General features: G+C 41.1%; 3 protein-coding genes across 8 annotated transcripts; 2 read left to right on the top strand and 1 right to left on the bottom strand.

The window, feature by feature from the left end:
* Window positions 1-12384: 12384 nt before the first annotated feature.
* Window positions 12385-27536, top strand: CIBAR1 (CBY1 interacting BAR domain containing 1). The gene is made up of 9 exons (XM_028736529.2): window positions 12385-12528; window positions 14135-14369; window positions 15975-16043; window positions 17639-17740; window positions 19180-19185; window positions 21019-21123; window positions 23859-23972; window positions 25446-25565; window positions 26257-27536. Exons 1-9 carry the CDS (start codon window positions 12497-12499, stop codon window positions 26326-26328), a joined length of 855 nt encoding a protein of 284 aa, XP_028592362.1. The 5' UTR covers window positions 12385-12496; the 3' UTR covers window positions 26329-27536.
* Window positions 27537-29118: 1582 nt separating this feature from the next.
* On the bottom strand, window positions 29119-36913 carry RBM12B (RNA binding motif protein 12B). 5 transcript variants are annotated; one of them, XM_028736521.2, is made up of 4 exons: window positions 36562-36913; window positions 34223-34313; window positions 33867-33919; window positions 29119-33338 (listed from the first exon to the last, which is right to left on the bottom strand). In XM_028736521.2, the coding sequence occupies exon 4, from the start codon at window positions 33308-33310 to the stop codon at window positions 31022-31024; it is 2289 nt and encodes a 762-aa protein (XP_028592354.2). In that variant the 5' UTR covers window positions 33311-33338; window positions 33867-33919; window positions 34223-34313; window positions 36562-36913; the 3' UTR covers window positions 29119-31021. The 5 variants fall into 5 exon arrangements, with proteins under 5 accessions (XP_028592354.2, XP_028592357.2, XP_028592356.2 ...); XM_028736524.2 differs by having other exon boundaries at window positions 29119-33340; window positions 33870-33919; XM_028736523.2 differs by lacking the exon at window positions 34223-34313.
* A 995-nt stretch (window positions 36914-37908) lies between these two features.
* TMEM67 (transmembrane protein 67) lies at window positions 37909-70736 on the top strand. Of its 2 annotated transcripts, XM_028736517.2 has the most exons (28): window positions 37909-38131; window positions 39194-39282; window positions 39397-39490; window positions 40623-40722; window positions 42599-42668; window positions 43364-43438; window positions 44545-44607; window positions 44926-45080; window positions 45174-45282; window positions 46650-46736; window positions 47781-47846; window positions 50107-50266; window positions 51249-51372; window positions 51849-51954; window positions 53859-53915; window positions 54025-54123; window positions 55926-56024; window positions 56414-56500; window positions 58438-58537; window positions 59432-59571; window positions 60699-60839; window positions 62118-62198; window positions 62789-62905; window positions 63527-63643; window positions 65711-65815; window positions 66339-66441; window positions 67997-68139; window positions 70502-70736. In XM_028736517.2, the coding sequence occupies exons 1-28, from the start codon at window positions 37945-37947 to the stop codon at window positions 70580-70582; spliced, it is 2955 nt and encodes a 984-aa protein (XP_028592350.2). In that variant the 5' UTR covers window positions 37909-37944; the 3' UTR covers window positions 70583-70736. The 2 variants fall into 2 exon arrangements, with proteins under 2 accessions (XP_028592350.2, XP_028592352.2); XM_028736519.2 differs by lacking the exon at window positions 70502-70736 and having other exon boundaries at window positions 67978-68114.
* Window positions 70737-71398: the final 662 nt, after the last annotated feature.

The following is a 71398-nucleotide window of genomic DNA, read 5'->3' as shown; positions in this document are numbered from 1 at the left end:
GTTATTAAATAACACAAAGGTGCTGACATAAATTATTTTTGATAATTTATGGCAAATTGTAGCGATGCATTTTAAATGTGAGAGCATAATTTCTCATGTCAGCTCCGATACAAAAATGTTGGTGGTAGGACAAATAATATTAACATACTTGCTAAGCACTTAAATTGAACTTTTTCCCAGTTATCTAAAATGTAAATGATCATTATCGCAGTCCATAATAAATTGGATTATTTTTTAAAAAGGTAAATAAGATTGAAATAATAATAATTTCTGTTGGGTGGCAAATTTCCATGCCTTTAAATGAGGGTCAATGATGAAATCAGTCACAAACTCAAGAGAGATTATGCTCATACAAAAAGAAAATAAAAAAGAGATCCTCCCTAGCAAACAATCAGCAGACCTGCTGCAAATATTTACCATGTTTGCAAAAGTTATAGCCCTGTGCAGATTCTAATCATCTAATGTGATTAGGATCACTTGTTCTGAGATGAGAGGCATGCTGAGCAGCTCCAGCCTCTTCGGCACATTTTCATCATCACCTTCCATGCGCCACAGGGCTAAACACCTGTAGCCTACTGTTAAGTTGTGGGCGAACATATCAGATGACACAGCGATTCTTCAAACAGCTCTTGTTTATTCAGAGGCCAGAATAGAACTGAACTGAAGAGCTCAGTCAGCCTGCTTATATAGAGCTCCAGAACAACGGAACTGTAGCAACTTTCTAAAGCTATCCAATCACTGAACCTCACTTTCGATCCTTCATTTGCATAACTATCTACAGTATCCCCCTGCTGGCCCAGGGTGAGAACTTCAGTACATAACACCTACTGTATTTGCAGAGGCTGCCGGAACAAACCACTGGAGAATGGCAGCGCCTGCTTTGGCTGCAGAGACTCATAACTGCTGCCTCCCGCGCTGTGTTGATGCATTAGCAGCACTGAACTGACCTCCCCAGGCTTGGGCAGTGTGTATGGAGGTCCTGGGCTGCCCTGATGCGGTCCAAAGGAAAGCAGAGCAATACATTTGGCACCGGGTGGGCTGCAGGAGTTGCCGGAAGGAGGCATAGAAAACACCATCCGTCTCCAGATTTTTGTAGGGTTTCCTCCTTGGCCTTTTCTTCTCCCGAAGATGTCCCTCAAGGCAGCGAGTATGGGTTTTCCCTCAGGATTTACTCCCAAAACTTTTCTCACAAATGTGTATAGTCACAAGCAGGTCCATGCAGAGCTTGGTCTGAGGCCCAGGGTGGGAGTCTTGTTAGAATAAAGTTATAAATTCAAACAAAAAAACAGCTAGTTCCTGGCAGAGCCCGTTGGCTGGCTTAACCTTCCATGGGTTCCCAGCTGCCCCCTGGCTCTGTAGTGGCCTGGATGCAAGGCAACAGAGTAAACCTCAGAGTTTTCTTTCTTCTAGATGGGCTACCTTCCCAGATCAGTCTTGCTTTGGCTACACCAATTACAGTTAAGGCAAAACTTCATGTGATGCTGGGGAGTTGTGATTGGCTCCCCTAGTGCCATTAACTTCCCTAAAATCAACTGGGGGGAGTGTGGACCAGATCCGTGGCAGGAAACAGTTAACACATGCAGATTGTCCCCACCTGAGTTGCTATCAGCCACAAGGGGGGAAATGTGCCATATACTGCACATATACTGCATATATTCTTTCTCTTCTGCAGCTCATAGCTCCAGTAATATAAAAGGAGAGCTTTCTGGTGTGCCCTTTCTTGGCACACACCCTCCCAGGTACAAAGACCAGACTCAACTCCCTGGCAAGTAAGCGTGACCTGAATTGCAAGTTAACCTTCATTGCCTATTAATTAGCATTCAGCGTTAGTGGCCAAGAAGCCACTAAGCAAGGCAGCAATGCTCATCACAATATTTAGATGCAGCAGAGCTGTTCCTTCATTCTGGCTTCTTACTGGCCCCAAAGATGTACTTTTTCGCAGAGAAATTACAAATCCGGACGAACAAGGAAGCTTTCTCTGGCAAGCTACACCAATCAAACCGGGACTAAGATAGGGACAGGAACGCACAATTTAATTTACTTTCATGCTTCTACAATTTACTGTGTATCAGCGTCACATATGTGTGTTATGTTGTGCTTGCCATTCCAAGCCACTTTGTTTTCCTGGCTTTACATACATATCTTGCCTTTTCTTTGTCAACCCAAGCTAGACTTCATTTTGGCAAGTCCTTTGATGCGGATCATCCCCCAAAGTCACACAAGTCCAAGAACCACCAGAGCTTGTAGAATTTCATCTTTTATTCCAATTAGCATCAAAGCCTGCTGTGTGCTCTTTGAGATGTTTGCAAATGTTGTTTGTAGGATCACAGGGGTGAATGGTGGCCACGCACATGAACTTTGCTTAAATAAATGAGGCTGTGTTCCCCCTACAGCACTGGGAAGGTTAATTGGGCTTCTTCTCTGGACTAAGAGCAAGGAGGGGTGGCCGGAACAGTCTCTTTCGATGTTGCTTTCACATGTGTTCATTCTCAATTAGGGATGGGTGATTTCTGCACATTTCTACACATTTCTGCAAGCAGTTTCCTCAGATACAATGCATTTGTGTGTTTTCACCAGTATATGCATTCTTGTGCACACTTTCCCCTAATAAACGCATCCGTGCTCACATTTTTGGGATGGAGAATTGCATCAACAGATTCAGAGAAGGCCAAATTTCAAAGTACAGTTATGTTTCAGTTTGCATATTGTTTCAGGAAGAGCAAATTGGATAGGTTCATGTTAAAATCAATCTCTCCCCCTGTCCACAATACCATTCTGTCCCACTTCTACATTCACCTGCGATTCTTTTTAAAAAAATCCCACTGTCCCTCAGCCAGAAAAAGTACAAAGCTTTAGCATTTAAAACAAGGGTCAAAGATAAATGTCATTAATGGTTACAAGGCTTCCCAGGCTGCTGTTTATGTAAGAAGAAAAGAAGTGCATGCTAATTGCAGTCATGCAATTAATGTCACATTTAGTTTGACCCTTAATAGGAAGAGTTTCTGTGGGACTGCATGTCTGCAGGTATGGCTGTGATAGGGAACTTGCCCCCACTCCCACCCTCCGCATAGCAAGCACAAAACTCAAGAGCTCTTCAGCTATTTATTAGAGTTGTCATCATATAGACAGTTACCTATGAATTTAGACTGGCATTTGATAGTATTGCTGGGTTAGACCTAGTGGAAGAAAATCTCGTGTTCTGGGGGAAAGAGGAGGAAAAGCAGACAGTCTCTAGGCTTCAAAGCCCTTTCTCTCCACACAACCATCTTTTTCATAAAATCAAAGTGGGCTTCTCGTTTTCAATCAAATAGCATTTGATTTCCAGGATGATACTGACTCAGGACAAGCAGTTTTTAAAAATCTGATGGACACTCCCCCTGCCCTTTGCCCCCGATGGTCTTTAATGTGTAGACAGAAACTATTTGTATTCTACTGCGTGTAACGAAAGAGAGAGGGGAAGCTATTTTTGCATGTATTCTAAATGAATTCTATGGGTTCCCCCTACTAGCAACTCAACTGAGCCCTCATTACTCATACAGTAAACGGAAGTATAAGATCTATATGCATAGTCCATTTCACTCAATTTAAGAAACAATAAGATTGATAAAAGTAGTCCAATTGAGCACTTGGTCATTTTTTAAAGAGAGGGAAGAGTGAATTAATTGGGGGAGGGTGGGGAGAAACTAGCCGTCTTTATAGAAGGAAATGGTAGAGTTCCTCACATCATGCATTGATTTACTGTACTTGGGTGGATAGGATAGGAACCTCCACGCTTACAGTTATGCATAGGCAGTGTTTATACTGCTGAAATGCAGTCTTCTGCTGCCCTCTAGAAGTTGATTGATGAACACATCCTACACCAACAGGACATCTTTAACAAGTTGGTCACAGAGGAAAAAGGCATGCTTAGGCCAAAAAAAATTGAATTAGGCTTCAGTGCATTTCAACATTGTGTTGAATTGTGATTATTGAGTTTAGGAGAAATTTGCAGTGCTGAGGTTAAGTGAGCTAAAGCACTGGTCTTCAAATGGTGGGTTAGATCCCACTACCTGGCTGCATCTGATCCAAGGTGGGTCGCAACAGAAGCACTAATACCATGCAAATATATATATACGTATAGGGGTGCATGGAGTGTTAGGGGAGGGGGTAGTACCTCTGGTGGGGGGCACGTCATACTCCTTCTGGGAGAGTTTGTCCACCTTTGGTCCCCACCCTGCACTCAGCTCTCACCTGTGGCTCCTAGAAGCTGTCAGCATGTGACAGCAGCCACATCCTCGGAACAGCTTTGACTGCCAGCTAAACCAGGTGAGGGTCACTGATGGGTCTCAAACCCTCGGTGAATTAGGGACTTCTCCTGCATGCAATGACAGGCTCCAGTGGATTGAGTGGATGAGACCAATAGTGGGTCCAATGGTGAAGAAGGCGATCTCTACACATGCTGTAGAGGGAAGTGAGGGCCAGGTGGGGCTCATCAATCTGGGAAGGTAGCCCATCTAGAAGATGGTAAACTCTGGTCCTAAACCTCCACTACATTACAGGACATTTTCGGGAGAAGACAATGCTAAGGAGTAAACTCTAGGGAGTCCCTAAGATGGTTGGATGGTGCCTTGTACACCTCCTGCAGCCAAGCTGGTGTCAAACATATTACTCTGTTTTCCTTTGGACCACATCAGTCCTAGATGAGGATCTTGACATCTGGACAGCCCATGACATCTGGACATACACACTGCTCAGGCTTGTGTCCTGGAGAGGTCATTTCAATGCTGCTAAAGCAGCGATTTGACTTCATGCCCAGAGGCATGCTCCATTGTTAGCTCAACATGCAACATTTATCAAAAATATTTATATGACACTACTTCATTAAAAAAATCAAAGTAGCTTACAACAAAAATACATTCAACCATTTAGTAAAAAAATAATATTTTTAAACAGACATCAACTAACTATTGTAGAAAGATGTATTCTTCATTACCTGCATAGGCCTGGGTTTATAGAAAAGTTTTCAGTAGGTGTTTGAATAGTTGAAACAGAAGGTTGCCATTGAATCTCTGTTGACTGAGTATTCCACAGAAATATTAGAAGGTAAACTCTGATCCTAAATCTTCACTACCTTGTGGGGCATCTTCAGGAGAAGACAAGGCTAAGGAGCAAACTCTAAGGAGTCCCTAAGATGGTAAAAGATTATTACTGTATTTTTCCATGTATAAGACTATATTTTTCCCCAGATTTTTAAAGTTTAAAATTGGGGGTCGTCTTATACACGGAATGTTGCAATGATTTATTTCTTAATTTGGGGCTCAAAAAATAGGGGTCATCTTATACATGGGGGTGTCTTATACACAGCAAAATACAATATATGGGTCCCCAAATGTTTGGGTTAAGTGGGTCATGAAAATTTGTAAGATACCTGTCCTAAAGGATGCATTTCTGTATATTGATAGACAATATCCACTGATTTCAAAGGGATGTGTGTGTGTGTAACTGTTTCTAGGGCTGCAGCCTGGTTTCTGTGTTCTGAATATTTGTCCTGGCATATCTGCTTGTAATGCCAATAGCACAATAGCAAGGGTTTTGAAAGTGAACGAGCACAGCAATATATTCACCCTTTGTAAATATGAACTGCGAGTCCGACTGGCCTCGTTGGCAGATCATAATGCTGCCGTTTATGCTAACCTTGCATTAATTTTGCACTGTTGCTTTCAGTAAAAGAATGAAAGAAATGGGGCGGGGGGACAAGCATGTGGGCTAGAATCAAAGAATTGAAGAGTTGGGTGGGTTTTGTCTGCATTGACTCACCTTTGCAGATGTTCCATACAATTTGTTCCAGCTACACTGCTAATCAATATGCAAGGCCCTGTGTTCTATATATTCACAGAAGGGTGTTTCCACTAATGGTCTTATTGACTCAGGATCATTTCTCATTTGACATTTTATACTAACAGAAAATGAGGCAAAGGTCAGATAGAGGGGGACACCCAACATTACAGATATCACATCCAAGACCATGGGACTTCTATTTTACGTTCTGTGCTAGTAGCAGGTGTTCTAGGTTAGGTTTATACTTGGTTTATTAAGTGTATATGTCACTTCACACTACAAAAACCTTGCAGTGATTTACAGTGAGAGAAAGTGCAAGAATAAAATACATAGATATATTAAAAACATAGAATAAAATCATCCAGTCATTGGTGAAGCTCAAATACTCAGCGATGGGGATGAGGACGTCTTTGCCTAGTACCAAATAGGTGACAGAGTTGAGACCAGGTGGACCTCCTGGTGAGAACACTCCATAGATGGAGACTACTGCAGGAAAGGCCTGTTCTTTCATCACCACCCTTCAGACCTTCCTGGAGATGGCAGAAAAAGAAGGGCTTCAGACAATAATATTGCAGTCTAGGCAGGTTTATAGGGGGAAAGATGGTACTTTCTAGGTCTTGCAGCTCTTCCACTTAACAGAAGATACCACTGTGGTGTTGAGAGTGGCATACATATTGCAGATGTAACAGATACACCTGGTTAGAGTAGGATTCAAAGACTCACTCCACCATGGGGAGAAGAAGAGCTAAATTTGCCAGCTTGAACTCCTTAGTGGAAAGCTGGGATATAAATGCAATCACAAATAAATGAAATAAAAAGACAAGAGTCACAACTCAGAAGAGTATAACAAAGAGCATGCAGGCAGTCTTCTTTCAGGAAACTCAGCTCGGCAGCAATACTCGTGTGCAAATGCTGCTCAAAGTTTACTCTGATCAGGAGCCAAGACAAGCTCTCAGACTTTTCCCAAGACCTCCCACCCAGCACTCTCTTCAACTTTGGACAAACAATGCTGGCTATTTGCTCAGCTAATAAGGAGCCATTGGAAGACCTTATCCAACAGCACCATCTAGTGACGCCTGCTATCATTTAATTCAACAGAAAGTTGATGTCGAACAATTTCACCACTTAAATTAACACACATTTTTAAGGAATCTAAATCGTGAGAGCATGCTAAGAATAGGAACTGTATTTTCAAAAGTTTCCACGTAAGCTAACATACTTCTATTTATGCATCTTGGATAAGAATTGGAAGCAGCAGGTCATCATTTTTCAGCATTGGCCATGCTAGCTGGGGCAGATGTTGTTGTTGGAGACCAGTGTCTGGAGAGCCACAGATCCCTAACCTCCGATGCAGGAAGAATGTAAGAAATGCCTGGCTGAATCACCCAGAAAATTTGATGGGAATGCAGGATAACCATTTCTATACACTCACGCACAAAGGATATTCACATGCACAAACAAAAAAATACAGACAGATGAGCCTTCTTGAGCTTCTAAAACTTGATAATACTGCGGTTTTCCTTACAAGTGAACAAAAGGATAGATTGTGGGACAAGTTTCTACATACATGCATAGCTACACGACTCCTGCTATTTCTAAAGGTTTTGTGCATACTTGAAAAGCAAGCTGCGTACATACCATGCCTTTAAAGCCCATTCTTTCCCTCAAATAATTCTGGGCACTGTATTTACCCCTCACAATACGTGGCAAACCTTAACAAACTATGGTACACAGAGTTATTTGAGGGAAAGAAGGTGCTTTGAATGTGCTGGAAAGGTAAAATGTGTACACAGCCTCAGATTTGATCTGAGGGTTCAAAAAAAACTCACAAAACTCACTACATCTAGAAAAATTAAATAATGTTGCTTCAGGGCCTGACAATAATCTATTCACCTAGATTTGAAATTGAACCTTAGTGATAAAGTTTGAGGTTCTATTATAAAAAAAGCCAATTCTCTAAACATCATATCTGCCCAACATTGATGTAAAAGACTAGAGTAATACCAGACTGTGAAAGGATATATTATTTATAGACTGACCACGGTAAATCCATCACCTTCAAGACAACTCTGTTTACTATGACCAAAATGGTCCAATCAATAATATTTTCCTGTCATGAAGACCCATCGGATAGAACACAGTTAAACAAGATTGAAATTGTTATCTAGTTGCTAATCTGGTGCTGTGTCAAATATTGTAACGTAATATACCCTAGCCTGGCAACTGTCTACATTTTGTGGAAATAAAAGCTTCCCCTGTTGCTCTTTTACTTTGGTACTGTTCCTGTGATTTAAAAAGTGATATGAAATTAAGAGCTAACTTTTGTGTAGCACATTTCAGGTGTTCAAAACTGCTGCTCATATATTATGTCAGCAATCCTTAGAATCATAGAATCATAGAGTTGGAATAGACCACAAGGGCCATCGAGTCCAACCCCCTGCCAAGCAGGAAACACCATCAGAGCACTCCTGACATATGGTTGTCAAGCCTCTGCTTAAAAACCTCCAAAGAAGGAGACTCCACCACACTCCTTGGCAGCAAATTCCACTGTCGAACATGTGCCTTAGGGCATCTTATAGTCAAGGTAGACCAGAGTTACCATTCTCATTTTGCACATACAGGGGTAAGACTGAGATTAGTGGCCATCCTTGTGAATTTGTACATTTCAGAGTGAGTAAGTGAAAGGAAAACCTACACTGCCCAGAACGTTCATTTGAATTACAATGCCCACCCTCAATTTTTTTCCAATTGTTCCAATTGCTCTTGGACTACACCTCCCATTATCCCTTACCACTGATCAGGCTGGTTGAGGCTGATGGGACTTACAGTCTAAGAACATCAGAGGGTAACAGGTGCCCCATCCCATCTAGCACAAGGGAAGTTTCAGCGAAATTTAAGTCTCATATATGAAAATGTGCAATGCTACCATGCAACATTACCACTGTCTTCCAGCATTCTTCCTCCAACTGTGGCAAGTCATATTTTAGGAATAAAGACTGCAGATACCATGCTGACTGTGCTGGCGTGTTAATGCGAAGGGGAAACACCACCTTTACATGCAGCCTGTGATCTTAAGCAAGGACTCACTGATGAAAATCTTGCTGTGAAGCCTTGCCTTTTCAGAAGGCAGATGAAATAACAGTAACGATGAATCAAGACATCAGCACTGCAAGAACCACATGGATGTATGATAGCAAAATGGAATTCCTGTACAGAATACCTGGAATACATACACACACACACACCCAAAAATGTGAGTTCTCATTTAATGGTTCCAATTTATTCACAACTTTAAAATTGAGTCACTTGCTAAAAGCTAACATTTTCATCTCTACAATTTTAGATACTGAAATGATATATTCTGATAATTAAGAATAAAATTAAGACTATATTTTTTAAGCTAATATGCATTTTCGAAAAAGAAAATGCTCGGGTCAGTAAATTAAAAGCAATATCTCAAGAATTTGTGAGCAAAGCACTTGCCATCTGGGCTTGGGACTAGGCACTGAAAACTCTTGGGTCTGATTCCCATTTGAGTTTAGAGCGGGCAGAAAGTGATGTAATTTCTCTTACCATGATTTCTGCTCATTTATTCCCCCGTGTAGATTTTAAGCTCACTCAGCCCCAAGCAATCAAGATTATTAAAAACATCATAAAACAAATTAAAGTTATTGTAAAGAAAGCCATACTGTAAAAATGCAAATTCTACCAAATTAAAAACCACCTACTGTTTGCTTATCCACAGCAATAAGCAACTAATCCAAACAAAACTGCCTCCCAAGACTTCAAGAAAATGTTCAGGTTCAACTTTTGGCAGGTTTTTAGAGGAAGAGAGTTCTATTACTGTAGGGCCCGCAGTAGCCCTATTCATACAAGCACTGGGAATCTGGAACAGCAAGAAAAGAGATTACAAACCCTGTGTATGGTGGCTCCCAACCCATGTGAGTTGGACATGCATGTTTGTCACCATTCAAGGTTTGAATGCTGCCACAAATGCTCAAAATGCAACATTTGTAGTGCTTTGTTGCAAACTGCGCCCTGTGTCTGGTAACAGGTGTGCACTGTCCAAATTTCAGTTCAAGGACACTAAGAAACAAAGTACATATTCTCTGGGAGATCTGTGATGACTGCATCTCCCATTGTTTTCTGAAAAGCAGCTTTGGGGAACAGACTGTTTCTTTGGAGCAGTGGTGCAGAAGGGTTATTCTCCCAGTCAAGACCTCTGTTTGTCCCATGGGAAGGGAGCCGCAGAGCAAATAGGGAGAAGGCACTTTGGATCGGGAAAGGAATGTGAGGGGAAAGGTTAAATGTTCCCTCTTCCACTACTGCTCCCAAAAAAATGGCAGCCTCCATAGACTGAACTTCACTAACAAAACAAACATTTGTTTGCTTTGATATCCTTGTATCTGTCAATTCTCTTCTTGTTGTTGTTGTTTAGTCGTCTTAGTCATGTTCAATTCTCCATGACCCCATAAACCAGAGCATGCCTTGGAAACACTCACTTTCTTCTCGAAGCTTCTCCTTTTTGATGTCCATGGAGTTTTCTTGGCAAAATACTGGAGTGGTTTGCCAGTTCCTTCTCCAGGTGGATCACATTTAGTCTAAACTTTCGGCTATGACCTGTCCATCTTGGGTGGCCCTGCACAGCATAGCTCATAGCTTCTCTGAGTTCTTCAAGCCCCTTGGCCACGACAAGGCAGTGATCCATGAAGGGGGTCAATTCTCTTACTGCCTCCCTAACAGCATAAGAAGCTTGTTGCCACAGACCAAAGGTCCATCTACTTCTGCATCCTGTTTCCTCACAGTGCCCAACCAGATGCTCTAAGGAAGTCCACAGTAAGGAATGAAGGCAATAGCCTTCTCCTGCTGTTGCTCTCCAACAAATAGCAACACATCACCTCTGAACAGGGAGGTCCCACTCAGCTATTATGGGAAAATAACCATCTCCTGCATTGTCTTATCTCCTTTTAAAGCCTTTCTAGGGTCCCCCTGAAAGTCACTGCACATGAAAAACAATCAAAAGAGTGAGGATTCATGTGCTGGAAGTATTTCGCATGAAAGGGCTTTCTGCTTATGTAAAGACACACCTGAATTCTGAAGTTTCAGAGTCCAATGAAGACTGCACCATGCTCTTTTCTTGAAGTTCAGATCAGCTTTGTGCTGATTAACTTTGAGGTTCTACTGCATAGTTAAGCCGCTTAGAGATTTTTCTCACAATCAAGCAGTGTATATGAATTTTGTTAAAATAATAATAGGTAACAGAAATAAGATCACATTGGAAAATACGGTGGTTTCTGCTCTGTTTACCCCCCCCCCCCTCTGTCTGTCATGCCATTAGGATGGGGAGGAGGGCAGGGTGAGCAAGTGAGAGGAATCAGTGGCTATAGCAGTAAGAAACTGTTCGAACCACTAGTTGTCTTGCGCTGCTATCACTCTCTCTAGCCACCCAAAGACCATGTAAAGTTCCAGGCATCCCCAGACTTGGCCCTCCAGATGTTTTGGGACTACAACTCCCATCATCCCTAGCTAACAGGACCAGTGATCAGGGATGATGGGAACTGTAGTCCCAAAACATCTGGAGGGCCAAGTTTGGGGGTGCCTGAAAAACTACTCCAGGCACCCCCAAACTTGGCCCTCCAGATGTTTTGGGACTACAACTCCCATCATCCCTAGCTAACAGGACCAGTGATCAGGGATGATGGGAATTGTAGTCTCAAAACATCTGGAGGGCCAAGTTTGCCTATGCCTGCACTACACCAGCCCAGATGAAAAAATGAGAGGAAGAACAGCCCTACAGCCACAGCAACCTCCACTCCCTGGGTCACCTGCCTTCTTGCTCCAGGTCGCAAAATAATTGAGGATGGCTCTGCACTATCCAAAGATACAGTAGATGCTGCAGAGATTGCAAAGAGCCCCCTTCCCTTCTTCATCCTTCTTGTCTGTCTTGTGCGAGGTGAGGGGCTCATGTAGCTGTCTGGAGTGTTTGCAGGTCGCTTTGGATTGCCATGGGCGACATAAAGACAGTGACAAATAAACAACTGCGTTCAGGACAGCTCAGTTGGACAGCTCAGTCGCGTGGTGCTGACAATGCCAAGGTTGCAGGTTTGTTCCCTGCAGGGGCAGCTGCATATTCCTACACTGCAGGGGGTTGGACTAGATGATCCTCAGGGTCCTTTTTAACTCTACAGTTCTATGATTCTGTGACTAAGGAATGAGAGCTCACTGAGGTCTGTGGTACGCCAGGCGCTGTTGGGACTACAGCTCCCATCATTCCTCACATCTCGCCACCTTATCCGGGGCTGATGGGAGTTGGAGTCCAGCAGCATCTTGAAACGCTCTCCCCGCACCCCCTGCCCTAACAGTACTGCCCGGAAAGGGCTCCGTTTTAAAATAACGGCGGTCGCTTCCCCCGGGTTGACTCTGAAGGGAAGAGACGCGAGCCCTGCCCTCCCGAGGAGCGAAAGGGAGGCGAGCTCCTTGGGCCGCCTCTCTCCCCTCAGGCCGGCTTTTTCGGGTGGGCGAGGCTAGGCCGCGCAGCCGGAGGTCTGGGTGGGCGGTCCTCGGTTTCCAAGGGAACCGGCTGGAAGCCGTGAGCGAGCGGTCGCGCGCGCGCCCGGGGCTCCTTCCGCTAACCGCCGCTGTTGTCGTCGCTGCAGCTTCTGCCGCCGCCGCCGCCGCCATGTTGATGCTGGGCCGCGGGCTGGACGCCAGGTAACGGCTCTGCGGAGAGGCAGAGGGACAAGCTCCCGTCCGCCTTGGCTGTTGGCCGCAAAGCGAGGGATCTTCGCTGACCGAGGTCGGTGGGGGGAGGCGCGGCGAACAAGGATGCTCGCCTTGGGGTGGACGGGGGGGACGCGCGATGGCCGCGCCCTCCCCCTAATTGGGGGTTTCGGGGAGGGGAAGGTGAGACTGACTCGGGGATCCCCCCACCACACCCATACAATGGGTCCCCGGGTTTGTGTCCTAACAAGCAAGTAGCCCATCCCCTTCTCTTCATCCCCGAGTGTGGCTCGGCAGCGGGGGGGGGGGAGGCACTCTGCACGCGCTCAGGAACCCTGCGCGTATTTTAGAGTTCGGCGCTGAAATCCTTCGGGGCGCGTATTTGGGAGGTCCCGCTAAGGGGCCGAGGAGCTAGATTCAAAGCTCCGCAGCAAGTTCTCCTTGCGCAAATCCGAGCGCGATGGAAAGCTTGGAGGAGAAACGAAGCCCGGCCCCAGTCTCAGGCGCCCCGTCGCTAAAAGCACCCACCCCAACTTCGCTGTCGTTGCGCCTGCTTCGAAATCGCCCTCGGGAGATGTAATGAATGACTCATTCTTTTCTCCATTCCCCACACACGTTCTAGATACTATGGAATATGTGATCGTTCTGGGTTTTAGAAAATGAGCTAAACTATTTTTGCAATGCAGCTCGAATATGTATTTGAAAGGTTTGTGCCCATAGCCAAGGTGGCGCAGGGAGGCAGCTCCCCCTCCCCATCAAGTAGAACAATAGATATACTGTACTTAACTAACTTAGTTCTGCCCCTCTCCCCAAATCCTGGCTACGCCCATGGAAAGGTTTTTAACCCATCTTTCAGGGCACACAGCCCTGGTACCTCCTGAAAATACATTTGCAAAGTACACGTGCACACCAGCAGCAGCATGGTTTAGCAAATGCAGACGTGAATAAATTTGTTTTCATATATTAATAGCCAGCATTGAAAAGGGCATACACCACTTGGTGGGATGCGGGGAGGCTGTTCCAAAGGTGTGGGGCCACCGCTGAGAAAACTGCCCCTAGTATTCACCAGCGTAACAGCTCTTGCTGGCATTCAGGTTTTTGAATCCTGTAATACTTGGGCATGTTCATACAGGTAACTGAAGACTTGCTCTGAATATATTGTTCATCACTCAACTCCCAGGAACATTTTTATTACTTCCAGCAGATAATCAGATGTGGCATTTGGGGAATCCCAGGAGCTGGGGAACCTTGGGACACCTATATTCCTATATGCTGTTCAAACTTGATGGAGGGGGAAGTATACTTGAGAAAACTATAGAAGATTAACAGCAGCAATAGCTCAGTTATGAGCCCCAAGTTGGGGAAAAAGATAACCTTCATTGCAGGGGGTTGAACTAGATGACCCTTATGGTGACTTCCAACTCTAGAATTCTATGAATCAATGATATTCACACTAAACACTTACCAATAGAGTGGATTGTTGTTTTCTTCTCTTCAAATGAACTGAGATCAAAATAATTGTTGTAGTATTACCAGAGTTGTATTACCAGCTGTTGTTAATGTTGCCTGACCATAATGCTTTAACTTCTTTGTCTAGGGACAACCAGACTCGTCAAGTACGAGAATCTGTGTCAAAAGTGGAAAAACACTTTGGTGAATTGTGCCAAATATTTGCAGCATATGTACGAAAAACTGCCAGACTGCGAGACAAAGCAGATCTTCTAGTAAATGAGATTCATGCTTATGCAGCTACAGAAACACCAAGTTTAAGGAATGGATTGAAAAACTTTGCAAATGAGTTTTCCAAACTTCAAGATTATCGCCACGCAGAGGTATACAATGCACTTCATGGTGGAAAGTTTGTATTTTAAATTATAAGCTATTACTTTTATTTGCACTTATGACTTTATGCACTTAAGAATAAGAGGTTGGATCCAGAGTATGTTAGTTGTGCTAAGGTCCTATGAGACAAGTTAGTCTGAACTTTTTCACATTGATTTCAGGGGGATTCAAGTGCATCTTTTCTTGCTCTGATGCAGCCCAAGGAAACCACTGAATCCACTGATCAGCTAACAATATAAATACTGGGGAATTAGCAGCACTACTACCCCTTGCAAATGACCGTGGCCATTTTTGAAACTGTAGCTGCAATGTACTCATGACCACCTTGAATCTGTTTTCATGAATTGTGGTATATAAGTATTTTAAATAAAATAAACTCCTGCCATGATGGTAAAAAACTTTTGAAAAAAGGGCAGTCAGGTGTAGGCTCAAAAACAGGTTCTGCATACTAAGCTGATACTGCTCCTCTTTTTCCTGTTGCCACTTCCTCCCCCAGTTACAACACTGCTCTTCCATCTTGCCATTTTAAAATGATTATTCTGTTCTTATGTGCTCTTTTCTGAACTGTGACCTGTGTTCAACACTGTTGAGATGAGTGCACACCCTGCACATTTTCCCCTTAAAGAATGATACAGTTGCTAGTTGGGTTCTTAGGCTTGGAAAGGCAAAGACAGGTTGCAAAGCTGATATGACTTGGAAATGTTTCCAGTAATCAAAATAATAAATGTTAGTATCTTGCATAGATCTAATGCTACTCTCATGACAGCCGTTTCTTCCTGTTTTATTTTTGATCATCATAATTTATAAGGTGCTTAAAATACTCCTAAGCAAAAGAGCAAAAAAAGCACCTGCCTTATTGGCTTCAAATCTAATAAACACAAAAAGAAGAGACAAGCGTTCAGATAGCATGTGTCACATCATGATTTCACTTAATAGCCACTGTGGTACAAGATCCAAATTGCAGCTAGTCTATGAAGGTGCATGGAGACATCCTTGCTGTCTTGCATTTCTTAAAATGGTCATGTTTTATAGTTACACAAATTGCCATGCCATTTTCTGCTTTTCCCCTTCGTATCATCCAGCAAACTTTTCCTTGCAGAAATACCCCGTGTTTGAAAAAAAACTCATTTAGAAACTTTAATCAAATTGAATAACTAAATCTTCAGATGATGAGGGCAAATTTTACCAGATGGTACTGAAAGTTAATGACACATTTATTTACCTGTGTTTACTTTGGTCGTGCTTTATTACTGTAAATGGGAATGAGGGGAACAGTATTAAATGTTTTCTTTCCTACCCTGCTTATTTTCTTCAATATTTCAAAAAGACAAGTGTAGTGAGTGTTTTGAGAGATGTCATTTGTATTTCAATTTATTCTTTCAGCTAAAAGGCAGATAATTAATCCACTGTATTTTAAAGTAAAAATGAAGGTGTAATTTGTGAGATACTAAAACCAAAACTGATTTTTCTTACTGCAGAACTGTAGTATGTTTTTCCTCTTCCTTAGTTGTGTGTTTGAATTTTCTCAAAACCAGTTTTAAGACTGATTGCCAAAATTTAAAGTTAAAATAATACTTCATTGCTCCTCTTTACAGGTAGAAAGACTTGAAGCAAAAGTTGTTGAACCTCTGAAATGCTATGGGACCATCATAAAACTTAAGAGGGTAGGTGATGGATTTTGTTTTCCATTGCATGTTTATTTTCTTTTCGAGGAAGGTAAATAACTAAGCAAGTTCAACTGATGCTTCTGATCTCATAAATTAGTATTTCAGTAATCAATTGTTGGTAAATTCAGCAACAAAATGTCATATCAATAATTAAACTTTACACACCTGAACATAACACTAAAACCTAAGGTCATCCAATGAAGTAGAGTTAGACAGCTTCATGGAGGATATGGTTGTCAGTGGCTATGCTACCCGAATGATCAAACACAGTATGCCTCTTAATATTGATTGGAAACCACAGCAGGAAAAGGCTGTTCTGTTGACATCGTGTCATGCTTTTAGGACAGCACAAGAATGATGTGAATCAGTTAGTAATCTAGCAACCACATTCTGAACGAATGCAGTTTCAGAATCCTATTCAAAATGCAGCACCAGAGGCAGCTCTTGCGTTTATGAGACTGAAATTCAGAATACACACAGTTCCCGCTATCTGCATGCTCTTTATACCAAAATTCACTTATCCACACATAAAGAAATATGCCCAAACCTTGCTATATGCTTGGCAGATTCACGTATCTGAACAGCAGCTTACTTCCTTGTATTTGGGGGTTTGCTACTCAGCAGTTCCCATTTTCTGGCAGAAACCATGGAGAGAGGGAGGGGGAATGAGATCAGACGAATCAAAGAGCAAGAAAAAGCAGATAAATTAGGGAGCAAGAGAGATCATACAAATCAGTTTTTTGCTTTGTATCTCTTTTTCTAATTGGCTGCAGCAATTTCAGGAAGAAACCATGGAGACATGGGAAAGAGCACACAAATACCTCATTAGAAGTGTATCCATGGGAAATATTGAAAAGCTATAGGCCTGGAAGTGGGAAATTACCACCGATTTAGGATTGCCTCCCATGCATTTAAGATGATATTTTATGGAAAGATAGTGCAAATATTGCCATTAAGAATGGGGGGAAATGGGAGTTCTGTTTTCAACCTTTCGTTGCCAGTTATAAGAAGAATCAAGTTTTTTTTCTTGTTTTCTTTTACTTTATTATCTTTTATTTGGCAATTGCATATATTCTGTGTTATATTGAACTTTGTCATGTGATATCTCATTAAGATTGTCTTGTATTAATCCTAGTATTATATGGATACCCACAGCATTTCTTGAAGATTAGAGAACCTTTTCTTTAGAAAAACCCATCTCTGATTATTTTTATTATATATTCATTTGTATCCTGCTCTACTACCCAACAGGGGCACAAGACAGCTTATAGATAAAATAGGAATTTCTAAGGACAGAAAAAAATCATTTAAAAAACCAACATTAATAGAATCAAAACTATATATGTAATCTAGTAGCATACAGATAATGTCAATAAAAGCACAGCACCAGTCCTGTCATTAAAAGCAGTTTCCAGTTCATAATCCCGTCTCGATTAGTAGTCTTAACTTCCAAGACCTGGTATTGCACAAAATGAATAGCTAGTGTGGTAAAACTGCTTTGACTTGAAGGCTAGTTATCAGGAACTCAAATGAACAGAAATCTTTTCTGTAAAATCTTTAGACTTTGAGTGTGTCCCTATATATGATTTCAGGAGGATCTCAAAGCAACTTTATCAGCAAAGAATCGAGAAGCAAAACAGCTCTCTCAGCTTGAAAAGACGCGTCAACGAAATCCATCAGACCGGCACATTATTGTATCCTTTGCAAACAAGTGTTCAGCAGCTTTCAAATATACGCTTTACTAGATGACTGTTGCAAAATTTATGTGTGTGTGATATATGCCTCTCCAGTGGAATTTCTTCCACCTAGTGTGTCCCTAAAGCAGTGGTTTTCAACCAGTGTGCCTTGAATGATGGTTAGGGGTGCAGCAGGCAACGCTGGCCTCTGTCCCTCTTTCCTTCCCTCCTCCTCCTGATGCCCTCTCACATCTCTGCTTCCTAAAGGCTTGCACAGCTGTTTGTTGCAGTGGCCCCGGCTACAAGCTCCCCAAGCGAAGTGTGTCTCTGGGGCTGGCCAGGGATGCTGGTTGGCAGGAACTGAGGCAGCCTTGGAGTAAGCAAGGGAGCTGAGCCAGCCAGTCTGTCAGTCCTTGCTGTTGGGAATGGGCAGACAAGTGGAAGACTGGGCAGGCTGGCACTGGCCTTTCTTGCGCTTGCTGTGTGCATGGCCTGCCTGGGAGCTGAGTGACCGGTGCTGAAGGAGAGCCCTTCTGCCATGCAGGCCCAGCAGCGTCCACTGCTGCCTCCTAAGGTAAGGTGCTGGCCTCATATTTACCTTTGACCAGTCTCCATTGGGCCACTAAGATTGGGGACATCCTTTTCCCAGCCCCTGTGAGGCAGTGTGAGGAGGCAGCTGTCTTTGGGGCAGGGGAGTGCAGTTTAGAGACCAGGGGTGGCAACACTGACTGCCCGGAGGGCTTCCAATAAGAGGGGAGAGGAGAGGAGGAAGCTGAGGGAACACCCTGCAAGGGCGGGTGTTTGGAAAAGGGTGAGAGGCTGCCAGCTCTGCAGCCTCTGTGCTCCTGGGCCCCACAGGGAAGCTGCAGAAAGAATGTAGTTGGTCAAGGGAGCCGTGGACTCAAAAAGGTTGAAAACCTCTGCCCTAAAGTATTCTGGCTGATTGATAGCAACATCAGAAGATAGCATTACAGTGGTACCTCGGGTTAAGTACTTAATTCGTTCCGGAGGTCTGTTCTTAACCTGAAACTGTTCTTAAACTGAAGCACCACTTTAGTTAATGGGTCCTCCTGCTGCCGCCACGCCGCCAGAGCACGATTTCTGTTCTCATACTGAAGCAAAGTTCTTACCCCAAGGTACTATTTCTGGATTAGCGGAGTCTGTAACCTGAAGCGTATGTAACCTGAAGCATATGTAACCCGAGATACCACTGTATTAAAAAGGAGTTGTCTACCAATGAAGCTCCTGAGAGGAAAACAGTCTTCTTTCTTAGTTCCCTGTTTTGTTATAGGTTCTAGATTTTCTTTTTTAAAATCTATCAGAAATTCATTTGAATTCCTAAGAGACACTGGGAGCCAACTGAGTTATTTGTATATAGATATGCTTTTATGTCTGTAGAATACCAGTGTGTTATCACTTTCCATAACTTAAAATATTTCATTTACTGCAAACTTCAGTCACAGGTAGGTCTTCTTTTTTGGATGAAATATCAGATTAAATTCTACTATTGTTAATTATGTTTCATCAGTTATTTGTATATCAGCATCCCAGCTGTACAAGTTACTGTATCTTTGTTACAATCATTATGGTGAAGCCTATAAACACCAGGTGTCATCAGCTGCTCTAAGGCTCTCAGTTTAACAAATCATGTTCTTTTCTGGTAAAACAGCAGCTTGGAAAAGTAGATGAAGAAGTATAATGTAATGTTTATTACATTATTCTGTTGCTTAAAAAAATACACGCATGTGGTGGTCAGCTTGTTTTGGCTTCAAAAAATTTGTTAGGGAAAAAGGCAAAAATGCTATAAATTCAATTATAAGAGACTTTAACTTCCTTTCTGGTGTAGGAGACAGTAGTGTAGCAAAGGTCTTTGAGACAGTACCATGTTAAAGTGCCCTGAAATTCAGCTCTGACTTGGTTAGGTGCTTTTTAAAGTTGTAAACAGAAACCTTTACCATTACTTTGATTGCTACAGCATTTTCCACACTATTGCCTTACATAGAGGGCAGACTTCAGTTGGTGTTATTCCACTGATGAAAGACATCCATCAGAAGGGGAGGAAATCGATTTCTGGAGATTCCTCCTCCCCCTTTTGTCTCACAAAATCTCCTTCAGACTCCAAGCCTCTGGAGATTTGCAGGGGCTGTAAAGAGAAATGATTTCAAACTGCTTAACTGTTCCAATTGTTGGATGTCTTCCACCAGCACAGTAACCCCAAATTGTATTCCACCCAGAGTTTATGATCATCTTAAAGCAATTTTAAAAAAAATCCTTTATTGGTATTAGCAGCATTTTCGCATGTGAGCCATTAGACCAGTTATTTTCCAAACCGTGGAAATGGTAGCTGTGATGCAGTGTAACACATGATCTGCTTTGGAGGTCTGAACTGGCAGTTACTGACCAATAAAGAGATCTTCGAAAACTCAGAACTGTGAAAAGGGCAAGTTTCCTGTTAGGGATCATTAGGAAAGGGTTTGAAAATAAAACTGCTAATATCAGAATGACATTAAACAAATATATGGTGCAACTGCACTTGGGGATCATGTATACAGTTCTGATCACCTCCTCTCAATTAGGGTATTTTAGAGCCTTAAAAGTTCAGAAAAGCTAAGCCAAATAGTCATTGGGCTGAAATAACTCCCTATGAGGAAAGGTTGTGAATGTGCGTCTTTAGAATGAAGAAAATTAAGGCAGTGAATTGGCATGACCAATGTCTATACAGTCATGCATGAGGTATATAAATAGAGATGATGATGTGGAAAAAGTAGATGGAGATGTTTTTCTCCTCTCAGCACTAGAACCCAGGGTCATCCAATAAAGCTGAATGGAGGAAGATTAAAGACAAACAAGGGGAAGTATTTCTTCATACAGCACATAATTAAACCATGGAATTTGTTATCACAAGCTGTTGCAACAGCCACCAACCCAGCCAGCTTTACAAGGGGTTTACACAAATTCATGGAGGATAAGGCTAGCTGTGATGTCCAGTATCAGAGGTAATATTTCTCTGAGTACCAGTTGCTAGGGAGCCCAGGTACAAAGAGTGCTGCCGTGCTCATATCCTCTTTGCAGGCTTTCAATGGGCATTTGGTTGGTCACTGAGAGAACAGGAGACTGGACTAGATGGGCTTTGCTCTGATCCAGGGGAGCTCTTCTTATGAAATACAGTGGTGCACAGATTAATAGCTTTGTTCTGAGAGCTACCACTATAGTGGTTCATATTTCCAGGGCATTCTAATTAATAGTGTCTGTTCAAAATTATAGGAATAACATCTATTTATCATTTATATTTAAAGGCTGAAAGTGAATTACAAAGAGCTTCATTGGATGCCACGCGGACAAGTCGGTACTTGGAAGAAACCATTGACAACTTTGAAAAACAAAAAATAAGAGATATAAAGGTGTGTGTGTATAAGTAAAGGTAAAGGTACCCCTGCCCGTACGGGCCAGTCTTGACAGATGGGTTGTGCGCCCATCTCACTCAAGAGGCCGGGGGCCAGCGCTGTCCGGAGACACTTCTGGGTCACGTGGCCAGCATGACAAGCTGCATCTGGCGAGCCAGCGCAGCACACGGAAACGCCGTTTACCTTCCCGCTAGTAAGCGGTCCCTATTTATCTACTTGCACTTAGGAGTGCTTTTGAACTGCTAGGTGGCCAGGAGCTGGGACTGAGCAACGGGAGCGCACCCCGCCGCAGGGATTCGAACCGCCAACCTTTCGATCGGCAAGCCCTAGGCGCTGAGGCTTTTACCCACAGCGCCACCTGCGTCCCTAGTGTGTGTATACTCTAATATAAATCAACAACCTAAAAAATGGCTCAGGGAAAGAGCCATTTAGATCGTCTATTTAATATTCCTTCACCATTTATTTTAACAAACATTCATCTGCTATTGGGGACCAACAGGTCCCCTTGTCCTAGCTAGAAATAAATACAATTTCAAAATGACTTGTTTCACATAATAAAATTTACTTTATATCTCCTTTTAAAGTTTTCATTGGTATATCAATAAAGCACACAAACTGTTGGGGTACATTGGACCCCATGTTGTTCCCTTAAAAAAAATGTAGAGAGAGCATTATTTCTTTTGTGACACAATTGGAGCAAAGCTATAAACCACCAAATAGACAATCTTCCTTGTGCTATCAGGAAGATAGCACTAGAGAAGAAAGCAGTACAAAAAAGAAGCCCAAAAATGCCTAGATAGTATATAACAGAAGGAATATAGCATATCCTCAGGAGCAGGTTTTGGGGCTGCAGGGGGGGAAGAGAAGGGTAAGTCCCGTTCCACAAGTCTGCTTGCACAATGTTGAAGACAACCCATTACAAATAAGAAACTAGTGTTGCAAGTTTGCACTTATAAGAGTGTTTACTCCTGTGTCAAGATAATGCCAATCTGAATCAAAATTAACTCCCTAGGGTAAAATTTACTCCAGGGTTCAGTAGACTGCTGTGGTGTTTTTTTAAGGGTTTTGTGTGTGCTTGCACACAGAGGAATGTACAGACAAAATAAACTAAACAGAAAATCCACTCCACTGCTCTTGAAGTGGTATACTTGCAAAAAAATGGAATTACAGTACAAGCAAAATGCTAACATTTTTCAACTACCCAATTTTGAGATATTGCCGAGGATAGAATTGACTCGTTTAGCTTAGGCCTTTGGCAGATTTACTTTCCCATTCATTTCAATAGGGATAAATTGAGACCTCTGATTGTTTAGTTTCAGAAATGGAAATGATAATGAAACATCACAGGACAACTGACCCCATAACTGTGGAGAACTATGAAGCAGCTCATATTGGCTAATTTTTAAGAAATATTTTGAGCAGCTGCTGGAATTCACAGGAGCCCTAGTGGGGCACCAGTTTGCCCCAGTTGGTGGGTAAAATGAGGTGTCAGCTTGTACTAGAACGCTAAAGGAAAGTGTAAAAACTGTAATAATTGTATTTTTAGATAATACATGTTGCAGTGTAGTATCACAGCCCACTCACAGCTAGTTTCTACTTGTTATAAAAATAGGCAAAGCTGTTCCAGTCTTGTGCAGAACTTAAAAAATCGAGGGGCCAGAGCAGTGTACTTCTTGTTTAGTTAAGAATTTGGTCAGGTTCCTAGCACTAACATGCTGTTTATTAATTGTAAGGAACAAGGAACTTTGTGGGTGATTAAACAGGAAAGTAATTCTTACCATGCAGCAGCTCCCTGAGCAACAGAAGGGGAAGTGCAGTTAGGTTCAGGTAGGAAATGCTAAAACAGTGGAAGGCTTCTAGCCAGAATGGCAAGGGGTGGGGTGAGGGAAAAGTATCTAGAGCAGGGGTCTGCAACCTTTAAGACAAAAAGAGCCACTTGGACCCGTTTCCGAAGAAAAAAAAACCTGGGAGCCGCAAAACCATTGCGACATTTAAAACAAATATAACACTGCATATATTGTTTCTTACCTTAATGTCCAATCTGACAGCGGGTGGGAAGGTGACGTCGGGACGGTGCGTGACTAACGCACGCACCGCCCCCATGCGACGTCACAGCCAGTACAGCGCCTGCCACAGTGGGGAGTGTCGGGGCGCACAATGCCTCCTCCCCTCGCTAGTATCCGCCCCGGAGCCGCGGCAAAGGTGTAAAAGAGCCACATGCGGCTCCGGAGCCGCGGGTTGCAGACCCCTGATCTAGAGAAAGACAAAGTACTTGGCTGTATGCAGAAGTGAGCTGGGACTTCGTTGACCTCATATAGGCCAATACAGTGGTGCCCCGCAAGATGAAATTAATTCGTTCCGCAAGTTTTGCCGTCTAGCGAATTTTTCGTCTTGCGAATTAGTATTTAGACAAAGGAAACAAAGTCGCGAGACGTTTTCGTCTTGCGAAGCAAGCCCATAGGGAAATTCGTCTTGCGAGGCAACTCGCAAACGGAAAAACCTTTCGTCTAGCGAGTTTTTTGTCTTGCGAGGCATTCGTCTTGCGAGGTACCACTGTACAAGAAAAGCCTTGGCCTATGAAAGGCTGCCAGTAAGGGCTGCTATGTAATGATCCATATTCTTTTTATACAGATTTTATTAGGCTACCAGTCTTCATACAGTGACAGTTAGTCTGCCTTTATTATAAATATAGAGCAGTTACTGTAACACTTTCTCCCTTCATTTGTTTTTAGAATATCTTTTCAGAATTTGTAACAATTGAAATGCTATTCCATGGGAAAGCCTTAGAAATTTACACTGCTGCCTACCAAACTATACAAAATATTGATGAGAATGAAGACCTAGAGGTAAGAAACATGATGAACTTCTAATGTACTGCTGTGCAGGGTTGCTGGTTTTTGTTTTGCCTACACAATTTACACAATATTTAATGTTATTGAGGCATATCTGTGGACCACTTTAACTATGAGCACCTTACCCAATATGCACCCATTTGACCCCTTAGATCAGTGGAATTGGCACATAGTGTGGCAGCAGCTACATTTTGGAACTCCCTGCCTATTGAGGTCAAGCAAGCGCCTTCACTGTACTCTTTTCGGCGCCTGCTAAAAACATTCCTGTTTAGACAGGCTTGCCCAAAGGCTTAAAAAGTTTTAATGTGTTTTAGCATTTTAATGTTTTAAAGTAGGGTAATTTTTTCATGATTTCACGGTTTTATCTTTTGTAAACCGTTTTGAGGTTTTGTTTTTTTACAATCAAGCAGTGTATAACTTTCATTAAATAAATAAATAAAAATCTAGTCCTCATGCCATTGGCAACTCTTCAGTGAACTTCAGATAACTGAAAGTCCTTAACAATGTATTCAGCCGTAATGAACTAAATGAAGCCTGTGCTAGTGACAAGATTTAAGAGCAATTTTAGATCTTAACTTATTAAGGTAGAATATTTACTAAAGCCCCTGTAGTGATCAGCTGCAAGGCTTGGTCTATTCTCCCTTAGGCTACCATTTCACTTCATGGTAAGGCATAGTTTAAAAAAAGAAAAAGAAATTAAGACAAGTTTGGAGCCGTAAAGGCAAACACCATTTAGCTGTATTTTATCCCCGCAACCTTGCCTCAGACATCCACTCCAGCAAGTTAACTACTAGAATTTATGCCAGTATCTGTTGGCCATAAGGCAGTAGCACACCTGTTTTCTAGTTTGAATGTATGCTAGAAAAACCCTCTGGGCTCTATATAGCAGGGCAGGCTAACCATTTTTTTGCTCCAAGTTGCATTAATCCTTGGCCAACCCTCTGGAAGCTGCATGTGAGTTTGGCTCTTGCACATACAAACAGCCACTAATTCATGCAGATGAGGTGAGGAGAGGGCTTATTACCCTTTGCTCATTAAATGATGAGGAGTAATCTGCATCCCCATAAGGGCACTGGGCACCATCCACTGCCTCCCACATGCTGAATCTTTCTTTTTTTAAAATAAATAAAAATTGCTGCTGCCACAATCAGTATCTTGCTGAGGGCAGAAAAATTTTGTCTGCCAGATCTCTGCTCTAGGTACCCATGCTGCACCTTACCTAGTTCTTGAGGAGCTTTATAATTGGACAAACTGTGAAGCTTAACAGGACTGGCCAGTGTCCCATATGAACTATGTACACTCTTAGACAACACACTTCAGAATCATTTGCAAGGTGCTGAGGCTGTGGGCCAGACATGCACAGTGTGTTTCCTTGGGTAACAAACTGATATAGAAAAGGTTCACAGCAGGTAGATTTGAAAACCCCTGGCCTCCTGTGTATTCTGAACACCAACATTTATTTAACAGATGTTTCGGAGTTCACTTTATCAAACAGAACATCAGTCTCGTTTGGATATTGTCCGTGCAAATTCAGAGTCTCCCCTCCAGAGGACTGCTTCATCCAAATCTTGTCCTGGAATAGTTCAGGTTGGTTAGAAAGCTTGAATGCTTTCCTTTAGCTACATTCCATGAAATATTATTAAATTAATGAATTAAATTTCCTCCCTTTTTGATTTCCATCAACATATTCTCTTCTCAGAGTAGGAAGACCTTCCTTCCTTCCTTCCTTCCCTCCTGAACTTTTGTCACTGCTACTTTTACTCACTATGCAAGCAATTCCTGGTGCTGACATTTGTTCAACCAAAGGTCTATGGTGCTACAACAAAGCAGGGCAGGCAAGGGAGGAGGAGCTGGTTAGACCAGCAACTTTTGACACCACTCACCCACCTCTCACACCACCTTCCCAAAGGCCAGTGTCTCACTTACCCGGCTTTGGGAAAGCAGCATGGAAGCTGGCGGGGGGAGTCAAATATGAAGCTCGCTCCCACCCCACACACATGCGTGCCAAGGCAGTGTGCGGCCTGCAGGGTAAAAGTTGGCCTGCCCTCAGTTAGAATTTTACAGGAAAGCTCACCTGCATGTTACGCCACACCTACTGGAACCTGTTTGAGCCTTATATGATCGCCTGCCAACCATACACCCATACTGTATACAAAAATATTTTTTTTTTAAAAAACAAGATACTGAATATATTTTTTAATGCAGATTGACTTCATTGACTAATGCTTTTTTTGGTTGCAATTTTAAAAATTCTGATTTGTCATATTCTGTGTAGCAGATTTCCAGAAATCCATTGAAAAAGGAGGAGGAAGATGAAGAGTATGACAATGAGGATGAATATGAAGATTAGCATTAAAACCACCAAGGAAGAGAGCACCTTTGAGACTAGAAAGCGCTTCCCCTGCAAATTGTTATTTTTCATTGTGTTGCTGCTCGGTGATGGACACAATTAAGACTTTAAACTACAGTAAAGAAAGAACTGAACACTGTTACCTGACAATTATGATTTTTTAATGGTATGAAATTTAATGGTCCACTAAAAGTAGATTCAGCAATATTAAAGTTGTGTCAGTGAGTTTAGTTGTTTCAAGGGATTCAGAGTTCCATAATTATGGAAGACCTGGATAGCTGAGTTGGTTAGAGCATGGTGCTCATAACACCGAAGTTGCAGGTTCTATCCCCATATGGGAAAGCTGCATATTCCTGTACTGCCAGGGGTTGGACTAGATGATCCTCAGGGTTCCTTTCAATTCTATTTCAGAATACATTTTGACTTCATAAACTACCTTCATAGAAAAGATAGCCCCAATCCCTAGCAACCAAGTTAATCTTCTGTTTCCCAAAGCATGGAAGCAAATTAAGCAGCTGGTGGAAATAGACAGCACTGCTTTGTTCATTCACTTTGTAATCTAGTGTTCTCATAAAGGTGTCACAAAACATTCCAAAATTTTCATTCTCCGACTTACCATATTCATGGAGTGTTAAATTGGGTGGCTAGCATACAGGTTTATGTGCCTATTCTTACTTGAGGTTTTTCCTAACATCCTGCCCCATAATCTTTAACTTAGTTATAGCTGCATCAATGCAGATGACGGCATAAAATCTGCATCAATGCAGCAGTTAAGCTGCTTCAGTATTCTTTGTGAAAGTGCCTTCAGTATTACAGAACTTCTAATTTACATTTAATTTTATTTTCCTTGTAATTCCTATAGGGATACAAAATGCAAGGCAGCTGATTATTTGGGGTGATTTGTTTTCTTTTTATTTCAGATGTGAGGAACCTTGGCCTTCCAAATGTTGCTTCTACTGGCTATGTTTGCTAGGGCTGGTGGGAACTGCAGTTCAGCAATGTCTCAAAGGCCAAAATTTCCCCACACCTGCCGACTTTTCTTCATAGCAGCATTTCTACATTCATTTTTTATTATCAGTATTATAAAGTCTAGTCTTTCTGCATGAATTTCAGTTCTGTCATTGACTTTAAATACAACTATATTATGGCATTATCTAAGCCACTGGGAATAATTACAATAAATAAATACTTGTATTTTTCACAAAATAGCATTTTTCTTCTGTCAGTAATTCTTAACTGTGGCCTGCAGAACAGAGATGGACTTGGAATGATACAATTAAGAGGGTAAAAAGCTGGAAGACTTTTCTGAATGTGACAAATGTAAAACTCGCCTGTAAAGGAACCATAGTGAACATTACAACCATCTCAGTCATATGCAGGACAACCAAGCAGCAATACTCACCTCTCACTCATTCGTAGCGTACTATGGTTATGCAGTGTACTACAGTGGAGTGTAGGGATGATCGATGGTTAACCCTCCAAAACCACTGGGGTTGCTGTACACCCTTAACAACCATTAAAAATATTTTTTGAACAAACGAAGCAATTTGTACTCCATCCTCAACAGTTAATGTGTTCAGTTGTCTTGGAAGTGATCTATCTTCCCCCTACCCCTTTCAATTTAAAACAAAACCCCCACACTAAGTGAAGTTATCAAGTCTATTTTGCACTTACTGAATGGGTAAGTAAAATTAATTAGGTTCTATTCTTTTCCAGCTTAATGAAACACAATAGAGAAAAGTTCAAGTTTTACTTATATACACACACACACCTACAAAGCACTGCAGGGGTCAGTTGGACCCCACGAGTAAGGCTTCTGCTCCAAATTGTCCTTGACCTGATGGAAAGGCTAACACTCTCATAGTTCAAACTTCCAAACACTGCTTTTTTAGATGTAATGTAATCAAACCTAATACATGCATGAAATTGGAATCTGCATGTTAGAACTATGAGATTATAGATTATACCTGTTCCATTAGTAGCAGCCCAGCCTAGGCATTCTGGGGGTACTGTTCCTGATAGCCCAAGGAGAATTTAGATTAACATAGCCAGAACCAATATACTTTAATAGTTTGTGTGTTAGACTAGTTTTTAAAAAATCTCTTACTAGGTAAAAATTTAAAGGTGTCCTCTGGCCCCAAATGTTGAATACTGTCAAACTTTGTATGTGCTTTTCAAGCATCCATCCCCATGGTGGCTTCAATGTGAAATAAGATGGGTTGTCTGAAGAAAATGGTTGTCTAAAGAAAAACAAACCAAAACAATGGCATGAAATATAAAAAAGCAGAGAATGGAAATCTGGCCTTCTAGATGATGTTGAACTACAACCAATCCTGAACTTTAGCCATACAGGCTGAGGCTGATAGGAGTTAAGCGTCCCACCGGTTTTACAAAGTAAATGGGGATTTGCTACCAGCTAGTCAATACAACATCACAAATGGTGCTGAAACTGGCAAATATCCAAGGAGAGGAATAAACCATCGCAATAGCAATTTGCCAGAGGTTTGCCAAGCTTTTCGTACCAGTGAGCACGTTTTGAATTTTGAGAGTGTGCTGTGGGAACCAGTCACAAAATGGCTGCCATTGGGGACATGGCATAACACAAAATTAGACTAGAAACCCCATCAACCTTAGGCTTACCACAAGAAGTCAGCTATGCCCTGCTGGTCCTGATTGTGAAGATCACCACAATACTGAATATACACTGATGCTGTTGCTGTCTAATAACAGGGAGCACAGCTCAATACCAAGAAAACTATACAAGGTGGCCACACCACACTCACTCTCATCTCACAGAAAACACTTATTTATTTCATACAATTTATACACTGCTTGATTAAAAAACAAATCTCAAAGTGGTTTACAAAAATATAAAATGAGGAAATCAAGGAAAATTCACAACCATACTTTAAAAGATAATAAGTTTAAATATTAAAACAGAGGTAAATTACCTTGAGGTAATATTAAAATTACCTCAAGGTAATTTAGAAGGTACTGTACATTCTGCCACATAACTTTCTTTCTGAGAGGGCTAGAGACCTGCTTTTTTTCTGAAAATGAAAGCTAAGACTCTGGGGGGCACTTGCCTGGAGACACACACAAAATCCTTTGCAAATGTCAGATTGATGACCCCTGCATTTTAATATTGAAAATGCATTATAACCTTGAAAAACTCCATCTAGTAGTGCTTCCTCAATTTTCATTGTAGGTATGCAGTTGAAAGTAGTCTGCGCTAAATATCACAAAAGACTACAGTTTGAAGAAGACCCAAACAAAAGTGTTGTGCAGAGAGATATGGAATAGAAAATGGCTACATTTCCTTTTTTCAAAAAGATCAATCAGGAAGCTCGCTGATACCAACATCATGGGAGTTGAAGTTTGGGGATAATACAACTTCCCTTTAAACTCTTGCTTTTACATATTCATCCAAGCAGCCTTTTCATTCAACAGACTGTTTCTTCTTCCCTGGATTTTTTTTTTTAAAAACACTCCATAAATCAGTAGTATGAGGACACCCAATTACAGTGGTACCTCAGTTTAAGAACTTAATTCATTCCGGAGGTCCGTTCTTAACCTGAAACTGTTCTTAGCCTGAAGCACCACTTTAGCTAATGGGGCCTCCCGCTGCCCCCAGAGCACGATTTCTGTTCTCATCCTGAAGCAAAGTTCTTAAAAGGGTAAAGGTACCCCTGCCCGTACGGGCCAGTCTTGCCAGACTCTAGGGTTGTGCGTTCATCTCACTCTAGAGGCGGGAGCCAGCGCTGTCTGCAGACACTTCCGGGTCACGTGGCCAGCGTGAGAAGCTGCATCTGGCGAGCCAGCGCAGCACACGGAACGCCGTTTACCTTCCCGCTGGTAAGCAGTCCCTATTTATCTACTTGCACCCGGAGGTGCTTTCGAACTGCTAGGTTGGCAGGCGCTGGGACCCAACGACAGGAGCGCACCCCGCCGCGGGGATTTGAACCGCCAACCATGCGATCGGAAAGTCCTAGGCGCTGAGGTTTTACCCACAGCGTACGATAGCTGCGCTCCCCTGCTAGAACCTCGAAACAAAGTTCTTAACCCGAGGTAATATTTCTGGGTTAGCAGAGTCTGCAACCTGAAGCGTATGTAACCCGAGGTACCACTGTACCATTATTCAAAAATTTGGGAAGCCAAGTGGACATGAAAATATGCATCTTGGGTTGTTTAACCAATAGCCCTAGAACTTCAAGAGATTCAACTATCTTCTAGTAGTACCAATATATTTCCTGTATAGCCTGTAATTTGTACAATTTATAGAGGAAGACACTGCCAAACTACAAGACTGGTTCTTATTAGGGCTGTCATACGCTAATGGGTGTAAAAAAGCAATATACAAATTAACCATCCACATATTTCATTTAGGTACATTTATTTTAAAAGAAATGCTAAGCTGAAATTAATAAAAAAACATTCAATATGCCATTGAATGTTACAGACAAGAATCCAAAACTTGCATTCAACTTATTATTTATATTCAAGAGTAACTAACAACCTATGCTTTCTAACAGATGCAACTGCACTGCATCAAACAGCTTTCATTTAAAGCAATTAACTATTTACAAATAGATGGATGTTTTGTCATCACTTTCCAAATAACAAAAACACAAATCTAGTTTTATTCTATTCATACTGCAAACATCTTCACTTTGCCTCCTAGGCATTTTCACATCTACCCAAAAGTTAAACTAACTTTGCGGTTGCCAATTGGCCTGTCATTTAATTCATTAATAGCAGCCACTGCCTCATTATAATTCATCATGGCAAGAATAGCTTCACCAGAAGACATTCCATATTCATTGCGCAGAATAGAAAGAGATTCTGGTATGATTTTATAACCGTGGAAGAAATCCAGAATTTCATTAGGAGAAGCCTGAAACGGTAAATTCTTTAATTTAATCAATGTGACACGACCTGAGGCACCACTAGAATTATAGTCAGGCCTAAAGTTCCCTTCTTGAAAACTTCCAGGAATGCCGTCACCAGGAGGCCCTCTAAAAAGATCAGATGAGCCGATAAAATCATCAGACGGGTGTCTATAATTAGACAGGTGCTTTAAGTTCCCATGCAAAGAGGATCCTTGTGAACCACTGGGGTAAAAATGTTCACTTCTTTCATATGTATGGAGATTATCCTGTATCTTTTCATTTGATGTTGATGAAATATTAATACCAAACTCTTGCATTTGTTCCTCAGAAATGCATCTTAGGAGTACCTCTGTTCCCAAAAACCGCCGGCGATTTAAGCTTTCAGCTTTGCGGGCTTGTTCTTCAGTTCTGAAGTTGACCAATGCTTCCCCAAGTCCAATTCCTTTGTCATCATAAAGCAAATAAATGTCACTGTTATCAATATTAAATCCTGCAAAAAACTTCTGTACTTCAACATTTGTCACATCAAATGGAAAGTTTCTCACATATACGCAGGTCTTTAAGCCAGAATATTCATCTCTATCACTTCTTTCATTTGCATGGTGCTGTCTCTCTGGTGGTACTTTTGCTTCAGAAGATCCAGTTAAGAACAACAGCTTTTCTTTTGAAATGGGAAAGATGAAAATCGGCTGGCCAAGCAGTTTATCCTTGTGAAAGGTCAATACAAACTCATACACCTTCAATGAGTCACACAGCAGAATTGCATCTTTCGTCTTTGCATCGCCTTCTGGCTTTAAAAATATAATAGGACTGGCAGTCACACCTGGATGCCCAAAGAACTTTATCAAATCTTTCTTCTCAACAGTAGGTTGGAGATTTTTAATGAGTATATAATATTCTCTGTGTTGAGGACGAGACTGTGTCGTAAACCTCTGTTGTGGAGACCTTGACCGGGTGCGTGCCACAACCCTCCGTGGTGGTGACCTTGACCGGGTGCGTGCCACAACCCTCCGTGGTGGTGACCTTGACCGGGTGTGTGTCCTTACCCTCCGTGGTGACCTTGACCGGGTGCGTGTCCTTACCCTCCGTGGTGACCTTGACCGCTGGTGTGCCTTAACCCTCCCTGGAGACCTTGAATGGGCACGTGACAAGCCCTTCCCCACAGGAGACCTTGAATGGGTACGTGATGTAATCCTCCCTGCAGGAGACCTTGAACGAGTGTGTGCCATAACCCTCTCTGGAGACCTTGAACAGGTGCGTTTTCTTGAGGACAAATAGTCTGGCTCTCTTCGTGAATGCTCCCTGCTTGAAGAAAATGCTTCCTCATTCAAATGATAACTGAAATGTTTGGTATTGACAGGACTGCCAATCTTTCCACCAAACTTAATCCATGTTCCTTTACCAGAGGTTCGTACAATAATAAATCTTGAACCCATATACTCTCGATCACGTTGAAGCCCTTCTGTGGCATCGCTTAATGTTGCAAATTTTACCACGGCGTCTCCATTATTTTTACCATTAACTTTTCTCATGGCTACTCCCTCCACTTGCAATCCAGAGAAGAAATTGCGTACATCATCTTCTGTTGCAGAATAAGGCATACCACGTATAAATAGGTACACACTTGGAAATGGCTCTTTCTTAGGCTGATTATAGTTTGGTTCCAACATATCTGTATCACTGTTTCGAGATCCATTTGAACGGAACTCATTCCCCAACGGATCCATGGAACTACTGCCAGATTGATACATTCCTTTATTAATGGCTGCAACTAAATTTGAAAGATTGCCAATTCCAGATGCGCCTGAGTTAATGGAACCTGCTCGTCTTCTCCTACTAATTTCTATTATAGTCTGCATTTCTGTCTTGCTGCTAAGAAAGAACTCTATACGTGAATCCTTGATAAATCCTCCAGAATAGCTCATTGCTTGTCGTGCATCTTCATCTGTTGCAAATATAATGAAAGCTTCCCCCTTTTCTCCTCCAATGATATGTACACCTCCATCAGGAATATTCAATCCTGAGAAGAAGCGGCGAATATCTGCAGAACCCGCAACAACAGGAAGCCCCTGTAAACGGATGACTACCGCCATTCTGAGCTCAGCCCACAGCAATAATCACCTGTAGACAAAAAGGTATATGTGATAGCAAGCCTTTAGTACACTGGGAAAGTTAAGCACTACAAAATAAAAAATAATTCCTTCATCTGGAATAAGAAACCTATTTTAGTGTGAAAGTTTATACACTATTCAATCTGAAATTCCGCACTGTTCCAACAGCATTCCCCATTTTAAAAGCAACAATATCAAACATCACTCTTCTTACAATCTATAATAAGACATAGCAAACCTTTCACAGAATATATTCTAGACAACTGTGGTCCCATGTTCTTGCCATGCAACAGCAAAAGTCAAGAAAGATCTGTGATCAAAAATGTCTCACAACTCTCTAGCAACTTACACAGAAATCTTAGATTTTCAGACATTTATGTTCTATCAGTAGAACTGCCCACCTCATAATGAATCAAATTTCAGTCATCCTTGCCCCATGATCAGGATATTGAAATGCACATCTTTTCCAGTCACAAGTCTGGGAGAAAAAACCATCATCTCAGATCAGACAAAAGAAGCATTAAGCTTTGAAGCTTACCTTTTTTTTCCCCCACTCTAGAAGACCTGATAAAGTCTGTGAAATCAATTTAACTGTGGAAAGAAAATGAAACATTATTAATGGTCAAGAAGCAGGTTTACATACTATGCTGTGTTACTGTGGTATATTCATAATCATGGTCAACATTAGTAAGAAATCAAGATTGGTATTCTTGTGTTAAAATTATTTCCCAGTCCAGAGTGGCACAAAAATCAAAAATAACCAATCTCAACTGAACAATGTTTATGCCAGTGTATCCATTTAAAACAGATTCCAACAAGTGAAGAAAATAGTTTGAAATCAGTCTTCAAAAGATCCACAGACAGTTGGGTGGAAGAACCCAAACATTTCACTACCTGTAGTTATAGAAAACTGAAGTCCCACACAAAAATAGGAGTCGGCAGTTGTTCTTAAATTCTTTTCAGAAGAGGGTGGCAAGATGTTCGCCTGTAGTTTAATTCGTTGTTGTAAAGATGACCATATTGGAAGAAAAACCCAAAAATTAAGTAAATTCGGGAAAATATACTGCTTATGCCCATTCCAATTTCACCACAAATGCTTGTCATTCAACCACAAATCCAGAATACAATATATTCTGTGATATCTCTTTAGAGCACTAGAACATCACGAAAGTTAAGGCACTCAAATATACTGACTTACATTCATAAAACATTTTCACGGCGCTTTCCAAGCCAATCTTTTCACAAATTCCATCAAATACATAAATATGAAGCAACAGAAACTGGGTAGCCCAAAACCGGAGGTTCAACTGAGTTCAATGAAACCTACTCAAAAATAAATGTCCGAATTATCTAGCATATATATAGGAACGGTGCAAGAACCCTATTCATCTATAACTGATCCACATGACCAAGAAAGCAAACTATGAAATCTTATTTACTTTAAACTTGATTTCAGTAAAGTACATAGAAAAGGCCTACTTTATTTCACCCCCTCTGCAAAGATCATAGACCACCAATCTGGAAGTTTCTAACAAGGGCTTTTTGAGAAGTCTGAATAGTTCTCTAAAAGCACTATCAATATCATACTGAAATCAATGGCAGTATTCTAGTCAATAGGGATTAATAACATCTCATTACTCAAAAGGCTAATATCAAACATTCTTCTTATATGTTGTTATTGTTGGGAAGCAAGAACAAGAACATTATAGCCTACTGAATCAGGCCAGTGGCCCATCTAGTCCAGAATCCTGTTCTCACAGTGGCCAACCAGATGTCCTTGCAAGCAGGGCATCAGTGTAAAAGCACTCTAACAATGCTAGAAAACCAGCTAAAACTGTTCTAAATACTCCTAGGTAACTCAAGATCTTACACCAACACCATGGATAAAATCCACCATGTTTTTGCGGGGTTTTTTTTAAAGACAACTATAAATTCTTTTTCAGTCCCAGCAGAGACCTCCAAAGCAAGTAGACAAGTCTTCACCGCAAGGCAAGCTTTTACTTCTAGAGCCCCATCCCCCAACAATAACAAAAAATGAAACAAATATTAACAATTTACTGTAGCAACTCTTAGTTATCAGGTGTGGACAAGGCATATAAAGATTTAGATGAGTAAATAGAATTTAGATCAAAAAACAACTAGGGGAAATGGAGAAGCTGCAAAGTGTTTTGTATATCCGCAAAATAGTTATTCCCAATTAAAAAAAACCCGTAAGTACTTTACTCCTGTGCAGTCCTTGTTGAGAAAGAAGCTAACACAAAACAAGAATATAGATTCCTACTAAAACAGGCACTTCTAACTCCTATCCTTAACTGTTCATGATAATGATGTTACTGGAGTACTGTAGTGTCTAGGCTATTCCTTCCCAGGGATTGGTGCATGATAGAACTCAGGGACATCCTGACAGAGCAAAAATATACTTTGTACAGAGTATGTGAAGTGCAGAGAAGGCATGTCATCCTGAGCAACTAGCATTCTTCCTTTTCTCCGCGTAAATGCTGGCTAGGCGAAATCACACCACCACAGAACATTTCTTGGCCAGCCATCAAGAACCATTTCTTAAAACAAGCTGTGAATGCGGTCGGCATCTCCTTAGTCCTCCGTGGTTCTCCCATACCAGTTCCTGTACATTCCAATGCACTCCCAGGGATGCCAGCGGCAGAAAGGTCCAGTGGGTTCCAAGGGATTGCTATTAACCAACCATCCGAGTACGCGTGGGAGAACAATAAATTCTGTGGCTAGGAGGACAAAAAAGAAAAACCAAAAGCCATGATGCCCGTCACCGGGTATGAACTGGAATCACCAACCGGATCAGCCACTCCTAAGTCAGAGCTGTAATTGGTCCCCACGCCGGAATGATTTCCGTCCACAAAAAGAACTGTGTCCGTTTGAAGGCAGCATTTTGTCACCGCACCTACTACGCCGGAGTGGGGAAGACATAGGCGCGGCCTCCCCTTACAAGCAGCCACTAGGCTCGCCCCGTCACCGGCTGCCCGCGCACCACTGAATACCTTTTAAGTTATCACCCACCGGGGTATCGCTCGACCCCTTTTACCACAAGGGAGAGAAGCACAGTAAGGGGCAGGAGGTGTTTCTGCAGCTTAAGAGACTCATTACCGAGAACACACAAACACGCGTGCTAACACACAAACACGCGTGTACACATACACACGTGCGCGCGCACACGTACGTGTGTACACACATACACACGACCACCCTTTAGCGCTACTAACCAGGCCTGTGTGGGGCGAAAGGACCCGGAGAGCGCCCTGGCTCCGCGACTTCCCTCAACGGAGGGAAGGAAACAGCGCAACCGCTTTGCTTTCGCTGCTGCGGGAAAACTCGCCAGACCCAACGGCGCGGCCTCTTCCGTACGGCCTCGCCACGTCCGCAAGCGCGCCTCGTCGCGGCCCGCCCGGCTACACCAGCTGAAACACGCGCAGTACTCTCTCGCCTCCAACAGCAACAACGCTACTCTCCCCTCGCTCTGCCTCACAGAGGGTGAGGCCCAACTGCAAGGGACAAAATGGCAGCCGCCTTCCTCTCCGTCTCCCTCAGAGAACGGCTACGACGTGCGCAGGGAGGGGGCGGAAATGGTTCTGCGGCGCAAGCGCACGCGCACAAAGAGTCCCCCGGAAGCCGCCCGGCAACCAGTACGCATGCGTCGGTTGCTGTGCAGGAAACTCGAGGCTTCACCAATCATTTTGCCTTGTCGTATCTCTTCCTGTTAGTATGGCACATGCGCAGAAGAAGTAAGTAGGGAAATCCAAGTTCTTGCGCACAGTGTTGTTTCGATGAAAAGGAATTCGAGTGTAGAAATACAGCAGCTGAATTATTATGTGTCTTCATTTCCACCTCTAGTTCAGAAATCAATCTGTGCCCTTTTTGTCTCCTGCCAATTTTCGTTTAACTGCAGCTAAGATAAAAACTTCGCGCAGTTTTTTCCTGTCTGAAATCGAATGGAAAATAGGAGTTGGGGTTGGCTATTCCGGTTTCTTAGTGTTTGTCCAAAAAAAATTGGTGCTTGTCTAAATTTTTTGGGGTTCTATCATCACCATTGGCAGTAGCTCCTAACAGCAGTCTTATAACTAATCTGTGCTTTATGTGGCACCTACACAGTAATCTCAAAGCAACTTCACTACCAAATAAGTGCACTTATTCCCCGGTATGAACGAAACACCCATCTTCCTTGATCTGAAATTTGCAACCCTGCGCTTTAACTGAGGAAAAAAACCCTACCGAATTTGGGGCGGATTTCTTCTGCGTAGACATGCTTAGTCTTTCCCCGTAGAAAAACCGTTTATTGACTTGATGTAAGAGTGACCGCAAAACAGGAAAAAACTGACTTGCGAAAGGCCAATTTCCCCCCTTTATATTTGTCGAGAAAATTTTAGACAGATCCGAGTATTCGGTCAACTAAGGCTGTAATCCTAACCCCAATTAACCTTGGGAGCAAACCCCGTTGAATTCAATAGGGCACCTACTGGGGAATGGTTATGATTTGCGCACTCTGGTATTTTTGGTCTGCCTGGCGTCCCGTAGCGGCCGCTCCGAGACGCGAGAGCCTATTGGCTGCGCCGCTGAGGCAGGCAGCCGCGGCCGAGGCCTCGGTAGCCATGGCGACGGCGAGGCGCTGGGTTTGCGCGGCCTTCTTCTTGCTCCCGTTCGGCGCGGGACTGTCGGGAGGCCAGGGCTTCTTCCTCCCGCTGCACCGGCCCCAGGGCTGCGGTGGGACGCAGTACTTTGACATCGCCAGCCTGAGTTGCGGGCAGTGCGGGGCCTCGCAGAGGAAAGGCTCTCGGGGTGAGGCGAGCTGGGCGAGCGCGGCTTACAGGCGAAATCCCTAGGAAGGGCCTCCTGGCGAGGAGTCAGCGCCTCGGGAGGGCTCCTTCCCCCGCTTGTATCAAAGCCTCATTTCTTCCCACTTCAGTCATACTCCCGAGTACATCAGCCGACCCATTGAAATCCATGGCGTTCCCATTGATTTGAATGGGCCTGCTGCTTCGAGTATGGCTAACGTTGCGTATTGCCCTATGTCTCCCTCCCTCTAATGTTTCAGTTCAAATGCAGCTACAACGAAGAAATCGTTAAAGGCCAAGCGAAATAAACTGCAAGGGTCCAACCCCAACCATCTTATGTAGTTACAACAGAACGCAACTGTGTATGAAGTGGGTCTATGGGGGTTTTCCTCGACGGGTGAAGTGATGGGATTTTTTCCAGGGCAGTTGATAAAGCATTTTAGAGAAGTGATGCCTCTCTACAGAGAAGGCTTTTTCATGAATCTTGGTTTTGGACATGGTCTTGGTTTTGGACATGTAAGGAGGGCCTTTCCTGCCATCTTCGCAAGAGCTAAAGAACTCGATGAGCTCAAGAATTTGTTTTGAGAATCACGGCTGATTTTGCTATCCTTTGACAGAAAAATCCGCGCATCATGACCCCAATCTTTATTCATTTCATCAGTCCCATTAGGATGGGGGGAGAAAAAGTTTGTTGTTGCTATTGTAAAATTATTGGGAGTACAAAAAACCCTAAGTGATCTACTAGTAGACCCTGATATGACACCATGCTGTAAGGTGTGACTGCTTCTGTCACTCCCTGGTGTATTGTTATTTATATAGCATTGTCAGTGTGCATGATTAGGTTGAAAGAGTGACAGGTCCAGGGTCAGTCAGTAAGTTTCACAGCTGACAATAGGCTTTGAATGCAAGTTTCCTCAAGCATAGTCCATTACTAGCCATCAAACCACACAAAAGTGCCAATAGAGATGTGGGCTTTTAGGATATATTTCAGAGAGGTAACCTTGATAGAGCAAATTGGATTTCAGTTTGTAGCAACTAAACTAACAAGTTATTGTGTTTGCTTCAGGTACATCATGCACTTGTCTACCAGGATTCAAGTTAGTTTCTGATAATGGTGGATCTTCTATAACTTGTGAAAAATGTCCCGAAAGCACGGTAATGTTATACTTGCAATAAAATCTAAACAGTTTTTACTGCAAACAATGTATAGATGTACTATATAGTTATAATGCAGTGAGATTTAAAATATTTTAATATGTGTTTTTTTAGAGTGGAGTTACTCAAGATGGATGGGACTGCATTACTTGTCCTAAAGGCTTAACTAGTGAAGGAAAATGTAAATGCCCTGTTAATGAGATATTGGGTAAGAATTCTATGAAGCTGTTCATTGTGTTAAAATATTTGATTTCTCCAGCAGAGGAAGCAGTACTGAATATTTTTGTGGGTTGTACCTAATATTTTAAGTCCATGAATGGAAAGAGATTCAATACATGGAAAGAGAGTTGCGCACTTAAGAGAGTTGCACACCAAGGCTGTGTACACACCATACATTTAAAGTACATTATGTCCCCAAAAGAATCATGGGAACTGTAGTTTACCCATCACCAAGTTACAGTTCTCAGCACCCTTAACAAACTATAGTTCTCAAGATTCAGGATGCGGAAAGTCATATGCTTAAAATGTATGATGCATACACAGCCTCAGAAAGGGTCCTTCTATTCATGGGATGAAAAGATTGGATACAATACTATATGTTTGATTTCTGTCTTAAGAAAGTAACAAAAATATATTAGCCTTTTCACCCACCCAATATCAAATACTACGCTGCATTTGAGGAAGGTAGTTTTTGCAGCTATTCTACTATGGGCTTCTTAACTAAAATCAAGAGGTCAATAAGACAGTAACAGAATGATAATAACAGAGACAAAAAATGAACATATAAACTTATTAACTTGCTTTATATTGTCAGATGATTTGTCTGCCTAACTTGTCATTGTCTCCTCTGACTAGCTTTACAAGACTTCAAGTTGAGGTTTCCCTGCTACCTTAGATGCTTTAATTCAGGAGTGAGGAACAGGATCCAGTCAGTAGGCTTGATCCTGACCTCTCCCACACCTGTGGGTCAATTTGACAGGTTTCTATAGCATTAAGAGACCCATCCATGTGTAAAAAGCATTCCAAATAGCTGGTTTTCTAACTGCATCAATCCCTTATGTCACATGGAGTTTCACTCAAAAGAGTTCCGAAAGATTTTGGAATGATTTTTCAGTATCCACCAGAGCCTATGGAAGGAAGAGCAGTTCTAGAAGGCCCCAGCATATGTGCAGAACACTGAAAATCCCTTTGGATCACAGTAAAGTTTTAAATTTGTGGAGTGCATTAGGCAACTGAATTTTCTAGCTTTTTTTCTGAAACATTGCATTTGTACACAGTTATTCACTGTGTAAGCCTATATGCCATGTTACTATATGTGTTCATATTCTCTTCTTACTTAGTGGAAAGAGACACCAATGGTGCATTGTTGGCAGATGCATTATGTGTTCAATGTGATGGGAAAGGGAAGTCATTTGCTACTTCAAATGCATTAAATAACATGTAAGTATTCTTTTTGTTGAAGACTTGCTTTGGGAGAAGGGGTTGTTGATTTATTCTTTTATTCATGCACAAATATACAAAACTGGAAGTGCAATTGATACAAATTTGCAAAAAGTTGCAGGAATACAGTTCTATGCAGTGCTTTTTTTCTAAAAAAATGTTTAGGGGCACTCTCATTTTCCTACTCATATTGAAATACTGCCCCTCAATGAGGCCAAACTTAGATTCACAAAATGTTTAGGGGAATGCATTCCCCCAGAATAAAAAGGCTGGTTGTATGCAATATTACCCAAGTAACATTCCATGCGTGCAGCCTTACCCTCATCTCCCCATGCACCACAAAATCCATTTCACAGAGCCCACCAACCCTTTTGGAGCAGACTTTGAAGGGGGCTGCAGGGGAGAGGAGGAGGAAGTTCCGTTGTGCAAGTAGAACGCTGCTCTGTGAGCTGAACAGCATTGCATACAACCTATAATTTCAAACTTTCTGAAGCGCTCCCATGTTTAAAAGAAAAATGGAATCAGATCAGATACATTTTCAGCTTTATAAGTCATAGTTTAACTAAATGTCAGGTCTGTGTAGTTTGCCCTTCTTCCTCCTTCTAACATATGTTAGCTTTGGTGCTCCAGTTTTTATCTCCTTATAGCAGTTTCCTGCAATATTTTTAGATTTAGGACCCGCCTTTAACACAAGCAGCTTCTTAGTTTTTTAACCATATATTTCCCTGCTGGTGTTACCCACTTTAGGCTGGGTTGCAATCCAGTAGTGGGTTCTTACTCATTGGTTGAAGACCAATGCTTTAAAGCACAGTTCCCCATTACAGCTGAAATGGGGAACCTCAGTTTTATGTCACGTTTCTAAAAAGGATTTAAACTTGGTTAGTGAACTGATGGAATTCAGTGTTGTGCTATGACAAATGTTCTAGCGGCACAAGCATTTTACCTGTACACTATTTCAGGGGTTCTCTTGAGGGACCCCCAACCAACCAATTTCAGAGGGCACAGTGGGAGGAGAGGGGGGAAAGTCCCATAATGGGGAACTGGCTTGAAGATACCGGAACTGGAGCACTAGAGGAAACCAACGGAAAACTGAAGCAAGGAGGCTCAAACCCAACACTTGTTCCTAGCTTTCTATATTGTGGTTTAGGAAGCTGGCAGTGATATGTCCAAAAAGATCCATTTTCAAGAAATTACTGATAGCATGCAAAAGGAAGCTGATTCTGGAATATAAGGACAGTAGTTTTTCTGTATAGGTGGAAGAGAAAGTTCAACTCAGCATCCTCCTAAACATGTGCATCATTGAAAAAAACCTCAGTATGTTTTTGCTACTTTTTCAGTGCTGAAAAATATGTGTAAACCTATAGCTGCCACTTGAATATATTTCTATGAGGAGAACAAGACAGAAAATGCTAGGTATCAGGCAAAAATAGCATTCCCACATCTATGCCACATCTCATCTGTAGCATCAGGTGAACCACACTGAGGAAAATCAATACATCATTCTGCTAGTTTACCCAGCAGCAGCCTCCAATGCTTATGAAGCTAGCATGAGAAAATCCATAGTGTGATCATATTACATCACATAGTGAGTTTCATAAGATATTATGGGAGGAACAAGACACAGTGATATCATTTTTTGCTGCATTTCTGTCTTCCATAACTACTTATCTCTCGCAAGCATATCTGAGTTGGATACTCTGAACTGTTAGATATGTGCACCTGATAGAACAAATGGTACAGTCTGCTTTTCACAAGTGCGGCAAGTCTGTTCTCTGGTGTTGCCTGTGTGATGCTATTTCATTATAAAGGATTACTAAACTATAAGGTATGAAATGCCTTCAAGAAATGCCTTCACATTCTATTTTTATCTTTTTAGGTGTATAAGATGTGAACCAACATTCATCAATGTAAACAAGTCATGTAGCTGTTCTGAGCCCAATATTTTAGTAAGTATAATAGGATATCTTTGGGAGAAGGAAAGGCTAAGGAAATAGCCCCTACGCAAATCTGGAGTGGAGTCCCTAAGACAGTTGGGTGGTGTCTTGTATGCCTCCTTCCTGCAACTCCTGCAGCCAGGTTGGTGCCACATGCATTGCTCTGCTTTCCTTTGGACCACATAAACGAGGTCAAGCGGGGGTCTTGTTTTCTGGGCAGCCCAGGACCTCACTGCTCAGGCGTGCACCCCAGGTGAGGTCACCGGTTCTGCTAATGCAGCAAAACAATGCAAGAGGCAGCAGTTAAGAGTTACCAGTCTCTGCAGCTACAGTGGGCGCTTTGATTCTGCAGTGATTTGACTTTGGCCCCAGAGGTGCGCTGCATTGTTCCTTGAGACGGATGCCAACAAAATAATAGGACAGTATGTAGGAGAAGCAGTATGAGTTATAACCCACAGTGGGAGGTTTGCTCATGTAAACTACCTTCCTTGTCATCACATCCCAGGTCCCCTGACCATCAAAAGGTGCAATGTCACGGTACTGCCGTAAGGGAAGGACACAGAAAAGGCCCATTGTGCAAGTGGGATTCTGCTCGCCTAACTGGATTCATGCCTCTTTTCATTTGTGACAAGCTATTCTAATTCTAAGCCTCTGTCGTTAAAAGTAGATATTTACATAATTTGATTTTTTTAAAACTATCTTTTCAGACAGGAGGTTTATGCTTCAGGAGTACTGGGAATTACCCCCCAAAGGGAATTGCAACAGTACGCTTTGGAAAGCTAGTAAGTCATAATAATAATCATTTTGTTTGCATGCTGCCACAGAGTGTTTGCAGACATTCAAGGTGATACATTTACACTTAAAATGAGCACACACACACACACATGAGTGCACACACACACACACACACATCCAGCAACAATAGAAATACATCAATCAATGCAAAAATATAAGTACATCATGGATATAAGAGCATAAAACTAAACCCTCATGCAGGAGTCATGCACAAGAGCGTTGTCCCTCCTGTGGTTTCCAGCAGCTGATATTCAGAAGCATTACTGCATGCCAAATGTATCCACACTATGTTAGTATGAAGAACAATAAAACAATTTATATCAAAACAGCAATATGCAATGCAATAAATAAATAATCGTGTTTAAATATCATTCCAAAAATTGGTTAATCTAACAATAATTCATTGCATTAAGCAAACAATTGTTTTTTATTCATTATTCATCCCCCTTTTATTGTGCTCTTTATCTAACAGATACCTGTTTTGTGTTGCAAAACATATATGAGAGCCAGTGTGGTGTAGGGGTTAGAATGTCAGAGTAGGACCTGCAAGACCAGGGTTCCAATGCACACATTTTCTCTAAAGCTCACTGGGTGACATTGGGCCAGTCACTGCCTCTCAGCCTAACCTACCACACAGGGTTACTGTGGGATTAAGTGAGGAGGGGGAGAACCAGTGCTTTTTTTCAGGGGGTACTCAAGGGTACGCTGTACCAACACCTGGGGGGGTGTTAAAAAGTGTGGCACTTACTGTAACAACTTCATGGTGAGTACCAGCCCTTATTTTTCTAGGAAATAAAGCACTGGGGAGAATCGTGTACAAAACTGAGCTCCTTGGAGAAAACAGTGGGCTACAAATGCAATAAAACAAGTAATACAACTCCTAGAAATGTTTACAGAAGCACTTACTACCCACTAGCAGCATATTACTCCAAAAGCAGAATAAAGTTTCTGGTATGCACGACAGTTCAATCCTCCCACCACAACAGTAGCATTAAAAATAGAGCACAAGCCTCTATGAGGTGAGGGTCTGCTCTTCTACCTTGAACCAAAACAATTTGCTTTAACCATTTTGACTTTCTGGTCTTATTTATAGGGCATCACCTTGATATCAGCATGGTTTTCAAAAAACCTACAAGCGTCAGCAGCTGCTTGCTGGGTAAGCTTTGAAAGTTTCTCTCTTTCAACAGGATTATTGATAAGTATTACTAATACACATAGTTTATTATTTTGGGATTCCATGGATAATCTGTGTATTGAAACCTGGTTGCAGTTTTCCCTGGTGCTTTGAGGTATTGAAACAGTGTATAAGTGTAAAATGTGCTGCAGAATGCCTCTTCCCAGAGTTACTTAAAACTTCTCAAAGCATTAAAAAAAAACCTTAAAAGAACCAGAAATGGTATTCTAAGATGATATTTTCAGTTTTAAAATACCTTTACAATCTTGTAATAATTGTCATTGGCTTATCTCCTTGCAGCTGTACTCCAACCTTACATCTTGCCAAACACTTGGAAATATGTGTGTGATGAACATGAATAGTTTGAGCTCTGCCAGCACAGATGCATGTGGTCTATTTCAGTATGTTTTTGCAAATACTGCTGGACTTGGTACTGTTCATTCCATATCATTTTGGTATGTGGCATTTGCTATTCATTTATAGATAGATAGATAGATAGATAGATAAGAAATTAATAGTTGTAACAAACATCATATAACTGTTTGCAGGAGACAGAACCTTCCATGGCTATACTATGGTGACCAGCCAGGATTAGCATCACAGGTTCTTGACACAACCCAGTTTCCTGCTAGTTTCACTTTTAAAGGAACAAACAAAGTAAGTTACAATTTCTTATATAAAAAAACTTTGAGTCCAGGTTTATTCTTCGTGTGATTCAGTTATGATGGGATTGCACAGGTTGCCAGTTTTCCTCCGAATTTTAATGTGTTCCTTGTAATTGAGGCTGCAGCCCTCTACTCCAGGGGTAGGTAACGTGCAGACCAAACAGAGAAAGAAAGATCTGGGCCTCTGGCCAGAAAATATTCCCCACCTCTTCTCTACTCCAGGGGTGATTAACTACGTTGGTCTAGGTGACTGGATCATTCCGTAGCAAAAGGACTTGCATTTGGCACGATATACATTTGGTGCCAAATGCAAGCCCCACAGAGATTGGTTCTGCTCCACTGAGGCTAGCATTCAGCACTAAATTTAAACAGTGGCAAATGCAAGTCCAGTTGCTAAGCAACAGTAAAAAGCACATGTGTATGCTTCTGATTGTTCCTTGGCAGCCACAACTTTACCTACTCGCACATGGCATCAGGTGAGCAATAGGTGGTCATGGATGGCCCCAAATAACTGGCCTGGTGGGCCCAATTTGGCTCATGGGTGAGACATTCCCCACCTGTGCTACATTCATCTGGCACTAAGTACAATTTAGTTCAGAGAGGCTTAATTCTGAGCAGACATGTAAATGATTGCACTTTTGCAATATTAACTACTTTAAGTATCAGTCATAAAATCAGAAAGATGGGGGGGGCAATATACATGAAGTGACCAAAATGTTTGTAATTTCAGCTCTAATGTTTTGGAGAGTTTGATTCTACGTTACACTGGCATACCTGCTAAGTTTGATTTCCTTGACTGTTTTCCCAGCCAAACCGATCTTTTACTTTACCTAAAGAAGTTGAATTCTCTTCAAGCACTTTATTACTGAGTTTATGCACAGCTGCTCAGCTAGTAGTTAACAGGAAGCAGGGCTGGCAGACAGGTTGATAACCAAATGATGGTTATATGTTGTATATAACTATAATGTAACTCTGAAATGATTGTTAATTTCTAGACCAAACAAGAAGCAGTTTTATTATACACCTGAGGAACATGTTGGGGTCTGGTTTTTTTATACAAAATTCAGCTTTCATTTCATTGATAAGTTTTTGTTAAAATATTGACTTCGTTCCCCACAATAGTTTGAGAACAACAAACTAACCTTTCACATTTGCATAGTATTGTGTGTATTATATAATGCAGCTATGCAGCTACCTGGTAAAGCAGGAGATTTACATTTGGTATCTAAATTTCTTTGGCAAAATTGTAGAAGAGGAAGTGAAATGCTAATAATATTTTAGTTTTGTTTCATGTGTGCTTTAAGAAATGTCTAAAACATAAAACCTGTTTTTAAAAGGCACTTTTATCTTCATTTACAGAATATAAAATTGCAGTTTATTGCTGCTTCATATGATGCAGGGGGAAATTTTCTTAAATGGCAGTATTTAGAAGGTGGTGTTTTGCAGGTAAGCTTGTGTTTGTTATTTATGATACATCATGGATTAAATTTAGAGCCGTGAACCAAACAAGGGAAAGAATGAACACATCATTTCAAAACATCTAGTACAGTGGTACCTCGGGTTACATACACTTCAGGTTACATACACTTCAGGTTACAGACTCAGCTAACCCAGAAATAGTACCTCGGGTTAAGAACTTTGCTTCAGGATGAGAATAGAAATCGTGCTCCGGCAGCGCGGCGGCAGCGGGAGGCCCCATTACCTAAAGCTGTGCTTCAGGTTAAGAACAGTTTCAGGTTAAGAACGGACCTCCAGAATGAATCAAGTACTTAACCCGAGGTACCACTGTATTTAGTATATCTCTTTTTTCTATGGCCTCACAGTCTGTAAATATGTTGGTCAGAAAAGAGGGGGGAAATGGCTCAGTCCAATGCTGTGCATGGTTCTAATGAACATGCAGAGATCCAACTAAGCTGGATCTGGCTTGTTACTTCAATGTCTGGAGAAACTTTCTGTACATAGACTCTGCTATTGAAGTGAATTTGACAGTTCATGCTCATACAGATTTTTGAATATGCATTGGAGCCCCATGTGCTGCCCAGAGCCACTGAATAGAGGGCACTTTGATTATTAATCATCATTTTTTTCATTCTCTGCAAGTGTTCTGTTCACGTTTTACACTACTTGTTTGCTTTTATTCATCATTTACATATTAAGTTAGCAGAGGGAGCTGACTTGACTAAGGTTATTTCTTTTTTCCCCATCCACATATGGCATAGCTTGACCTGCCTGTCCTGAGAGGATTGTTTCTGAAATGTTTGAAAGCTTAATTTGCTTTGGTGGAATGTGAAAGAAGCAAAGTTGGGCTTTTAAAGGACCAGCTATTGTCAAAATATTTATTCTGTTACTTTTAAAGCTTATGTTTACCTTTTATTAGAAAGTGATAAATGCAGCAGTTTGTGTTTTGAGTTTTTTCAAGGGGGTAGTAGGTATGTGAAGACTGCACTAAAATATGCAAAATGTTTGATTATTATCTTTTTTAAACTGCAGCTTTGCCCAGATACGCTAACTAAATTGAATGCTGCTTACATTTTTGGGACAACTTACCAACAAAAAGTAAGAGTAATTTAAAACAATATTAAATACCGGTATGTTCATGCAAGCTGGAGAAGGTGCAGAAAAGGACAACCAAAAAGATTGGGGGCGGGTGCCATTCCTTCGAGGAAAAGTTACAGCACTAGAGCTTTAAATGAAAAACAGTGCAGGTAGGGGTAGGAGGAACACGAACAAGGCTCATGAAAGAATGCACTGTGTCGAGAAAGTAGATAGAAGTTTTTCCTCTTTCTCTCATATACTAGAATCATGGGTCACCTAATGAAGTTGAATGTTGGGAAATTCCAGACAGGTAAAAAGAAAGTACTTCGCAGAGCCCATAGTGAAACTGTTAAATGCATTACTGTGAGATAAGTGATAGCTCCCAACCTGGAACACTTTAAAAGGGGATTAGGCAAATTCATTGAGAAGAAGGCTTTTAGTGATTACTAGTTATGATGGCTATATCATACCTCCAGGCTCAGAGGTGAATACTGGTTGCTGGGGAATAAAAGCAACAGAGGGCTACCGTATTTTTCGCTCTATAACACGCACCTGACCATAACATGCACATCGTTTTTAGAGGAGGAAAGCAAGGGAAAAAACATTCTGAATGAAACAGTGGATGTATCATTTTTGTGCTTCATGCTGTGGCCACAGACATGTGATCTGATGGTGAATTTGGGGTGAACCAATGCAAAAATCCTGAGAATTCCTGTGGATCCATGCTTTGTAACCACATTTTTGCACCATTGCAGCCCCAGGCAACAGTGGGTGCGTGCTTTTTTTGGTGCAGGCTGTAGCCATGGACATGCTATGTGATCTGATGGTGAATTTGGGCTGACCCAATGCAAAGATCCTGAGGATCCATGTGGATCCATGCTTTGTAACCACGTTTTTGCACCATTGCAGCCCCAGGCAACAGTGGGTGCGTGCTTTTTTTGGTGCAGGCTGTAGCCATGGACATGCTATGTGATCTGATGGTGAATTTGGGCTGACCCAATGCAAAGATCCTGAGGATCCATGTGGATCCATGCTTTGTAACCATGTTTTTGCACCATTGCAGCCCCAGGCAACAGTGGGTGCGTGCTTTTTTTGGTGCAGGCTGTAGCCATGGACATGCTATGTGATCTGATGGTGAATTTGGGCTGACCCAATGCAAAGATCCTGAGGATCCATGTGGATCCATGCTTTTTAACCACGTTTTGCACCATTGCAGCCCCAGGCAACAGTGGGTGCGTGATTTGGGGGGGGGCAGGCTGTAGCCATGGACATGCTATGTGATCTGATGGTGAATTTGGGGTGACCCAATGCAAAGATCCTGAGGATCCATGTTGATCTATGCTTTGTAACCACATTTTAAGTGGGGAGCGAAGGAAAAACAAAGAAGGGACATGAGAGGGGTGTGCAGAGAAGCAGCTGGCTAAGAATGCAGGGGAGGGAGGAAAGAAAGGCAAAAGTTCCCCCCCAAGCCAGCCATATCTCTCTCTCTCTCTCTCTCTCTCTCTCTCTCTCTCTCTCTCTCCCTCCCTCCCTCCCCCCCCTCTCTCTCCCCCCCCTCTCTCTCCCTCCCCCACTCTCTCTCCCTCTCCCCCAGCAGCACCGGAGCACAGAGAGGAATTAGAAAGAACGACACTCTGCTTGCCTGGAGGGGAGGGGCTTTCCCTGCTCTTTGTTCCGTTTCAGCAAACACAGCAACGAAACAGAGGAGGGTGGGCAGTAAGACCCTGAGGCAGAATGCAGGAAAGCTGCAACTTCCTCTTTTCAGGTTTCCCTTCTCCGTGAAGCCCGATTCGATTTTTGTCTGATTTTTTGGCTCCAGGGACCACACATTCGCTCTATAACACGCACAGACATTTCCCCTTCCTTTTTAGGAGAAAAAATCTGCGTGTTATAGAGGGAAAAATACGGTATTTACTCTCAAGCCCAGCCTGTGGGCACCTCATGAAAATCTGGTTGGCCACTGTGGGAAACAATATACTGCCCTAGTTAAATCATCGGTTTAACCCAGCAGCGCTCTTCTTGCATTCTCAAGAGGAGAAATGCAGCTACTTTTCAAGTCTGATACTCTGCTCTGCAACATAAATTTTGATGCAGGTTGAATCATTTCTCTGTACGGTCGCTAGAAAGCAATTGCACATCTATACTTTTCATTCTGTGAAAGGGTAGAATTTATTAAGAATTCCAGGGGATCAATTTGCAGCTTCTGAGTTTTTCAGGGATTTTATTGGAACAGTGAATATTTTATTCTATTTCATTTTACCTTTATGCTCTTTTTCTACAGTGTACAATATCGGTTTCCAAAATTTTAAAGGATTATTCTAGTCCTATATTTTATGATGTGTTCCTTGAATATTATGATGAAGAAGATGGACAACAGTACCTTTGGGCAGTGCCAGTGTTAAACTTAAATCTTCAGTATAATGAAATGTTTGTGAACCGAGGTAAGAACATTCAGTCTCTATTCTCAGTGAGTTTAGATTATATACATTCTGTTACATGCAATAATTCTAGTTTTTTGGCAACGTATTATTTCACTGTGTCTGTAATTATATTTGTGATGTAATATCACACACGTCTTCTTTTGTAAACCGTCACCTTGTTTGAACATAACGTGGCAAAGTCACAAACCTTTTTTCTCCTGAGGACTGCTGTTCATTGTAATGCATGTTGACAATTGGTGGTACCAGAGCCAAGCAACATTCTTTGTTGCTCCCCATAATCTTACAAAAGGAAGTGTGGTGGTGGTGATCTAACGAAAGAGAGAGTGAGTGCTGGGTGGCAATAATCTTAACTTTAGTATTACATGAAGAAGCCTCAGGTTCCCCTCTCTTCCAGTGCAGCACTGAAAATAAGCTTTCACTTCTGATTTCAGTTAATTGCAATTTACTGTTGCACGTGAACTCTAAACTATTTTTTTTAAGAAGCCAGCTTCATGAACCACTGCTTTAGATTGATAGTTTCAGTAAAGCATAGTTAAAACTAACCACAGTTTGTCTGATTTTCTCATGGCCTCAGCAGAGGAAGGATGGGGGGAAGCACACAATCCTAAGGCTCATTCACATAATGTTACACCATAATTTAGTGTTATGTCCAAACAAGTTCATTGACTTCAAGGAGAATTTGAAATGTAGTTTATATGAAGAGGTTGTTGATTTTGAAATGAGAGTCAGAATTTTGATAGATCATTCTTATTATAGCTTTCCCTGTTGAATTAGAAGCATGACATAGTAAACCTGCATCTGAAAACAAGGAAATGTTCATTTCTCTCCGAAAATTTACTTGCCCTAGTTTCTTTACTACTTATCATTTTCACATGTTAATATTTTTAAAAGTGTAGTTCATTATTTCTTCATTACACTGCTACTGTTCTATATTTAAGTTTTTTGCTTTGAAAATTTAATTTTACATATTATTTTTTAAAAGGTAGCAATATGAACAATTGGCTTTTGACACGTCGAATGTTTTTGGTGGATACTTTAAGTGGACAAGAAAATGACTTAGGAAACCAGCCAAGAATAATCAGAATTGCTAGTGAAATAACAATAAGGTGAGATCAAATGACAAGATACTACCAGCTATAGCTTCCCAGTTATAAATTTGACATTACCATGATTTACTTATAATTTACTTGTTATCATTATTTACCTTATTTGTTGTGAGAAAAGATTTAATAAATTTTGCAAGGCACTTAGCATACTAACAGTACAATCCTGCATGTGTTGGCTCAGAACTAATGTGCTTTTAAAATTTAATGGCATCTTGCCTCTTTGGGAATGGAAGACAATTTAAAAGGAAAACCCATTCTGTACATATGGTTCACTGCAGAAAATCAACAGTACTTTTACTGCAAGGCAGACTAAATTTAATTTAATTTTTGACTTTGTGTATGCACATCACAGTTGATTATTATAACCATTGTTAAAGCAAAGTTTTATTGATCAGAGATCTGGGTTTTTGTTTAGTGTCTAATTTCTCATCTCCTTTTATTTCCTTGTTAACATTGTGTTGTGTATATTTCTGCAGTATTCGTCTTGTGCCTAACACTCAGAGAGGAGCCATTTATCCCCCTCTGATTACAATTGCGTACAGTGATGTTCTGGTTCAGAATCCCGGCGCTGAGAATGTGGTGGTGAGTTCCTTTGTAGCTCCAGCAATTACTTGAATTTCCCTGGCATCATTCAGCAGTAAATCAATCAATCAAAACTGGTATAGGTGAGGTACATAATGCCAAGGAATCGAATAATGAACACTATTTACGAACTAGCAAAAATAATAGGGCCTTAACGGTACAGAATTCACATTTTAAACTAACAGCAAAATCAGGCATATTTTTAAAAGTGTAAGAATATACTGAATAAAAATAAGCCCCCTCTTCTTGTACCCTGCCTGCCTAATGACTGTCCAAAAGGCAGCAAATTCATCTATGAAGATTCTTCAACTTTGTTCAAACTTATTGGGGCAGAAATGGTTCTGATGAACAAGTAGTAGTTTCTGCTTTTCCCATGTGTGTAGCTGTGTTGGAGGCAACATGTCTCTGAATACCACTTGCTGGGAACCACAGGTGGGGAGAGTGCTGTTATGCTCACGTCCTGTATTTGGGCTTCCCATGGGCATCTGATTGGCCTGTGAGGACCAGCTGCATGACTGCATTTGGCCTGATTCAGGAGGTTTTTCTTCCATTCTCATGTGTATGGTCCTGGTCCTCTCCTCCTCTTACTTCTTGGTTCCTAAATAGGGCTGCCATGCATCCAGAATTTCCTGGACATAGCTGGGATTCATCTTTCAAAAATGGCGTCTGGGTGGAATTTTCGAAAATCGCTTGAAATGTCCAGGGAAACCCAGTTGTATGGCAGCCCATATCAGAAGTGTTGTGTATTTTTGGGTTTTTTTTATTTCCCCCAAAATAGCTTTAAAACTTAACTTTGCAAAAAAATAAAAGCTCAGCCTTATAATTGCAGCCAGCAGTTACTCATTGCAGGAGCAGTGATTGCTAGATGGGCTTGAGCAGTGGTGTCACGTGTCCCCAGCTACACCGTGGTCCACTGGTACCAGTGGCTGCCTCTACCAAACAGCCCAAAGCTTTCCTGGGTCTTGACGACATCATCTTTAGGTAGCGTGGCATCATAGACACACAGAGACCACAAGGCTTTATGAACCAAATTTAAAAGCTTACTTAACAAAGAGGTTATTCTTAGGTAAAAGATTTATCTTCTGAATGGTTGCAAGCACACAAATCAATCCCAAAAGAGCAAAAGGATAATTAAAACAGGATGAACACATCTAGCTAATTTTATCTAAAAGGTTTCCTGCTGGCTAAAAGCGTGAAATTCTTCAGATCTTCCTGGGAGCCACCTCTCTATCTCTCCAGGCTACCCTGTTTCTTATATCCCATTCCACAAACAAACCAAACATCAAGAAAGTACACTTCAGTCTTAATTCCTTCTGCAAGTCAGACTGCCTGAAATCCATACTTTTAATGCCTCCTGAAGTGAATACCTGCCAGTCAATGTTGGCATTAGGAAGCAAATTAACTCCATAATTCCCAAACCAAACTATCTACAAGTTTTGCAAAGTTCACTTACTGAGTATTGGCATAAGTGATCTGTTGTAGTATCTTTCAGATCCCAGATAAAATTCTGTATGTAGACCATAGATATTGGCAGGCATTTCCAACACTATATTCATTCCTTGGTTAAAAAGAATTTCATACAATTGCAGGCAATTTTCATGCAAAGCTAGTATTTCTGTTGTTGATGACCGTGTTATTCATTCCTTTCAGCATGGTTTCTACTGGAAAAGCTATGCAACCACAGCTTTTCTTACTGTAATTCTCCCTCTTTTCATGCTTTCATGCCATCAAATTCTTGTGCCAAAACTTTTAAAAGTGCTCAACACATTGAATTAGCGACCCTTAACTTAACATTCTGTTTTACTTATTTATTTTTTATGTATTGTAATTTAATGCAGCATGAAATGTGGCATTCAGGATAGAATGATTTATTGGAGTGTTAATGGAATTGTTTCACTATTCAGGTTTCCTTCTCAGTCAACTATGAAATGAACCAGTCGGAGGCTCGCATTCAGACTGATGTAAGTTTTCTCTCCTCATCAAATGTTAATTCCTTTACTGTATGCTTGCTGATTTCTGTACAAAATGCAGCAGAAGCATAACTCTTGATTTATTTATCTTTTCCTACAGATAGCTCTAGGTGTTTTGGGTGGCCTGGCAGTTCTATGGTCCCTTCTCAAGACAGCTGGCTGGAAGAGGCGTATAGGGAGCCCCATGATTGACCTACAGGTATGAACGATCGGGAATCCTAGCAGATAATACTTTTTACACATAATATTTACAGTTTTATATCAGTTTGGAGATATCCAAAGTTCTTCATGTACATAACCCCAGTAATCTTTACAATTTTTGTAAATTGGTCATTATTATTATTCCTATATAGTGGATGGGGAGGGCAAAGGTTAATTAAATCCTAGCGTGTTAGTGACTGAGGACTTAAGTAGTACACACACTTGACCACTATACTTCACCATACCAACTGTTGCAGGATATATGTTTCCGATTGTAGGTCTTCTTCTGTGCCTTTCATGTCTCATGTTGAGGAAAGCATCAGAGTAGATACTGGGGGTTAACTTGGGTAAATAGATCTAGGGAGATGTTGGGAGAATATGGCTGTTATACGGCCCGAGTATCTGGTTTGAACCCCTGAGAATCTTTACAGATCATGGAGGATTTTGGTGAAATGTGAAAGGAGACCCACTAGGAAACAGTTTATTGCCAGAAAAGGTCAGGATTGTGAACCAGAAAGATGGTCACATCATAGTAAGTTGTATGAAGGAGAGCCAGAGATCAATGAAGCCAAAGATGCAGATAGTCTAAGGAAGCAGAGACTGATAAGTGGGGAGTAATGGACCACAGAAATCTGCCTTTTGCCAAATCAGTCCCTCTTGGTCAATATTGTTACTCTAAATGGCAGCAGCTTCCCAGGGTTTGAGACCAGAGTCTTTCTCAGTCTTACCCGGAGGTGCTGGGAATCACTTCTGGGGCTTTCTGCATGCAGTTTGTTCTCCGCCTCTGACTTCCAGCCCTTCCCCAGGCTAGATGTAGGCTAGGAGGAAAGAAAAGCTAAGAAGCACAAAATGGGAGCCTGAGCCAAAAACACTGAACCCGACCTTCAAGCTTTTACCTTCTAGTCTTTTTGTGATTGTAAGCTGTTCTAAACTGTTTTAAACGTTGTATTTTAAATTGATGTAATCTGCCCTGGATCTGTAGAGTGAAGTGCAGGCAATAAACTAAAATAATAGCAGAAGGGTTCAGTCAGGGATAACCAAGCAGGTCTGGTGGGTCAGGGAAGGCTGAGTCATCTGCTAATGAAGATCTGCTGTATTGGTGGCTTATGGAAATAAATAGTTGGGCACTGGATCCATAGTACTTGTTCATGATGCTTTCACATATCAGGATGACAGGGAAAACCCTGACTTTCTTTGTCTTACTGTTATAACTATGAAGTGATGGTAGCAGATAATCCTTGGAATTCAAAACAAATGAAGAATAATTGTATTATTCTTTAGCCACTCCTCTTTTTATTTGATAATGGTTGCTTTTATAAAAAGAGACTACGCAGTCTTTTCATTTCAGGGGGTGATTTTTTATTCTATTTTTAAGGCTATAGCTAACAACGTTTTCCAATTAAAGATTAATTATCAGCTGATAGAGCACAGCAACTTTAAGTTAGCTCTTCTGTTACCTAAGAACACGTCTGGACAACTTTTTTTGAAGCAGCACCTCTGCCTATCCCTGCAAGTTGCCAGTGTGACTCAGTTCACTGAAGGATTACTGGAGGTGATGAAATCCACATGGCCAGTGTAGCAGTATATAACTGTGCATCACATTGCACAAAAGCTCCAGTAAAAAGTGTGGGTAACTGTTGTCTAAACACAGTTCCAAAGTCAGGTGCCTCCCCATTTTCTGAATCACTGCATAAAGTTACTAGATACAGGTGTAGAGACCCTATATAAGAATAGCATTTCTGTCTGTCTGGGACACCTTTCTGTCATTGCACCTAACACATTTGTACTCTGATGTTGTAGACAGTTCTGAAGTTCTTGCTATTCTACTCTGGCGACCTTGCAAATGTTTTCTTCATCATCTCAGTGGGAACAGGGATATATTGGCTTATATTTTTCAAAGTAAGTTTCATCATATTGTGTTTCTTTAAAGATGAATAAACAATTGTGCACATATAAATGTTAGATACGACATCTAAATGTTTGTGTGTTTTGTTTTCCCTTTTTGCTTTTCTCACCAGACCATTGAGGCAAGTTGTACCTGTAAAATATTCTCTATATTTGTGCTTTATACTTTACCTCTTCCTCTAACTTTAAATGTGCATGCAGTAGTAAATAGAGCTAGTTTTTATATATTTATAAAATGCTCCAAATCCTAATTTTCATCAAGCTCTGGTAACTTCAGCAAAAGCAACCATTATTTTAAATTCAGTTGTAGAAATTGTATGACATGATTCAACATACATGTAGTTGCAGCTTCTTTGATTTAATGAAGACCCTTCACTCCACAGGCACAGCAGTATGTCTCTGTTCTCTTACCATTACCAAGTCAAGAAGACAATTTTGTTTCTTACATTGGATGTGCTTTTGCTCTTAAGGTAAGCAGTAGGGCCATGCTCTGGATTTGTCTGAGCCCGGAGCAGAAACCGGCTTGCTCAGAGGGACTCGGGCATCAGGTGAGTCGGATACAGAGAAGCCTCTTGCTGTTAAGCAGAGGTACCAATACTTCCTGACACAGGGAACTCTTTTGCAAGCAAATTCTCTGCAGACCCCTCCCCTCGTCAGTTGGGAGAGGAATGTTTTATTAGGCTTTTTTTAACTAATTAAACATAAGCCTTGCCCCCCAAACTATGTTGGAACTGGATCCATGGTGGGGTGAGTGTCTCCCAGGTTAGCCCTGGGAGGGTCACCCAAATCTCAAGGGTAGGGAGAGCCTTGTGCAGAGCCCTAATAATTAAGTTGCCCATCTGATACTGTGGTTAATCTTGTCTTCTAAATGAGAAATAGTATCAGGGTTAGCATTTTTAGCACAAGTTCCAGTTCTGCTGTTTTCTGGAGAAAGTTAAATAGTTTCTTTTTATATATATATAATAATTTTTATTAAATTTTTCCTTTTACAAATTCACCATCTCAAACAATATTCACAAATTTCAGCTTTTTGGACTTCCACCAGCTTCTCCACCAATCATCCATATTTTCTATTTTTACGCATTCTCTATAATTAATATTGCCATTTAATATTATCCTTACAGTTCTATTTCTTTTTTACAATACATCTTTAACTTTCACAAAGCCTCTTTAAATCCCACTAGCGTTGTCTGTTCGTCACATATGCTTTTCAGATAATCTGTAAACTTGGAGAAAGACAAATAGTTTCAGTGGTAAGGTATCACTTCTTTATTTGTCTTCCAATTTTAAAAAGAGAGACCTAACAGCAAATACAGGCAAATTAAGTAGACTGGCCTTTGCTAGAACCTGAGAGGGAACTTGTATGCAGAATTTTGACTAGAAATCCAAGCCAGACTCAGCCCTGCCTCTAAACTGTAGTATTTAACAATGGACTACATTGGAGGACTGTTGCAAGCCACACTCTCCCATTCATACCCCCACCCCAGCTGCTGCCTTGCAATATAGAAATAATGGGCTATTGACACTGGCAGGGCACATTTGTCTTTCAGTGTTTTAAAGCTAAACAAAAATATTTTTTTCAAATGAAATAAAACTTGAGTTGGAATACAATGTTTCGTATCCAACATTGCTGTCCCACTAATGCAGCAGATTTCCACCTGGGCAACAGAAGGCTCCTCTTCTCTCCTCTTCCCTTCAGCACCCCATGCTCTTTCAAAATCTGCTCCAGGTGTTTTAAGGGCACAGGAAGAGTAGAGGAAGAGCATTGGATGCAACCTAATATCCAGTCTGTTTTTGCAGAGGGAGAACTGCCACTGTCCAACCACAGCTATGCTACAAACTATGGGCATCAGGTTAGCCTCTTGGAGATCAGTATGTTGAACTAGGGAGGCCTTTGGTCTGATCCAGCAGTGGTCTTCTAATGTTCTTATGTCCCATTGAACTCAATGGAACTTGCATCTCCATGTGAGTAGGATTTGCACAGTGACAGTCCCATAGATTTCAGGGGGACAGGTGTAAGCACATGTTCTTTCACAGCAATCTTTGGAAGTTAAACGTTCCTAATTTTTAACTGACCCTGTGTACAAATTTGTAATAGTTTCAGAGCAGGGATGAGTTAAATTGCCAAACTAGCAGCAGGTTTTTCAAGTGAAACTACACTTTAATATACTACCCATGATCTTGAGTTGCCACCACCAACCCTAATGCAGCCAGCTCCTGTTGATGGATATAAGAAGTGGAAATATTAATCAGGAATGAGTTTTGATCCTATTTCTGCTGCCAGGTTTTCTGGATTGCAACAGAAATTGCACAATTCTGAATGATGACTTCCTGTTTTTAATTAGTTGTCTTCCTGTCCTAAATGCTAATTTAGGTTTATTTTTGTTTCATTAAATGGTTTCCTTAGGCACTGCAGTTTTTGCATCTGCTTGTTTCCCAACTTATGGTAGATATCTTTTTCATCGACTGGGAACGCCCTAAAGGAAAAGTTCTTAAAGCAGTTGAAGGTATGTGTTCCTACAACTTCTGTCAGCCCTAGCCAGCATTGTTAGTGGCCGGAGATGATGGGAGTTGCAATATCCAGATAGCCACAGGTTTACCATCCCTTTTCTATGTGAATGTGTGGAACAGCCCCAAGAAATTAGGAATATGTCCCAGCTGTAGTCAGTTAAGATACTGTTTTATTTGAATGTGGGCAACACCTAACGAAGTAGCGCTGTTGACGCAAGGATTTCCACCTGTGCAGCAGAACACCCCCCTCCCCACCTCCTCTCCCCGTGTGCCCCTGGCATCCTCTGCAGAAGACATTTAGGGGGTGTATGGAGAAAATGCAGAGTTTCCTTGCAGAGTCTGAAGTCCTTGTGCTAAAAGAACTTTTGCATTGGATACCACCCCTTGTGCTGCCGCTATTAACTGGCCATGTTCCTGTGCTTATGACTTCCTTTTAAAGCACTAAATGATTTGCGACCTATATAAACTGGCTGGGGCCCTAAGATTGGCTCCAGAAGCCCTGCTCACAGACACACTATTGTGTCCCCCTCCCATGGGATATATGTTTGGCCTTCTATTTTTAATTGCTTTCAAGCAGGCATTAAATACCTTTTTAGTCCTATCTGCTTTTAATTACTGGTAATGGTTTGAAGTTTTTTTACAGTTTATTTCTTGGTCTTTTACATTATTTGAATTGGGATATTTTTAATTCTTCTGTTTTCAGTTTTCCTGTCAATGTATTTTATATTTTTTATATTATAGCTTGTTTTTGAGATTACTGTTTATTATATTGTGTTAAAATGTATTTTAATAGATGCAAACTGCTTTGTGGGAGCTATTTAAGCTGGGAAAGCAGGATATAAAGAAATAACATTTAAGATCTTTACAGTTTGAACTATGCTTCTCCACAGGAGAAAATGGCGTAAGAAGTATTTCTGCACCTGTGAGCATATGGAGAACGTATTTCATAGCAAATGAGTGGAATGAAATTCAAACCATCAGGAAAATAAATCCTCTCTTCCAAGTGCTTGCTATTCTCTTCTTCTTAGAGGTGGCTTTCAGATTTCATTATCATTCTTTTGATTTTTGATCTTTCTAAAGAAGTTGGGTAAGCGGATGGGATGTAACCAATGAAGTCATCCCATTCGTGCAAGGACTTTTGCCTGCACAGCAGGACTTCTCCTCTGCTATTTCTGTATAATCCCCCAACTGTTCTGGGGGTTCCCCAACCTTTCCCAAGCAGATTTGTAGGAAGTATGTGCGTTAACAGGCCAACTTGGTTGTATACGACCCAATGGTTATATTGTGTGCTGTTGTGCTGCTTTTTTTATTATGAGCTCCCAGTTCAGTTTAATTCAGTTTTAGTTCTGTTATCTACAGGTATATACTTAGTGTATATGGGAGCTACAGAAGTTGTATCTTAAAAACAAATAGCATGACACAACTAGACATCAGCTTTAATCTATTCATCATGCAGCATCAGCTGAAATACTTGCTCTAGCCGAATTAAATGGTTAGCAAATGCTTTCTCCTGCACACATAATGAGAAGGCAGGTGAGGACTAATTGTCTTGTGCATATATTATTAGTGAACAGGACAAGAGCTCTGTTAATGCTGTTTCTGTGCAACCTGCAGAGCTATTACTAGTATTGCCTTCATTTTAGACTTGCTTTTCCATAACAATACTTTGAAGATTCGGTTCTTGGCTGCCAAGTGGTATTTATGATGCAGGAAGTGAAGCAAGCTGCTCAGCTAAATACTTGATATCATAAAGCAGAATTACAATCAATGTTCATTCATCGGAATGGTCAAATCTTTAAGTTCCGGAGCTAAAATTATCCTGTTCTAGTGTTAATTTTTGCTAAGTCTTAACTAAAAATGGCTCAGCTGGCTTTGGAAGGGAGATGAAATTGTTATATTTTGATTTTATAGAATTCTCTTCCGGTTTTATCCAGCATAATCCACTACATCTGCATCATAATTGCAAGTCTTTCCATACCATAAGTGTAGAATTATTATTTTTATTTGAATAAAAGTAGAGATCAATAAAATATTACCTCATGGTCAAAGATATTGTGTTCTGTTATTTTACTGTATAAGTCCAGCAATTTAGAAGTTCTTTTTTAATGCAGATTACTAATGAAATATCTTTTGTTATTTTCAAAATTACGCTTTCAGGTTGTGGGGTTTTCAAATCTGGCCTTAATGGATTCTTCTTCCAGTCTTAAAAGGAGCCCAGAAAGTTACATAGCTCCCTGGAGTCGTATTCTGAGATTTGGCGTGTCTGCTGTCCTTTGGCTAGTGATTGCCATAATACAGGTAGACCTTTCCATTGCCACTATATATTTAACTGTCTTCACTTCAAGTTATACAGATTTGCCTTTGCTGATTTTGTTGTTGTTAAAAGATTATAATTCTGGTTGTATTGGATGTCCTTGGAAAGGCACAAACTAAGTATTTGTTTGTTTCTACATTTTTCTTTATTTGGAGATCTATTTTCATTGGGAAGAACGTAGAAGTTGACATCCATCAGTTATTAGCATAAAAGGCCTCAGTTGGTGTTAGTGATCTGCTCTAACAAAACTTCAGTTACAGATAGGTAGTCATGTTGGTCTGCCATAGTCAAAACAAAAAAAATTCCTTCCAGTAGCACCTTAAAGACCAACTAAGTTAGTTCTTGGTATGAGCTTTCGTGTGCATGCACACGAAAGCTCATACCAAGAACTAACTTAGTTGGTCTTTAAGGTGCTACTGGAAGGAATTTTTTTTGTTCTAACAAAACTTGTTTGTACATGTGTGTGTACAAAGAGCAAACATGCCTTGTGACATACCTATGAACATACAGTGGAAAATCAACTTTCCGCTGGAATTTTATTGGTGGGTTTGAACTTTGGAAAGTTCAAAAGATACTTGAAAAAAAGTGGTTTAAAATGTCTAATTGCAATTTGAAATACATGTGCTATTGGAAATAGCTCATACAGAATCTGCAGATAAGAGAAGATTATTGAAGACAAAACAAAGAATGGGCCTCCTTGCAGTTTTCACACATAGTTGAAAGAGAATAAAAACAAAGGAGGGGAGGAGCAGCAGCAGCAGGAATGCTCAACTGAGAGTGCAGTTTCCAGATTTCTCAAGAAAGGAAAAAACACACACAAAAACAGAATTGCTCAGTCACCTCTAGGTCATTAGTCAACAACAGGCATAGGCAAACTCTGCCTATGTTTTGAGACTACAATTCCCATCATCCCTGTCCACTGACCCTGTTAGCTAGGGAGTTGTAGTCCCAAAACATCTGGAGGGCCGAGTTTTCCTATGCCTGGTCAACAACATAGGGGCAGACAAAACATATACAATTGCCCAGCATCCCAGACTGAAGTAATTTGAGATCAACACACTACATCCCAGCTTTTGCTTATTTTCTAAATTACCCCCATCTTCTTTGGAGGAGGCAGAATGCCTTGGACTTTATAAAACAATGGCATAACAGGCAGCTCATGCCTTATACTCTTATGACTGTTTCTGTTTAAAACTGGCTCCTAAAGCAGAGAAATTGAAAGTGCACATCCTTAACTCATTAGTAAATCTGATTTGTTACAGGTGATTTACTTTTCTGTCTTCTATGAAAGGTTTATAGAAGATAAGATAAGGCAGTTTGTTGACTTGTGCTGTATGAGCAATGTAAGTATTCGATCATTTTATGCTTCCAGTTAGTGCCTTTCTCTGTGAAGTATGTTAATGCTTTAGAATGCATGTAGAATGTAGTTAGTTTTGCTCTAACAGATAGCATAGTATAGCAATTAATAAACCAGAGTTGTTGCTCTTTATTCCACCAGTTCTTTGTCAAAATCTCAACAGGGTTTGATGTCTTGCTCACTTGTGTAACAAGGAGAAGACAATACTATATATAGTTTAGTAGGCTCAGGGCCCTCAACAGTAATTTGAGAACCAACCCAGACCTCTCATTCTCACTCCACCAGTCAAGTGGGGAAGGGGGGAGTGAACTATCTATAAGCACATCCTCTTTCTCACAGATTTATAGATGCCTAGAATAAAGATATGCCCAGTTTCAAAATATATTGTATCTCACTAACTGCATCATGGTGGAACATAACTCATAAATAATAACTGCAAAATAGATTTGTTGTCCAGAATTTTGCTTTCTTGTTGAAGTAATCTTCATGTCCATTGAAAAGAAACACTGTAAAGTTATATTACTATTTGAATCTGTACCTTTTAAGATGTTGAATTTTATTTTTCTTACATTGTAGATTTCAGTCTTTCTGTTGTCACACAGATGCTTTGGGTATTATATTCATGGTCGGTCTGTGCATGGGCATTCAGATACCAATATGGAAGAGATGAATATGAACCTAAAGAGGGAAGCGGTATGTAAAACAGCTAGGAAGGGGAATCCCAAAACTCACATATATCAAGAATCCATGCACAAGAACTTTAGTTATTTTGTATTTCATTGTACAGTACTTCAATATGTGCTTAACTGTTGCCACTCTTGGGGGGGGGGGAATGAGAGATATTTAAGAGTAAGTCAAGCAATAAAATCGGTTGCATTTTCTAGAATCCTTTTTACACCCTCATATTTTTTTCTTGCTTATAATTTTGAACTGACTCCCATACTTTATCAACAACTGCATCTGAAACTCCTCTTCCTTTCATAAACAATCTATCACACCAGAATGGGATAGTGATGTTTCAGAGAAACAAATAGAAACCACCCTTTTACACACCCAACTTATTTGTCCTTTGTATCCTTGCCCTAATTTTTTTAAGTTTGTCTTTTTTCACTTTTTTCTTCTCTTTTTTCCTCTGGCTTGTAATTAGCATTTCTAGTGCAGAACAGCAGTAATAATTACTATTATAACTTAACTATCAGTACAAAAGGGTAAAAGCAGATGTTGCTCAGTTTCAGCGGAATGGATAATAACTTCTTGAGTTCATTCCTTGTTCAAGTTCAAGTAAAGCAATTCTGCTTTATGTCATCTCCTTAGGAAAATCTGTGTAGTCAAAGAGGCTTGTTACCAAACACAGATGGTCAGACTTTTCAGATTTCCATTTCAAGCAAGATGAGGCAGCAGTATGACAGGATCCACGAAACATTAACAAGGGTACGTATATTATTGGCAGACTTGCTGTGCTGTCCTCTGTGTTTAAAATGTCGTTGTCCAGACGGATTCTAGTTCGAGAAAGACATAGAATCTTCCACATCTATTTTTCTTAATCTTATATATCCTTTACAGCCAGTGCATCTTCATTATTCTGACCATGCATTGTGCATATGGATCATTCACACACAGACAAAAATAGATGATATGAGTGAAGTTTACATTGTGCATCTGTGTGTGGAATGCTTGCATGTGAACTGTGGCTTCCCAGGACAGCAGAGCCTTTTGTCTATGAGTATCGTTTTGTGTCTGGGTCCTTTAAGTATCCGTGTGGCAGAACCTTGATGTCCAAAAACTGAAATTGAAGATATGACACAGGGTGTAGAATGCTGTTCTAGTGCTGGTACATACCTTTAAAGCCTTTCTTGATTTGTGCCCCAACTACCTTAGGGACCATCTCTTCACATACCAGCCTGCCTATGTCTTAACATTTTCTGCTGAGTTCCTGGTCTTAAGTGTTGTCCTCCTCAGAAGTACAGTTTATTTACCCATGCATTTTAATTTGTACAACCCCTTAAAGGTAAAGGTAAAGCTACCCCTGCCCGTTACGGGCCAGTCGTGTCCGACTCTAGGGTTGTGCGCCCATCTCACTTAAGAGGCCGGGGGCCAGCGCTGTCCAGAGACACTTCCGGGTCACGTGGCCAGCGTGACAAAGCTGCATCTGGCGAGCCAGCGCAGCACACGGAAACGCCGTTTACCTTCCCGCTAGTAAGCGGTCCCTATTTATCTACTTGCACCCGGGGGTGCTTTCGAACTGCTAGGTTGGCAGGCGCTGGGACCGAGCAGCGGGAGCCCACCCCGCCGTGGGGATTCGAACCGCCGACCTTTCGATCAGCAAGCCCTAGGCGCTGAGGCTTTTACCCACAGCGCCACCCGCGTCCCTGTGTACAACCCCTTAGCCTGTGTTATAATTGTATCTGCTGTCTTATTATAATTATTTCTAGTGTGAATGTTTTACTATATTGTATTAGGTTTTATACAAATTATTATCTATTTTCCAACCTGGAATCAGTTTTGATGAGACATTGTACAGAAAGGTTTCAAATCAGTCAGTAAGTATTCATACCACCAGTCATTAAAAAATGAGATCACGACTGGACTTTGATAGAACTTCCTGTATTTTCAGCTGTGTCTGAATTTCTTCTACAGTCATAGCTCGGGTTGAATGTGCTTCGGGATGAGCACTTTCAAGTTGCGCTCCGCGGCAACCCGGAAGTAACGGAGCGTGTTACTTCCAGGTTTCGCCGCTTGCACATGCGCAGACGTTCAAAATGATGTATTAGAGTATTATTATTATTATTTTGGAAGCCGCCCAGAGTGGCTGGGGAAGCCCAGCCAGATGGGCGGGGTACAAATAATAAATTATTATTATTATTATTATTATTATTATTATTATTATTATTATTATCATCATTATCATTATTATTATTATTATTATTATCAAAATGACATCATGCACAGAAGCGACGAAAAGCAATGTGCGCGTGCGCAGATGTGCCGTCGCTAGTTACGTTTGTTTCTAGATGCGAACGGGGCTCCGGAACGGATCCCATTTGCCTCTGGAGGTACCACTGTACTAGGACCATCTTCTGGTGCAGTGGATTATTGGGTACAGTGAGTGGTTTAGAATTTTGTGCACTCTTATATGATGTTAAAGACAATCTTCTGAAGCAGGGAGCCTCCTGTATTCACAGAGGCCTCCAAAACACGTGAGAAACCTCTAAAAGAACAGGAAGCTCACTGCTTCCAAAGATTGTCCTTAAACTTGTGCAGGCTATTCATGATGGCAGCTGGAACTAGTATGTCTTGCGTTTTAAATTAACACAAATATCAAGCACCTGAAGAGAGCTATAACCTTAAGGGCATCTTTCAATCAAGTATTTTGCTGCAAGCCATAAGTGTCTCTGAGCGTGAATGCAGTCGGATATTTCCAGCTGATTTACACATCCATTATGTCAAATGAGACCCTGTGTGCATTTTAAAATCATTTCTATTTCTTTTTCTCCCCAGAAACAGGGTCCTGTTAGACTTTTGAATTCATCTGCAACTACATTTGAGCAGAGTACTAAAGCATATCATACCATGAATAAATTTCTAGGCTCATTTATTGATCATGTAAGTATCACAATTAACATTTAATAAAAAGATTGAATAATGTTTTTGATATTAAGGGGTTGTGATTTAGCCTCCGTTTTCATGTGATCCTGTAGAGTAGAGATTGTGCTGTGCAGATGCTGGTACACTGCCCTGCAGTCAACACCACAGAAGTTGATCACTTGTATAACAAGTTGATACAAGATCACCTTACTTACTCTCTGTTGATTTTCCAGTGCCTTTTGATAAATTTTGTTTCTTTGCATTTGGAAAGTCTTTGGCCTGATCCTTTTTATTTTCTTTTTCTTTTTTACTCCCTCGCTGAAATGTTTCTCTTTTTGTAGTTTTCTATTCTGCTGCTTTCGATGTGTGTTGTATTTCTAAAGTTGCTATATTCTTGTTGTTTGCTTTTAATTTGTTACATTAGCCGTCTAAGTGCAAAGGTGGGTTATAAATCCCTAAATAAATAAAATAGTGCTTTTCTTTGTTTGTTTCTTAGAAGTGCTTTTATAATGAAAAGTTTGTTTTGTTTTTCCACTTATAGGTTCATAAGGAGATGGATTACATTGTAAAGGACAAATTGTTGCTGGAGAAAATCCTTGGAATGGAGTTCATGGAACCAATGGAAAAGAGCATCTTTTACAATGGTATTATCAATCTAGATGTTAATTTTTTATGTTAGGTGAGCAGATGAATCCTAATGGCTTGTGTCTACAATAGTCCCAGCAATTTCTGTGGTTTATTTTTTGACCAAGCACTTGAATGCTACTGGAGCATGCCAGAAATGCAGCAAGCAGTATGGAGTTTAAATTCTCCAGTACCTAGGAGAAATGAAATTTGCCTACAAATAAATGAATCACATAATAGTAGGAGAAGTGAAGGTATATCTGAAATAGGAAAAAACATTGTTATTCATCCATGTAAGAAAAGCTTCACTGAGAATATATGAGTCTGCTGGATAAGGCCAGTGGCTCATCTAGTCCCAGTTTGGTGTCCTCTGCAAATGTGATGCACATCCCCTCAATTCCTTCATCCAAGTCATTTATAAAGACATTGAACAACAATGGGCCCAGGACAGAATCCTGCAGCAGCCCACTTGTCACTTTGGAGGAACTATGAATAAGCACTTTTTGGGTTCAGTCAGTCAACCAACTACAAATCCACCTAACGGTAACCTCACTTAGCCCACATTCTGCCAGCTTTTCTGCAAGAATATAATGGAGGACTTTGTCAGAACCTTAGCTGAGATCAAGATCAAGAAGGTCGAGATCAAAATACACTCTGTCCACAGCATTCCCAGCCTTCTCTCTCAACTTGATGTCAGGACTTGAAACTTCCTCTTAGATGCCAAAGGGGTCTTATCCCACAGTGTTTGTTTAGACAGAACCTGTTTCATCTTGAACTTTGTAGTCCTTCCAGCACTGCACTTGACAGGCATAACAAAAGAAGTTTCACCTGTCATAGTGTTAGCCATTAGTTTAAGACTTGTTCTGCTGCAGCTAAAGCTGATGTCCAGAGTAGTTGGACTACTATACTTTCTTCCATAAAGTCTGTCAAAATGGAAACCAGATGCTCCAAACTGTATTTTTATAGATACTGATTTTCAGAAAGGTTTTGAATCTCTGCAATGTTCTGGTAGAAGTTCCTGAGACAGTTACACTGGCCAGATAACTAAGGGTTACCAGATAACAGTAGTTGATAATGACACCATAAAGTTTAGATGGCATTTATTGGTTGCTAAATTCTTAGTCCTATAATTTTGAAATTTATGTGCATAGCTCATGTTTTAGTCATGCTGGATTTGGTATCTTTAAAACATATGATTTTAAGGTGGAGTTTTTTTGTTGTTGTTCTAAGTTATATAATAAAATATACTCAGAGAGATCAGTAAGAATGTTCAGAATGAGTCTTGGTAATCGGCTTCTGATTTTTAAACAGTGAGCACTTAATGGACATCTGTGCACAATGGGATGTCATGCAATACAAAGCCATTTTATAAAATTAAGTTTTTACAGCTTTCACGGTAAAGGAATGAAATAACTGTATCTATTGCAGATTATTATGTTTCTAACTTTTTGTTCCAGTTTACTTGTTTTACTTTTGTTGTTTTTATCCATTCTCTAGAAGCTTTTCTCCCATTGTACCGCTTTCTTGATGCAGATATTATACATGTTTTTCAACAGGTTGTTTCCTTATTTGCAGATGAAGGACATTCTTTCAGTGATGTGCTATATTATGGCAATGAAGCCACACTTCTCATCTTTGACATGCTGTTTTTCACCATCGTGGATATGGCCGCCCAAAGTTTTGTTTTAGCAGCTGTCCTGACGTATTTGCAACAAGAGGTAAGCCTCTTTATTGAAATGGAGTAGAGAATGTTTTTTTTTTTTTAATGATAGCATATAGTAGTTTGTATTCTCAGTTATCTACAAAATGTATTATTAGGCATAACAGATAATTGTTTGTTTATTTATTCCTAAGATTGCTAGACACTGTTAAAAAAACAAAACAGGTGCTGCAGACTTGCAGTCCTAAGAGTAAACACTGCATGTTGGAACAAAACAGGACTCCAATGCTGTGGAAGTTTCTACTGGAGGCAGTGTAGGAGAGATTTTTTTACTGCCACCCCCCCCCCCACACACACACCCCAGCACCACCTCCCAAGCTGCTCCCGAAGATCTCCCAACCCTCCAGAGCTGCTTTTCAGGGCATATAGGGGATAGGAGTAATGAGCAAAAATAATCTCTCCCCTTCCCTTCCTCCAGTGGAATCTCATGTAAGCAGAACTCCACTCACTGCAAACCTGCATCCAGCCCAAAATACATGGGGGGGGGGGAGGGAAAGGGTCTATGGTAAAATTGAATGACTTTTCCCATTGAAGACTAATATATGCCAGATAGAATGTATGTGTGTATCAGGCCTATCATCCCGGCTAATTTATCTCTCCCAAGGAAGGATATTTTTAGACTCTCGTCATTCCACTTCTTGTTTCAAGTACTGTGCTAGCAGATATTGTAAGTTCAGTTGGGCTTTTGCAAACATCACCCTCTGCTCGTCAATTAGTGCAAACTGGCAATTAGTGCAGAACTGTCTACTACTGCCCCACTTTCCAGTAAAATCCGCATTGTTCAAACAACAAAGGTGCATGACTGCTGTATTTCCTACCAACTCTTAAAATGCTTTACCACATGGCCTTTAGGATTTTCAAAACTAGGATTCCTAAACTTGTTAGTTTCCAAATTTCAAAAGGATATCAGACCCATTAGCCTGACCTAGACAAAACAGTTTATAAAACTGAGCCCCAATCTCAGTACGAGAACACAATTCAGTGCTGGCACTGCAACCAGTCCTAGCCTTGGCAGGCCTCTTGCATACTGCCTACAGGCAGACTCAAATGAAAGGGAGCATTTGCTACGATTGGTGGCTGTTTCTCTTCATTTCTGGTGATGAGATCATGCTGAGGCCACCATCATCTACCATTGGGGCATACAGTACACACTGCACAATGGTCAGTCATAAAGCTGGGGGGGGGGGGTTCCTTCATTTATACTGTTTAGCTATGACAACCTCTAAATGGTGTGTATAAGCAATACAATACAGAAAATGTAAAAATCAATAAAACTATAAAATCAGGTTTCAATTAAAATGCCTACTGGAATTTAAAAACAAAAATCTTAAGAAGTTCAAGGGGGGGGGGGCTGTCTGACCTCAACCAGAAGGGGGTTCCACAAAATTGGGCCACCAATACTGAACACACCATTCCTCTTGAATACGAACCATGCATCTGAGCTGTGGAGGAACCACTATCAGTGACTCCCCTGAAGACCTCTGTGATTAAATATGGATATAGTAGAACCTCTACTTTCAACCACCTCCACTTGCAGACGTTCCAAGTTGCGACCAGGGCAAACCCAGGAGTAACCCGCAGGTTTGCCGCCATTCGCACATGAGCAGGAGCAGGCAATCGCTGCCCGTGCATGTGCACATTGGCGCCTCTCCCAGCGACAGGGTCTTGTGAATTAATGCACAAACTTTGAACTCAACCACTAGCTTATGGGGCAACAAGTGCAAGCTTTTGAGCACTGGAATTATGCACTGACCATATTCTGTCCCCATCAACAGTCTAGTCGCAATGTTTTGCACCAGCTGGAGCCTCAGACCAGGCCAAAGAGTAGCCCCACTTTGATGCATCTCTTCTAGGCTCCCTTGACAACGAACACCAAAGTAACAATAAAACCATAGAAACACTTGTTTGTTGGTTGGTTTTTGTCACACATCTCTATTGTAACATTAACTGGATGATCATTATGAAGATCTTCCCATAATAAAGATGTTTGAAGTTGACAGCACAGTTTTGAAATTGATGACAAGCTCTGTTATACTAAATTTGTGGATTCTTTTTTAGAAGAGTGGTCTGGAAATAAATTGTAAACAGCCCCCTCACTATGAAAAGCAGCTTGCTTTCAGGCTACTGTTGGGGTGACCAAACAACAAGTCTTATTTTCAGCCTTTTCCAGTTACTGTTTATTATGTGAGGTGCTTAACTTGGATTGATCATACTTGGCAAATCTAAGACAGTAACCTTAGATGAGATTAAAGAGCATCTACCATTAGCTTAACATCCTGTCAAATAAGGATTTACTGCTACACATGGAGTATTTTGTACAATTTATGCCATAACATCTGAAGTTGGTTTTATCTTTTCAGATTTTTAGGTTTATTCGTAATACAGTTGGACAGAAGAATTTGGCATCTAAAACTTTGGTGGATGAAAGATTTCTTATATGAAAAGACTTTCTGGGAACTAATTACGGCTTTTAAATGACACACATACACAAAGGATTTGCTTGCAGTACTTTGTAAATATTCATGTGTAGAATTTTTCTTTCATATTGTGTACTTGAAAACTGCTGTTTTGGATTAAATAAATTTGTACTTGTAATGGATAGTGATTATTCACATGCCTTAAAAGGGATGCCAAGATACAGAGAGAGATGTCACTGTCAGTATTAAAGCTGAACCCATGCATTAGTTTTGCAGATATTTTATGTGTACAGTGGTACCTCGGGTTAAGAACTTAATTCGTTCCGGAGGTCTGTTCTGAACCTGAAACTGTTCTTAACCTGAAGCATCACTTTAGCTAATGGGGCCTCCTGCTGCCGCTGCACCGCCACTGCACAATTTCTGTTCTCATCCTGAAGCATTGTTCTTAACCCGAGGTAATATTTCTGGGTTAGCGGAGTCTGTAACCTGAAGCGTATGTAACCTGAAGCATATGTAACCCGAGGTACCACTGTATGTGTACATCTCTTGTGCAGTGTTTTAAGATTTGTGGGTAGGAGCTGGATGTGTATGGAGAAAATGATCAGAAGGTAGAGGATTCAGGTTCTTGTGTACAATGAATTTTCTGGATTGAGTACAGGGGGCACTGAAGCAAACTGCATGTAGATACTCAGTTCCTGTGCTTTCAGAGTTTCAGAGGTAGGTGTGATTTCATAAAGTTCAAGAGAAGCCTTGCTTTTGCCCAGTTTGTAAGAGGAGCATTTGAAGCACTTCCTGATTTCAGGTTTTAATGAGAGAAGAAATTCATCCTGTGTGGGACGG

The sequence above is a fragment of the Podarcis muralis genome, chromosome 8 (genome assembly GCF_964188315.1).
Source record: "Podarcis muralis chromosome 8, rPodMur119.hap1.1, whole genome shotgun sequence".
Taxonomy (NCBI): Eukaryota; Metazoa; Chordata; class Lepidosauria; order Squamata; family Lacertidae; genus Podarcis; species Podarcis muralis.
This window is presented reverse-complemented; position numbering and strand designations above follow the sequence as displayed.

Coding starts and splice junctions, on each gene's coding strand:
- RBM12B (XM_028736521.2), bottom strand. CDS start 33,310: ATGGCGGTAGTCATCCGTTTACAGGGGCTTCCTGTTGTTGCGGGTTCT.
- TMEM67 (XM_028736517.2), top strand. CDS start 37,945: ATGGCGACGGCGAGGCGCTGGGTTTGCGCGGCCTTCTTCTTGCTCCCG. Junction 56,501..58,437: donor GATGTGCTTTTGCTCTTAAG/GTAAGCAGTAGG, acceptor TGGTTTCCTTAG/GCACTGCAGTTTTTGCATCT. Junction 58,538..59,431: donor AGTTCTTAAAGCAGTTGAAG/GTATGTGTTCCT, acceptor GCTTCTCCACAG/GAGAAAATGGCGTAAGAAGT.
- CIBAR1 (XM_028736529.2), top strand. CDS start 12,497: ATGTTGATGCTGGGCCGCGGGCTGGACGCCAG. Junction 14,370..15,974: donor AAGATTATCGCCACGCAGAG/GTATACAATGCA, acceptor TCCTCTTTACAG/GTAGAAAGACTTGAAGCAAA. Junction 25,566..26,256: donor CTTGTCCTGGAATAGTTCAG/GTTGGTTAGAAA, acceptor TCTGTGTAGCAG/ATTTCCAGAAATCCATTGAA.